This window comes from Pseudophryne corroboree, chromosome 7, assembly GCF_028390025.1.
Source record: "Pseudophryne corroboree isolate aPseCor3 chromosome 7, aPseCor3.hap2, whole genome shotgun sequence".
Taxonomy (NCBI): domain Eukaryota; kingdom Metazoa; phylum Chordata; class Amphibia; order Anura; family Myobatrachidae; genus Pseudophryne; species Pseudophryne corroboree.
The window spans coordinates 446,135,325-446,207,413 of NC_086450.1; the positions used below are offsets into that span (position 1 = coordinate 446,135,325).

At 47.2% G+C, this 72,089-nt stretch overlaps 2 protein-coding genes across 2 annotated transcripts; one reads left to right on the top strand and one right to left on the bottom strand.

Annotated features, from left to right (window-relative positions):
• Nucleotides 1-784: 784 nt before the first annotated feature.
• Nucleotides 785-17,483, bottom strand: EME2 (essential meiotic structure-specific endonuclease subunit 2). Its single transcript, XM_063934998.1, has 8 exons — nucleotides 16,091-17,483; nucleotides 15,117-15,253; nucleotides 13,818-13,910; nucleotides 13,155-13,267; nucleotides 12,934-13,045; nucleotides 2,743-2,858; nucleotides 1,614-1,803; nucleotides 785-1,219 (listed from the first exon to the last, which is right to left on the bottom strand). The coding sequence occupies exons 1-8, from the start codon at nucleotides 16,710-16,712 to the stop codon at nucleotides 983-985; spliced, it is 1,620 nt and encodes a 539-aa protein (XP_063791068.1). The 5' UTR covers nucleotides 16,713-17,483; the 3' UTR covers nucleotides 785-982.
• Nucleotides 17,484-17,631: 148 nt separating this feature from the next.
• Nucleotides 17,632-29,795, top strand: MRPS34 (mitochondrial ribosomal protein S34). Its single transcript, XM_063934999.1, has 4 exons — nucleotides 17,632-17,835; nucleotides 26,310-26,513; nucleotides 28,712-28,754; nucleotides 29,193-29,795. Exons 1-4 carry the CDS (start codon nucleotides 17,722-17,724, stop codon nucleotides 29,477-29,479), a joined length of 648 nt encoding a protein of 215 aa, XP_063791069.1. The 5' UTR covers nucleotides 17,632-17,721; the 3' UTR covers nucleotides 29,480-29,795.
• Nucleotides 29,796-72,089: the final 42,294 nt, after the last annotated feature.

Here is a 72,089-nt window from a genome sequence, read left to right on the forward strand (position 1 = left end):
CAGAAGTACAGCATAACTACTCTCTATCCCTTCTAAGTCACTCCAGAATGGTGACCAAAATCAATTGGCTAATTTTGAAGGGCGGAAACATGCAACCAATAGAAACCAGAAATTATGCTCATGCCATTTAGGGCAAAATGACCCGTTAAGTAAGGCCAGCATTTCCTCGTGTCAGCTGCAAAAGGTAAGAGGAAGAGATGGGGAGCTCATTTACATCAGATGGCCATCCATGCACTGTTTGAACCTTTCCCTGTAACTTGCAAGGCGCTGACAAAACCGGCGTATGTTTATGTTAAATACCTTAGGGGCTGCGGCCAACAAAGTGCAGTAACCAAGGGGCATGGGAAAGAACCCCATCATGCCATCTGTTTATCTGCAGCCATTGGACTTGAACATCATTATAACCTTTTCGGGTACCTAGGATGGGCCTGATAGAGAATGCGGTCCAGTTCTTAGTACAACTTCCAGAGTCCTACTGGATTTTACAGAGCAATAGTAATGCACACAAATAAAAAAGCATTGCTAATCTGCCCTTTAAATCCAGCCCTCAAAGTCACAGAGGATCGGTGGCTTTGAATAACGGATCCCTTTAGGTTTCTTCTGTACCATGCCTATTGTGTATTCATTCTTATACTTGTTGGTTATATTGTATTTATGCTTCTTATGTTCTGCATTTTACTTGAACCTCTACTGTTGATGTACTGTGACGTATTTCCCCACTGTACACCACTGCTGAATGTGGTGGCACCTTGTCAAGACAAAAGAGGAAGAATAAACGCAAATATTGAACAGTTCCAGCAGTTTTAATCCTTTTAATCGGAGGGACTGAATGGGAGTCTCCTTACTGTAAACAGCATTTGAGCACCAAATATAAGACATCTTAAAGCCGCACACATGCAGTCTTCAATAGAGATGTCCGTCAGATGTCCAGCCTGCATAACGGGAAGACCAGTTTCAAGAAACCAATGTAGGAGTTCATGCGCTAGGAGGTCAAGTCCAAAACCAGTTCAGGATTTGTTGCCGTCATGAAGAGCCAGATGCGTCGTGACAAGTCAGGGCCAATGCGCCTCTCTTTGTCCGGGGCTTGGTCAACATCTAGTTCGACACGGACCTGCTCATCGGGGTCATCAGCATCTTCAGCGGCTCGTGCATTACGCGGCACACGCAGGTCACAGAGGAGGGATTGTCGCTGACGCTCAGTACTACACTCCGCATAAGCCTGGACACAGAGGGGTGGGGGTGACACAGTTACAGCTATTAAAGCAGGATGCTTAGACATTCATAGACCAACAGTCCAGGTTTTAGTGATATCCATGCTTGAGCACAGGTTACTAAAATAGTACCTCAGTTATTTTGATTTAACCATCTGTGCTGAAGCCTGCGTATCACTAAAACCTGCTCCGTTAGTGTGTGGGGACAGAGGTTGGCAATGCCTGATGGAGCAGTTGCTCAGTGGGAGCAGTGGGGAAGATCCCCTCCTCACAGCTCTCAATGGCTGCCTGACCACCACACCAGCGGGCCATGCATGGGAGATGTGCAATCCACGTTGCTCCTGTCGCACCATGGCATACATGGCCCAGGTAGTCTTACTGGAACTTCTCAGGGATGCTGACCTGCATGAGGAGCTGAGGAGAAGGATAGGCCTCTGTTATGGATGCAGCCATTGCCGGACTGACTCTGTTGAACTGCTGGATCTGTCTCCTCCAAGCCAGGGGTAAACCTGTGAGCGATCCCCGGGGTCCCCATCCGCGCCAGCTCCCCGCCGAGGTGCAGAAAGAGTACGTCTGGGCCTCCCAGTGCATCCTGCAGACAGAGACAACAGAGATATATTTATTATATATATATCTATATAGTACAAACAAATCCACAAAAGCAGCCGCTTCTCACTTATCATTTAGAAAACGCTGGTGCACGGTTGGTGTAATCATATAGAAAAAATCCAAGAATAACCACACAGGTGATTGTACCCAGAAATACCAGCACACAGCTTAGATGCAAAAAAAGAAGTTTTACTTGTCCAGAAAAATCATTTAAAAAGGCAACAAGCATATAGCACACATGATGGTAGCAGCATGAATAGATCAATGAGTACTTATCATTCCGACAGCTGTTTCGACTATCTTCATCATGGGAATAGATAAAGTGACATGGTGCTGTACACTGCCATCCGCAGTGTCTGGTTCCAAAGTGACATGTGCCTGAAAAGCTTAGCCCATGAGTGCATTAAATAGTGTGTGAAATACTTACCTGTAAGCTGTCTCACCTGTTCCCCGTCACACGTGGACATCAGCTGCGTTACATCCAAGCAGCACGGCATGCCGTGAACCGGAAGTGACGTGCAGGGGAGGGTATTAACCGCTGCACATCTATATATCTATATAGTATATATATGTAAATCTATATATCTATCTCCACTCACAGCAAGGCACTTACCACCTTCAGGGAGGCAAGTGCCTTTATAACCTCCCAAAATACCCCACTGTCGTACATCAATTACCCCTGGACGCCAATGCCTGGCTCGCTAAATAGGAACCAAGCACTCACTGTGACTAGCGACCACTGCTGGACAGCTCCTGCAATGCTGCTTGGTGTACCCATCTACTTATCTTAAGGGAAAGGAGTAGAGTCTCGCAGCAGGGCGAGAGAGAAGCGCAGGATCGGAGCGAGGCCGGCAGGCGACCGTCCAGGATACACAGGGAGAGCGGGTGGTGTCAGCCTGCACCGATTCTCCCTCAAACTCACCGGAACGGACGCTGAGCCAGACTCTTCGTCATGGCACATACGTGTTGTCCGAGTTCTTTCCACGTGTCCAGGTATAGGACTCCAGTCTCCTGATGAAGCTGCAAATAGACAAGGGCCTGGCCTCCCAAGAGACAGCATTATGTATCAGACAGAGTTCTAGCATTACATGAATAGGCTATGAAACAGCTACATGGATAGATGTAATACACGCAGGGATGTTAGTGAAAGCAGCGAGGAACAGAGCAAGACAAGCATTACCCATGAGCAACATAGTAAGGAAATTATCTGATCAAAGCGGGCAGATGAACTTGTCCGAGGTCTATAATGATGGGTATATAGTACGATGATATGGTACAGAAAGGCACCACACATGGTCTGTTGTCTCCCGGGTGCTCGGGTACGGCCCATCGCGGACTGGGTAGATAGATTGTTGGGAGGGGCTGGGAAAGACCCGACGGTCTTGGTGCACGTTGGCACTAATAACAAAGTTAGCGGAAGGTGGGATGTCCTTAAGAAAGACTATAGGGACTTAGGAAAGAAATTTAAGGCAAGGACATCTACGGTAATATTCTCCTAAATATTACCCGTGCCACGCGCTAGTCCAGGGAAGCAGAGGGAGATTAGGGAGGGAAATGTGTGGTTTAGGGATTGGTGCCGGAAAGAGGGGTTTGTGTTCCTGGAACACTGGGCGGACTTCTCAGTCAGGCGCCATCTTTTTTGTCGTGACGGATTACACCTGACTGAGGAGGGGGCAGCGGTGCTGGGGGGGGGGGGGGGGGGGGGGGGGCGGAGGATGGTTAGAAGGTTGGAGGAGATTTTAAACTAGGAGCCTGGGGGGAGGGTTTATCTAGAAACTACGGGTCATGCAGTGAGAATAGTGGGGATGGCGGTAGTAAACGAAATGGGGGAGAAGTTGGGGGGAGGGTAAGAGCAGGCGGTAAGGTTACTAACATGGGTACTAAAATAAATTTTACTAAAGCACTAACCAATGTCGATTACAGGTCATCATTGCTACATAAGGTGAAAGATGTCCCTAACGCAAGGGAAAATACTTATCGTAGTTGTATGAATGTAAACGCTAGAAGCATTACTGGTAAACAGGGCGAACAAGAAGTACTTGCACCAAGCAAACAGTATGATATTATAGGCATTACTGAAACTTGGTGGGATGAATCTCATGATTGGACAGTCAATCTAGAGGGCTATACACTGTTTAGGAGAGACAGACTAAATAAAAAGGGTGGAGGGGTGTGTCTTTACGTAAAGCCGTTTTTAAAACCCGATATACGGGAAGATATTCAGGAGGGGACTGTAGACACTGTCGAGACATTATGGGTAGAAATTGCATCCGGGGAAAAAAGAATAAAAAAGTTAGTATTGGGTGTATGCTATAGGCCGCCAGGTATTAATGTATCTGATGATGAATTGTTACTAAAGCAAATTGAAAGAGCAGCAGGAGTAGGAGACATGGTAGTGATGGGAGATTTTAACTATCCAGAGATAAACTGTAAAAACGATTCATGTGATACTGCTAGGGGCAATATGTTTTTAAACACACTTAATGATAACTACTTAGTTCAACTAATTGAGGAACCAACTAGGTACAATGAAATCTTAGACCTGGTATTAACAAACAATGGGGATTTGGTATCAGGTATTATAGTAGGGGAACCCATAGTAAACAGCGACCACAATATGGTCACATTCAATATCCGTTTTCATAAACAGCCCTATACTGGCTCAACTAGGACTCTAAACTTTAGCAAAGCGAATTTTGAAAAGATGAGGGTATTTTTCAGGGATATTGAATGGGAAGGTTTGTTTTTAGGAAAAAAATACTACGGAGAAATGGGAGGTACTAAAATTCCTGCTAGCTAAAAATACACTCAAATTTATTCCTACGAGCAGCAAAAAAAAAAAAAAAAAAAAAAGGAATAAAAATCATAAACCGATGTGGTTTAACAAAAACATAAAGGAATTTCTCGGCAAGAAAAGGAGAGCATTTAAAAAATACAAATCTGACGGGGAAGCAGAGTCATTTCAGCACTATAAGGAATGTAACAAAATATGCAAAAAGGAAATAAGAGCGGCTAAAGTAGAAACTGAAAAACTAGTAGCAAAGGAAAGCAAAGCGAATCCCCAAAAATTCTTTAAATACATTAATAGCAAGAGATTAAAGAAGGAGAGTATAGGCCCTTTAAAAGAGAAGTCGGGAGTCTTAAGCAGAAATGATAATGACATAGCGGACACACTAAATGAGTTTTTTTCAAACAGTATTTACTAGAGAGGACCCAATTCAGGGACTAACACATAATCTCAATAATGAGAATATCCCACTGATAGGTACTTATTTATGCGAGGAAGTAGTCTGTGAACGATTAAAACATTTAAAGATTGATAAGTCACCAGGTCCCGATGGTATTCACCCAAGGGTTCTAATGGAGCTTCACTCTGAACTTGCAAAACCGCTATTTTTGATCTTTAAGGATTCAGTAATATTAGGTATGGTTCCCAAAGACTGGCGTATAGCGGAAGTAGTGCCTATATTCAAAAAGGGAAGTAAAGCTGAACCAGGTAATTATAGACCAGTTAGTCTTACATCTATAGTGGGGAAAGTATTGGAAAGTATTCTAAGAGATAGTGGCCCTCATTCCGAGTTGTTCGCTCGCAAGCTGCTTTTAGCAGATTTGCTCACGCTAAGCTGCCGCCTACTGGGAGTGAATCTTAGCTTCTTAAAATTGCGAACGACGTATTCGCAATATTGCGATTAGACCTCTCTTAGCAGTTTCTGAGTAGCTCCAGACTTACTCGGCATCTGCGATCAGTTCAGTGCTTGTCGTTCCTGGTTTGACGTCACAAACACACCCAGCATTCGCCCAGACACTCCTCCGTTTCTCCGGCCACTCCCGCGTTTTCCCAGAAACTGTAGCGTTTTTTCACACACACCCATAAAATGGCCAGTTTCCGCCCAGTAACACCCACTTCCTGTCAATCACATTACGATCACCAGAACGATGAAAAAGCAGCGAGTAAAATTCCTAACTGCATAGCAAATTTACTTGGCGCAGTCGCAGTGCGAACATTGCGCATGCGCAGTAAGCGGAAAATCGCTGCGATGCGAAAAAAAATACAGAGCGAACAACTCGGAATGACCACCAGTATTCAGAAGTTCCTTGAAGTCATTAAGGCCATTAAAAGGAATCAACATGGGTTTATGAAGGACAGATCCTGTCAAACCAATTTACTTGGCTTTTATGAAACAGTAAGCGCAAACCTAGAACAGGGTAAAGAGGTGGATGTAATCTTTTTAGATTTTGCCAAAGCATTCGACGCTGTACCACACATGAGACTTATCTACAAGCTACAAGAATCAGGGCTAGGAAGCACAATATGCATTTGGGTCAAAAACTGGTTAGATAATAGGGAGCAGCGCGTTGTGGTTAATGGATCTTTTTCAACTTGGACTGAAGTGCTAAGTGGTGTGCCGCAAGGCTCTGTATTAGGACCGCTATTGTTCAATATTTTTATTAACGACCTAACAGAAGGTCTAGAGAGCATGGTGTCAATTTTCGCAGATGATACCAAATTGTGTAAAGTTATAAATGTGGAGGGGGATGCTGAGTCGCTTCAGAGCGACTTAGTTAAATTAGAAGCTTGGGCAGCGAAATGTAGAATGCGCTTCAATACAGACAAGTGTAAGGTAATGCACTGTAGTAACAAGAACAAAAATAACACCTACCTACTAAATGGGGTAAAATTAGGGGATTCTGTACTGGAAAAGGACTTAGGTGTCCTCATAGAGAGCAAACTAAGCAGTAGTACCCAAAGTAGGACTGCAGCAAAGAAGGCTAATAAGATATTAGCATGCATAAAACGGGGAATTGATGCTAGGGACGAGAGTATTATACTCCCGTTATATAAATCACTTGTGAGGCCACACCTTGAATACTGTGTACAATTCTGGGCACCTTACTACAAAAAGGATATCCTGGAGCTAGAAAAGGTTCAAAGGCGGACGAACAAACTTATTAAGGGTATGGAGACGCTGGAATACGAGGAAAGGCTTGCAAGACTAGGCATGTTTACACTGGAAAATAAGAATTTACTTACCGATAATTCTATTTCTCATAGTCCGTAGTGGATGCTGGGGACTCCGTAAGGACCATGGGGAATAGCGGCTCCGCAGGAGACTGGGCACATCTAAAGAAAGCTTTAGGACTAACTGGTGTGCACTGGCTCCTCCCCCTATGACCCTCCTCCAAGCCTCAGTTAGGATACTGTGCCCGGACGAGCGTACACAATAAGGAAGGATTTTGAATCCCGGGTAAGACTCATACCAGCCACACCAATCACACCGTATAACCTGTGATCTGAACCCAGTTAACAGCATGATAACAGAGGAGCCTCTGAAAGATGGCTCACAACAATAATAACCCGATTTTTGTAACAATAACTATGTACAAGTATTGCAGACAATCCGCACTTGGGATGGGCGCCCAGCATCCACTACGGACTATGAGAAATAGAATTATCGGTAAGTAAATTCTTATTTTCTCTAACGTCCTAAGTGGATGCTGGGGACTCTGTAAGGACCATGGGGATTATACCAAAGCTCCCAAACGGGCGGGAGAGTGCGGATGACTCTGCAGCACCAAATGAGAGAACTCCAGGTCCTCCTCAGCCAGGATATCAATTTTGTAGACTTTTACAAACGTATTTTCTCCTGACCAAGTAGCTGCTCGGCAAAGTTGTAAAGCCGAGACCCCTCGGGCAGCCGCCCAAGATGAGCCCACCTCCCTTGTGGAATGGGCTTTAACAGATTTTGGCTGTGGCAGGCCTGCCACAGAATGTGCAAGCTGAATTGTACTACAAATCCAACGAGCAATAGTCTGCTTAGAAGCAGGAGCACCCAGCTTGTTGGGTGCACACAGGATAAACAGCGAGTCAGATTTCCTGACTCCAGCCGTCCTGGAAACATATATTTTCAGGGCACTGACAACGTCTAGCAACTTGGAGGCCTCCAAGTCCCTAGTAGCCGCAGGCACCACCAATAGGTTGGTTCAGGTGAGACGCTGAAACCACCTTAGGGAGAAACTGAGGACGAGTCCTCAATTCCGCCCTGTCCGAATGGAAAATCAGATAAGGGCTTTTTCAGGATAAAGCCGCCAATTCTGACACGCGCCTGGCCCAGGCCAGGGCCAACAGCATGACCACTTTCCATGTGAGATATTTTAACTCCACAGATTTAAGTGGTTCAAACCAATGTGACTTTTGGAACCAAAAACTACATCGAGATCCCAAAGTGCCACTGGAGGCACAAAAGGAGGCTGTATATGCAGTACCCCTTTTACAAACGTCTGAACTTCAGGGACTGAAGCTAGTTCTTTTTGGAAGAAAATTGACAGGGCCGAAATTTGAACCTTAATGGACCCCAATTTCAGGCCCATAGACACTCCTGTTTGCAGGAAATGTAGGAATCGACCCAGTTGAATTTCCTCCGTCGGGCCTTACTGGCCTCGCACCACGCAACATATTTTCGCCAATTGCGGTGATAATGTTTTTGCGGTTACATCCTTCCTGGCTTTGATCAGGATAGGGATGACTTCATCCGGAATGCCTTTTTTCCTTCAGGATCCGGCGTTCAACCGCCATGCCGTCAAACGCAGCCGCGGTAAGTCTTGGAACAGACAGGGTCCTTGCTGGTGCAGGTCCTTTCGTAGAGGTAGAGGCCACGGATCCTCCGTGAGCATCTCTTGAAGTTCCGGTTACCAAGTCCTTCTTGGCCAATCCGGAGCCACGAATATAGTGCTTTCTCCTCTCCATCTTATCAATCTCAGTACCTTGGGTATGAGAGGCAGAGGAGGGAACACCTACACTGACTGGTACACCCACGGTGTTACCAGAGCGTCTACAACTATTGCCTGAGGGTCTCTTGACCTGGCGCAATACCTGTCGAGTTTTTTAATCATGTGGACGACTTCTGGGTGAAGTCCCCACTCTCCCGGGTGGAGGTCGTGCTGAGGAAGTCTGCTTCCCAGTTGTCCACTCCCGGAATGAATACTGTTGACAGTGCTATCACATGATTTTCCGCCCAGCGAAGAATCCCTGCAGCTTCTGCCATTGCCCTCCTGCTTCTTGTGCCACCCTGTCTGTTTACGTGGGTGACTGCCATGATGTTGTCCGACTGGATCAATACCGGCTGACCTTGAAGCAGAGGTCTTGCTAAGCTTAGAGCATTGTAAATGGCCCTTAGCTTCAGGATATTTATGTGAAGTGATGTATCCAGGCTTGACCCTAAGCCCTGGATATTCCTTCCCTGTGTGACTGCTCCCCAGCCTCGCAGGCTGGCATCCGTGGTCACCAGGACCCAGTCCTGAATGCCGAATCTGCGGCCCTCTAGAAGATGAGCACTCTGCAACCACCACAGGATGGATACCCTTGTCCTTGGTGACAGGGTTATCCGCTGATGCATCTGAAAATGCGACCCGGACCATTTGTCCAGTAGGTTCCACTGGAAAGTTCTTGCGTGGAATCTAACGAATGGGATCGCTTCGTAGGAAGCCACCATTTTTACCCAGAACCCTTGTGCATTGATGCACTGAGACTTGGTTCGAGTTTAGGAGGTTCCTGACTAGCTCGGATAACTCCCTGGCTTTCTCTTCCGGGAGAAACACCTTTTTTTTTTTTTTTTATGGACTGTGTCCAGGAACATCCCTAGGAAACAGAAGACAAGTCGTCGGAACCAGCTGCGATTTTGGAATATTGAGAATCCAATCGTGCTGCCTCAACACTACCTGAGATAGTGCTACACCGACTTCCAACTGTTCCCTGGATCTTACCCTTATCAGGGAATCGTCCAAGTAAGGGATAACTAAAATTCCCTTCCTTCGAAGGGATATCATTTCGGCCATTACCTTGGTAAAGACCCGGGGTGTCGTGGACCATCCCTACGGCAGCGTCTGAACTGACAGTGACAGTTCTGTACCATAACCTGAGGTACCCTTGGTGAGAAGGGTAAATTTTGACATGAAGGTAAGCATCCTTGATGTCCCGAGACATCATGTAGTCCCCTTCTTCCAGGTTCGCAATCACTGCTCTGAGTGACTCAATCTTGAATTTGAACCTCTGTATGTAAGTGTTCAAAGATTTTAGATTTAGAATCAGTCTCACCGAGCCGTCTGGCTTCGGTACCACAATAGTGTGGAATAATACCCCGTTCCCTGTTGCAGGAGGGGTACCTTGATTATCACCTGCTGGGAATACAGCTTGTGAATGGCTTCCAAAACTGCCTCCCTGTCAGAGGGAGACGTCGGTAAAGCCGACCTTTGGAAACGGCGAGGGGGAGACGTCTCGAATTTCAATATGTACCCTTGAGATATTACCTGAAGGATCCAGGGGTCTACTTGCGAGTGAGCCCACTGCGCACTGAAATTCATTGAGAACGGGCCCCCACCGTGCCTGAGCTTGTAAGGCCCTAGCGTCATACTGAGGGCTTTGCAGAGGCGGGAAAGGATTTCTGTTCCTGGGAACTGGGTAATCTCTTCAGCCTTTTTTCCTCTCCCTCTGTCACGAGCAGAAAAGAGGAACCTTTTGTCCGCTTGCCAACAAAGGACTGCGCCTGATAATACGGCGTCTTATTTTGAGAGGCGACCTGGGGTACAAACGTGGATTTCCCAGTTGTTGCCATGGCCACCAGGTCTAAAAGACTGACCCCAAATGTCCCCTTTCAAAGGCAATACTTCCAAATGCCGTTTGGAATCCGCATCACCTGACCATTTTACTGGTAGAATTGGACAACGCACTTATACTTGATGCCAGTCGGCAATTATTCCGCTGTGCATCCTGCATATATAGAAATGCATCTTTTAAATGCTCTATAGGCAATAATATACTATCCTTATCTAGGATATTAATATTTCCAGTCAGGGAATCCGACCATGCCAACCCAGCACTGCACCTCCAGGCTGAGGCGATTGCTGGTCGCAGTATAACACCAGTACGTGTGTGAATACATTTTTGGATAACCTCCTGCTTTCTATCAGCAGGATCCTTAAGGGCGGCCATCTCATGAGAGGGTAGAGCCCTTGTTCTTACAAGCGTGTGAGCGCCTTATCCCCCCTAGGGGGTGTTTCCCAACGCACCCTAACCTCTGGCGGGAAAGGGTATACAGCCATTTTTTAAGAAATTATCAATTGTTATCGGGGGGAAACCCACGCATCATCACACATTTTATTTCTCAGATTCAGGAAAACTACAGGTAGTTTTTCCCTCACCGAACATAATACCCCTTTTTGGTGGTACTCGTATTATCAGAAATGTATAAAACATTTTCCATTGTCTCAATCATGTAACGCGTGGCCCTACTGGAAATCACGGTTGTCTCTTCACCGTCGACACAGGATTCAGTATCCGTGTCGGCGTCTGTATCTGCCATCTGAGGTAACGGGCGCTTTAAAGCCCCTGACGGCCTATGAGACGTCTGGACAGGCACAAGCTGAGTAGCCGGCTGTCTCATGTCAACCACTGTTTTTTTTTATACAGAGCTGACACTGTCACGTAATTTTCAACAGTACATCCACTCAGGTGTCGACCCCCTAGGTGGTGACATCACTGTTACAGACACTCTGCTCCGTCTCCACATCATTTTTCTCCTCATACATGTCGACACAAACGTACCGACACACAGCACACACACAGGGAATGCTCTGATAGAGGACAGGACCCCACTAGCCCTTTGGGGAGACAGAGGGAGAGTTTGCCAGCACACACCAGAGCGCTATATATATACAGGGATAACCTTATATAAGTGTTTTTCCCCTTATAGCTGCTGTATAGTTAATACTGCGCCTAATTAGTGCCCCCCTCTCTTTTTTAACCCTTTCTGTAGTGTAGTGACTGCAGGGGAGAGCCAGGGAGCTTCCCTCCAACGGAGCTGTGAGGGAAAATGGCGCTTGTGTGCTGAGGAGATAGGCTCCGGCCCCTTCACGGCGGCCTTTTCTCCCGCTTTTTTTAGGAAAACTGGCAGGGGTGAAATGCATCCATATAGCCCAGGAGCTATATGTGATGTATTTCTTTAGCCATATAAGGTTTAAACATGTTGTATTGCGTCTCAGGGCGCTCCCCCCCAGCGCCCTGCACCCTCAGTGACCGGAGTGTGAAGTGTGCTGAGAGCAATGGCGCACAGCTGCAGTGCTGTGCGCTACCTTATTGAAGAAGACAGGAACGTCTTCTGCCGCCGATTTTTCCGGACCTCTTCGCTCTTCTGCCTCTGTAAGGGGGCCGGCGGCGCGGCTCCGGGACCCATCCAGGCTGAACCTGTGATCGTCCCTCTGGAGCTAATGTCCAGTAGCCAAGAAGCCCAATCCACTCTGCAGTCAGGTGAGTTCGCTTCTTCTCCCCTTAGTCCCACGATGCAGTGAGCCTGTTGCCAGCAGGTCTCACTGAAAATAACAAACCTAAACTAAAACTTTCACTAAGAAGCTCAGGAGAGCCCCTAGTGTGCACCCTTCTAGTCGGGCACAGAAATCTAACTGAGGCTTGGAGGAGGGTCATAGGGGGAGGAGCCAGTGCACACCAGTTAGTCCTAAAGCTTTCTTTAGATGTGCCCAGTCTCCTGCGGAGCCGCTATTCCCCATGGTCCTTACGGAGTCCCCAGCATCCACTTAGGACGTTAGAGAAAAGAGGAGATTAAGAGGGGACATGATCAACATTTACAAATATATAAGGGGACATTATACAGATCTTGCGCAAGACCTGTTTTTGGTTAGATCAACACAGAGAACTCATGGACACTCGCTCAGGTTAGAGGAGAGGAGATTCCGCAAAATACGGCGTAAAGGCTTTTTTACGGTAAGGACGATACGTGTTTGGAATTCCCTGCCCGAGGGAGTTGTAATGGCAGACTCACACCTTTAAGAATGGGTTAGATAAATTCCTAATGGATAAGGATATCCAGGGTAACGGGGCATAGTCACGCACTATGGTTATTATAAAAAAGAGGGGTAAAACGTAACAGCAGTCATCAACTTCAGTCAAAATTTTCTACAAAATAATCGTGCATAGGAGACCACAAATAGGTTGAACTCGATGGACAATTGTCTTTTTTCAACCTTGGATACTATGTTACATCACATGGCCTGTATGAGACTTATGTAGCTGATGATATATAGTAACGCAACTTATCCATCTGACCTCATCTATCTGCTGCCTGGTAACAGGACTTTCCGATTGGCCGTCCTCCCAGCCACACCCATCTCTGGCCTTTGGCGAGTGTCTCTCCATTCTGCGAGACAGTCTTTGACACCTGCACATCCAAAGAGACATCTACTAAAGAGATCCAGACATTTATGAAATACCCCTACATTAACATTTTAAGCTCCCAGTAATGTAAATAAGAACTTAATAGCATTTACCTACGATAGTCACGGAGCCCCAACAGAACCAGGGTGATCTTCTTTCCAGGGTATTTGTTGGCCATAGCAAATACAGAGGCTGGGGTCTCCGTATACCTGGAGGTTACAGGTGCCTGCAACGCACATGGAATATTTGCGTTATAACGCAATGTTCTGTACAAGCATCACGGGTCTACACCACACTAGTGCATATTGGTTGCACTAAACCTACATCACATTTTCTCCTATATAATTCCATACACTTTCCAATGACTTAGATGGCAGCTGGCAGCGCTCTATACAATACACTAGATCATGGCTGTATCTATTGCGGCACTACAGGGTCTGTATGGTGGCTATTACTGGTAATATAAGCAGGCCAACACATACAAAGCACATATATAATATAAGGCACCCACATACATAATGAATGTCTGATCTGTGTGTCTTCTCACTTATGCTTCAGGGAATGGTTGTGCGACTTCCCACATTCACCCTTACAGTACATACACCACTCTCGAAACATGCAAAAGGTATTATACCATGCACAGCATTCGCTTTTACCGTCTCTCTGTCTGCAGTAACTGAGGTCTGAATATCCTGCACTCTATCCCCATGTGTACAGTGACACGGTGCAGATGTTACACAGCTAATCCTGTGCGTTCCCCACAGCTCCCCATTTACCTGCACGTGACAGCGAACACTCGTGAGAAAATCTCCAGGCTCCACCAGAATCATCAGCTCATCTTCTTCCGCTTTACACAACTCCAGACCCTCCTGCAACACAACACAAGGCATCTAGGGATCAGCAACGTAACACAGAGCATCTAGGGATCAGCAACGCAACACAGAGCATCTAGGGATCAGCAACACAGAGCATCTAGGGATCAGCAACGCAACACAGAGCATCTAGGGATCAGCAACGCAACACAGAGCATCTAGGGATCAGCAACGCAACACAGAGCATCTTGGAATCAGAAACGCAAAACAGGACATTTAGGGATCGGCAACACTACTGTAACACAGGACACCTAGGGACTGGCAACAGCAGCTTATTGTGTATTTAAACAGAATACGAGGTCACAGAAAGTTATTTAACATCCAACCAAATAATTACTGCCTCTAGTATCTCCAAATATTATTCCGTGCCTTAAAGGAACACTAACCTTAAACAGTTTCTGGCTTTAGCTGTGCCTAGCACAGAGTGTGTATATGTTAAATACAGTATTATGTGATCCCATGGTCCTGGCTGTGTACCATTTCAGGGGCTCTGACCCCCCTGGTTAATTTACCAAACTTGGCCATGCGTACAATGACATCATAATCCACTCCGATGAGGTTATTCATCCCTTTGCATTAGGCCACCCCCCCCTAAACTATGGCTTATACACAACGTCTATTACAGGGACAAGAGCGCTCTGGGAGGATACTTTGTAACACTGACATTTCTCATCACGGCTTGGCGTCCTCTAGCTCTCCCTGTCCCCTTATCACTTCCGCCTCTCTCTATTTGTCCCATTTACTCTCTCTACTCTGTGTTCCCCCTCTGCAAGCGCCATTTCCAACACTTGTACTGCTATTTATCTCCTTCTAATGCTCTGTGCTATACTGCGGAGACGGACCATCCATCAGGATTTATGGTGGGTACTAAAGAGCCCGGATTAATCTAACTCATTTTAACAGGAGTGGTTTGTCCAGAACCCTGTAGAGTGTTAGTCGGTCTCTGTACTCTACCACACACCAGAGTAACGCTTCCTTTGCCACTCTCTCCCTCCCAATGCTTGTGCCCTTGTTCCTGCATTCAGCCTGGCAAAGTGGCATTGTACACATCATACATTACACGGTACACACTGCATCAATAGTCATAAGACCTGTTCATTAGAGACAACTCATTAAAAATAGTCAATAAGAGTCATTACGACATCACCGGCTACCAGTGCATCGATTGTCTGTGTTCTCACCAGGCTTCAGGGCACAACTTACTACACATGTCCAGTCTCCAGGCATCTCTCTCTTCCAGGCGATGCTCCACGGCACAGACTGTGGCACGATGGAGTAATTATACTCAGCCGTCTGCAAGGCTTCCAGTACATCTTCTGAGCCCGCGTCCTGGAGGAGGCCTGTGGAGACGGGGTTAAATGCCCAGTAAGTAACATCCAACAGATCAGATGCTCCGTGCTAGTGGTGGGAACTGTGGTGAGACTGGACTAATGTAACCTAAGGTGTGATAAATGGTCTCTGGGTAGGTATCCCTACAGACTGAGCATGAGCCATGTACAGGAAAGACTCAACAGTGATGTCACTGAGCTACGCAATGTCAGTAATACCGACACAGCTGTCAGCACTCCACCTCACTTCCAAGTGTCTGCGAGCAACGGTTACGTGTTGTGTTGGACAGGACAGGCTATAGTGGAGGCATGGTACAGAATACTGCCCTGACCTAGAACAGCATGCGGTATGATAACTCATCAAATGAGAGAGACTGTGGCTCTCCAGCATTGGTGGAACCACAAGTCACAGCATGCCCTGACCACCTTTGATGCCTTCATGGACAGAGATCCACAGCTTACCTATATCCCATACGATTTAATCATTACATAGACCAAGACAAGACATGGTTAAAGTTTCTGACAACATTAATGTATCTGGCTAGCTAGTGCCCCCCCAGCAATTTCCACTAAAAGAGATCATTAGCAGGGATCCTTTTTGTGCTTTTCACCAAGGCAGAGTGTTTATTTGATATGCCCTTGAATGTGACACAGCACTGCTCTGTAGATACAATAATTTCCTCTGCATACAGCACTGCCGTGCTAGGTTATATCTAAGGGCTATAAAGAGAAAATTGCTGCACTGGTACTGTTGAGCGTAAAGTGCAAGCCAAGAAATTAAAGTTGTTTGAAGGTGGAAAACCCCATTAAGAACTGAGCAACTCAATGCAAGCTACTTAAATGTCTTACCTGCATCAACGATGACTGTCATGTACTTTCCACACTGGTCTGGTCTCAGGAGCTTTAGCGCCAGCGCAGAAGCTTTTCTTTTCTCCTTCTCCGCCTTTTCCAGAGAGCGGACTCTCTCATTCTCCTGCCTCTTGGCCTCTTTCTCCTTCTTCCTCTCCTCCAACTGCTCCCGCTCAGCCTCCAGTTCCTCAGGACTCTTCCTCCTCTTTGTTTTCCTCCCTGCATGGAGACTGGTGGGGCCGGGAAGAGGCAGGGAGAAGGTGGACAAATTTACATCAACAGGGGAATCTTCATTGTCCTCCTCTGAGCGTTCGGGTGGGTCTTTAGATCTTGGTGTAAGGCCTGAACCCTCCTGGTCACCGCTCGGTAGATCTTTTGTTTCTGGGTTTCCACCAGGACTCCCCAGCACCGGCGGCAATAGTTCCCCATCTCCTACATTGCTACGAAGACCCTCCTCATCCCCTCTTGATGATTCTGTAGCCTCTATTTGTGGCTCAGGATCCTTATTGACACTAAGTGACTCTTCCTCGTTCTCAGAATCCGAAATCTCCCATGTTTTGGCCCTTTTCAGTAGCTTTCTAGGGGAACTAGTAACGGGTCCTTTGTCCTGTTCCTCTTCCATACCTAACCTCCTCTATACTAATACAATTCATTCAACACCTTTAGTCACAGGCGGCTGAAAAGTACCAACCAGGCCTATTACATTCAGGCTGTTCAGAACACAGGTAGAAGCCATTTAGGAGATAAGGGAGGACACCGGTAACATTATTGGTTGGGATTCCTGCTCAGGATTACAGGGAGACAATGCAGCCGTACCCAAGGATAACACACCACTGTGCAAGATTGCCATGGTGTGAGGTTGTCGGGGAAACGACAAATCCTAGTACATGACGAGTTCTGCTGTAGCTGCCATAGCCATACACATCAAATAGACCACAGCTAGAATATTACAGGCTCTAACATACACACAATGCTTATACGGCGCTAGCGGTACCACAATTGCAGTATATGCTGTATTACACACACTGACTGAAATGTGGCAAGCTTCTATACACACGTAAATCTGCTTACACTGACATGCTCAGAAGTATGCACCATACATACATGATTTACCCCATTTACTGTGTTATGCCACTAGTCCCGCATAGTGGCCAATCTGATACCCCAGCAGACACAGCATCTCTATCTGGCACAGCACATATCCATGACAAGCCCCTATAGAGGAGACAGCCGGTGGCAGATCTGCGGCCTTTAACTGATTGGCTTCACCAAAATGGCGCCGGCAGAAGACACCTCTCCGCCACAAAGTCTAGCATCAACCAAAAACGTATATCTCAGGCGCAACTTGCGGCCATCTTTATTTTGGGCGCCTCCCTCTCGCTCTCTCCCAGCACTCATGTTGCGTGTTCCCGGCCGGATTTTCCCATTGTAAATAAAGTTTAGGACAAAAAAAAAAAAGAAGGACAGTGAGCCCAGCGCCGCCGCTTGTCTTTCCCCGCTCATGTGGTTATAGGGGGCGGCTCGTAAGGACGTCAGCAGACCGCGACGACGGTTGCTTGGTTACCCCGGGGTCACCCTCAAGTGTCGCGCTCTGCAGTGACAGCCGGGATCCCCCTTCCTGCACGAGAATCATGGCGCGGAAGAAGAAGCTGGGGCTGATCGCCGAGATGGCCAGGAAGATCCGGGCGTACCGGGAGCTGAAGAACCGCCCGCGGGAGTCCCAGCGCTATGCCCTGGACTATCAGGTGACCCAGCGCCCAGTCCTGTGTACTGAGAGAGGCTGTGCCATGATCCCAGTGCCCACTACCAGTATATAAACACCTGCCCCAATGGTAGATGCTAGATCCAAGTGGCCCCCAATCCTATACTGTACTGAGGGCATAGAGCTTACACGCCATAGTCCTAGTGCCCACTACCAGGATATATCTATATTTTTTTATATCTATCTATATCTATCTATCTATCTATCTATATATATATATATATATATATATATATATATATATATATATATATATATCTCTCGTTCATTCTAGCACCCTGCGCCTTTCAAATCCTGTGCAGTTCCTCTTTCCTGCCTGGGGTGTCGCTCTCTGCGCTGGTGCTTGCTCAGCACACACAGGTCTGTATCACAGCACTGAGTAACAGATCAGAGTGTGCTGAGAAGCACCAGAGCAGAGAGCGACACCCCAGGCAGGAGAGCGGAACTGCACAGGATGTGAAAGGTGCAGGGTGCTAGAATGAACACATAATAAATAAATAAATATATATATATATATATATATATATATATATATATATATATACGTGGGGAATAAAGGCGGCACTCACGCAGATTTTTGCTGAAGTAGAAAAGTTGTCAGTTTTATTAGACCGACATGTTTCGGGGACTCGCCCCGTCCTCAGGGCATTAACAACCCAAACTGACCAAAAGCCATACATTTATACCACCACAAGACAAACAATCATATGTGAATCAAACTCACCTGCTCACCGCCGCCGCATGGAGTGTCCGGACGCCCTGCAGTTTTTCCGCGTCGCCCTCCTCTGACGTCATCCAGCCGCGCCTAGTCCGTCTCCAAGGAGACGCATCAAGCGCTTGCTGGGCATCCGGAGGTCTTCCGCCGGTCACATACTGCTGACCCGTGACCTCATCTGACAGCGTAGAGCCCGGGTGACATCTGTGAAACGAATACATACAGAATACATATAAGTGCAATACATAAAAACATATATACATAGCAGGCATCGTATCTACTATTTACCCTGGTCCCTAGACATTTAGATCTGACCCTGCCAGCTCATAATACCATTACTATGTATGGATGTTACAATAATACAGGCTGATGTACACCTTTCTCTAAGGGGGAAAGTTATTTATTAAAAATCTACCAACCAAGCTGACTATGCCACTGTTTGATAAAGTAGTAATCTACCCCCCTGGATGAAAAGCATATCTAATCTGCTATCCAGCCAAGTTACAAAAAACATTGTAAGCCTAGATTTTCGTTAAGACCTCGGGGGGAAAGGGTCCCTAATTTATAAATCCACCTGGATTCTCGTTGTAAGAGTGTCCTATCCCTGTTGCCCCCCCTGAGGGTCTTAGGTGCCTGGTCGATCAATATGGCCCTAATACTAGCGACCCCGTGTTTAAATGCCAGGCAGTGCCTTGCAAATGGCTGGTCACTCACTCCCTTTTCAAAGGCTTTCTTGATAGCACTCCTATGGAGGGCCATACGTTCTCGGAACTGGCGTATGGTCTTGCCAACATATGCAAGACCACACGGGCAGGTCAAGAGATACACAACGTGCGTGGATGTGCACGTAAGGCGATGATTGATGGCTATTTTCTTCCCTGTGTGTGGGTGGTTAAACGTATTGCCTGTCATTAGGGTGTTACAGGTAGCACAACCAAGGCACCTATAGCACCCTGGTTTGGTTCTAAGGAAATGGGCATCCTGTTTGCAGGTTAACTGGGTAACATCCAATTTCACTATGTGTTCCCCTATGTTGCGACCCCTGGTGTAACTGGGGAGTAATGATGTCTGAGATAATGAAGACAAGCCACCATCTGTTTGGATAATGGGCCAAAACGTTTTGGCCTTTCTTATCCGTTGTTTTGTAGCTGTGGTGTATCTATTAACCCAGGGCAATCTCGGTCTCTCCTCCCTATTTGGGCAATTAGTAGGCCTAAGTGTGTGTTCCCGTGATATTTTTAGGGCCCTGGATTTAGCTTTTTCTAGTTCGCCTAGAGGATACCCCCGTTCTGCGAACCTTACTAGCATGTTATCCATAGCTACCAAGGTTTCTGCTGGATCAGAGGTTATCCGGCGAACTCGCAGAAATTGCGAGTATGGTAACCCTCTTCTGGTGGAACTCGGGTGAAAGCTATGATAATCCAAGAGCGTATTTCTGTCGGTCTTTTTAGTAAATATAGACGTCGACAGAATGCCTTGTTTGAGAGTGATTTTCACATCCAAGAAATTAATGGCAGTATCATCAACCTTAAAGGTAAATTGTACTGGATGCTGCGTAGCATTATGGTCCTCCCATAATTTAACTAAATCCTCCCTGGGTCCCCGCCACAGTACAATCAGGTCATCAATGTATCTCTTAAAGTAAATCACATTAGACAGTAACTGTGGACCTAGATACAACAATTTAGATTCCACCTGATGCATGAATGCATTAGCGTATGCTGGGGCCACTGCGGACCCCATCGCACATCCTGCTAACTGTAACATAAATTTGCCATTAAAAACAAAGTAATTACGTCTAAGCACTTTATCCAAGAGGGACAGAAAGAATGAAACAACTGGGCCCTGGTACATATCATTATCTTGTATTAATGCCCTCACTGCCTCCAAGCCCAGTTCATGCGGTATGCATGTATATAGGCTCGTCACGTCCGAACTGCAGAGCAATATGCCCTCAGGTAAGTCTCCCAGGGCCTGAAGCTGCAGCAGTAAGGACGTGGTATCCTTCAAGTATGTAGGGAGGGATTGAATGCAGGGATTTAAATATGCATCTAAATACACAGATACTGGATGATACAGTGAGCCCCTGGCAGACACAATTGGTCTGCCAGGGGGGTCCACCAATGTTTTGTGGACCTTGGGCACCGTATAGAACAACGGGGCTCTAGGATGATCAATGGTAAGGGCCTTAACTGTTTCCTCTGAAATAAAGCCTTGATCCCTAGCCATAATTAAGGATGCATCAAGTTCCTTTTTATACTCCTTAGTGGGGTCCATCGTCAATCTTTTGTAAACGTCCGTATTGCCGAGCTGCCGCTCGCATTCTTTCACATAATCGGCAAGGTCCTGAATAACAATAGAACCGCCTTTATCGGCCTTCCGGACGACGATGTCTGTTCTAAGGGACAGTTCTCGTAGTGTGGCCATTTCATGTTTAGAGAGGTTATGATGTATCTGTTCTGTTGTCTGACTGGAATCCTCTGTCTCCAATAGGCGCAGGAATGTCCGTATAGACGGGTTAAGACTGGGGGGATCAAAGTTAGATGAAGGAGCTATTTTTCTTAATTTTATTGGAATATCGGATTCCTTGTCGCCAAGTGGTTGTGTATTAAAATACTCCTGTCGTCTCAATGTTCTACCCAGACGGAAAACCTCTACTTTGTTCTCCAGTGGGTCCGGTAGGACAGTGGGTACAAATGTGAGGCCCTTAGCCAAAAGGCTATACTCCTGTTCAGTTAGCGGAACCGAAGACAGGTTAAATACCAATTCCTTCAGGCTCGTGGAGGCTTTTGCCCGGATGATCCTCTGGTTTTGCTTGGCCCTCCGCGTCCTCGCCCTTTTGCTGGCTGGGGTATGCGTTTGGAGCGGGTACCTGGTGTTTGTATTGCCTGGCCTAAAGGGAGTGGTCCTTCCGACTGAGACGTGGTACCCGACTGTCCCTCAGAGTCGCTGGCTGAAGAGCCTGCTACCGTCTGCTGTTCTCTCCGTCTACGTGAAGATGATCTCCAATTGGGTTGCTTATATTCCTGCGTAGATCTTGTTCCTCCTAGCCAGGGGTAGACTTGTCTTTGCTGGTAGTCTCTCTGTACCATGGCTAGTTTATCCTTTTTAAAGCGCACCAGGTCCTGGCGGTACTGCTCAATTTGTGTTCCCAATTTCGTCACCCAATCTGTCTGGGTGTCCAATTGCAGTGTAGGTTTATGCTCTCCTTCAAATTGTATAAGTTGTTCTCTGACTAAATTGAGCTCCCTCGTGGACTCTTCCACCACAAGCAGCAGGAGGTCCATGGAGCACTTATTAAGAATAGCCACCCAACGGCGGCAGAAGGCTGTATTGAATCGGCCGATGGTTGGTGAATTACGGATCCTAAACCCACGGGGGATGAGGTTACTCCGGTAATAATCGGATAGAGTAATTCCGTGGTAAAGAAAATCCACCTCCCTTTGCTTCATCCGCAGCCATTTCTTATACAGCTCGTCACAGGTGTTTTTGACGGGGTCATCATCCAAGCGTCTCTCTATTAGTATAGCATTAGCCTCGATGTCTGAAAAACTGAGACGTTCACTGGCATCCTTTTGTATCAGGTCCAAGGCAGTGTCCAGGGCCGTGTTGTTATCCATTTTGGCCCTCAGTGCAAGCTGTTTAGGGTAATCTGATGTCCCGGATCAGAGTATAGATACCACACCACACCAAGTGATTAAAAAGGAATCAATTCCTCCACAGGATCCCTATGAATGTAACAGTCCTGGGGTAAATGATCATCAATAGGTGCCTTGGCAGAGACAGGTAACGCTGACTGCTGAACCTGTCCCAATATATAGACAAATGGTCCCGGCACTCTTTCCACAAAGTGAAGATACTGCGGTGCCTTCCCTGAGGGGTTACCTCATAGATACATGTGGGGAATAGGGTACCACGTCTCAGTCGGAAGGACCACTCCCTTTAGGCCAGGCAATACAAACACCAGGTACCCGCTCCAAACGCATACCCCAGCCAGCAAAAGGGCGAGGACGCGGAGGGCCAAGCAAAACCAGAGGATCATCCGGGCAAAAGCCTCCACGAGCCTGAAGGAATTGGTATTTAACCTGTCTTCGGTTCCGCTAACTGAACAGGAGTATAGCCTTTTGGCTAAGGGCCTCACATTTGTACCCACTGTCCTACCGGACCCACTGGAGAACAAAGTAGAGGTTTTCCGTCTGGGTAGAACATTGAGACGACAGGAGTATTTTAATACACAACCACTTGGCGACAAGGAATCCGATATTCCAATAAAATTAAGAAAAATAGCTCCTTCATCTAACTTTGATCCCCCCAGTCTTAACCCGTCTATACGGACATTCCTGCGCCTATTGGAGACAGAGGATTCCAGTCAGACAACAGAACAGATACATCATAACCTCTCTAAACATGAAATGGCCACACTACGAGAACTGTCCCTTAGAACAGACATCGTCGTCCGGAAGGCCGATAAAGGCGGTTCTATTGTTATTCAGGACCTTGCCGATTATGTGAAAGAATGCGAGCGGCAGCTCGGCAATACGGACGTTTACAAAAGATTGACGATGGACCCCACTAAGGAGTATAAAAAGGAACTTGATGCATCCTTAATTATGGCTAGGGATCAAGGCTTTATTTCAGAGGAAACAGTTAAGGCCCTTACCATTGATCATCCTAGAGCCCCGTTGTTCTATACGGTGCCCAAGGTCCACAAAACATTGGTGGACCCCCCTGGCAGACCAATTGTGTCTGCCAGGGGCTCACTGTATCATCCAGTATCTGTGTATTTAGATGCATATTTAAATCCCTGCATTCAATCCCTCCCTACATACTTGAAGGATACCACGTCCTTACTGCTGCAGCTTCAGGCCCTGGGAGACTTACCTGAGGGCATATTGCTCTGCAGTTCGGACGTGACGAGCCTATATACATGCATACCGCATGAACTGGGCTTGGAGGCAGTGAGGGCATTAATACAAGATAATGATATGTACCAGGGCCCAGTTGTTTCATTCTTTCTGTCCCTCTTGGATAAAGTGCTTAGACGTAATTACTTTGTTTTTAATGGCAAATTTATGTTACAGTTAGCAGGATGTGCGATGGGGTCCGCAGTGGCCCCAGCATACGCTAATGCATTCATGCATCAGGTGGAATCTAAATTGTTGTATCTAGGTCCACAGTTACTGTCTAATGTGATTTACTTTAAGAGATACATTGATGACCTGATTGTACTGTGGCGGGGACCCAGGGAGGATTTAGTTAAATTATGGGAGGACCATAATGCTACGCAGCATCCAGTACAATTTACCTTTAAGGTTGATGATACTGCCATTAATTTCTTGGATGTGAAAATCACTCTCAAACAAGGCATTCTGTCGACGTCTATATTTACTAAAAAGACCGACAGAAATACGCTCTTGGATTATCATAGCTTTCACCCGAGTTCCACCAGAAGAGGGTTACCATACTCGCAATTTCTGCGAGTTCGCCGGATAACCTCTGATCCAGCAGAAACCTTGGTAGCTATGGATAACATGCTAGTAAGGTTCGCAGAACGGGGGTATCCTCTAGGCGAACTAGAAAAAGCTAAATCCAGGGCCCTAAAAATATCACGGGAACACACACTTAGGCCTACTAATTGCCCAAATAGGGAGGAGAGACCGAGATTGCCCTGGGTTAATAGATACACCACAGCTACAAAACAACGGATAAGAAAGGCCAAAACGTTTTGGCCCATTATCCAAACAGATGGTGGCTTGTCTTCATTATCTCAGACATCATTACTCCCCAGTTACACCAGGGGTCGCAACATAGGGGAACACATAGTGAAATTGGATGTTACCCAGTTAACCTGCAAACAGGATGCCCATTTCCTTAGAACCAAACCAGGGTGCTATAGGTGCCTTGGTTGTGCTACCTGTAACACCCTAATGACAGGCAATACGTTTAACCACCCACACACAGGGAAGAAAATAGCCATCAATCATCGCCTTACGTGCACATCCACGCACGTTGTGTATCTCTTGACCTGCCCGTGTGGTCTTGCATATGTTGGCAAGACCATACGCCAGTTCCGAGAACGTATGGCCCTCCATAGGAGTGCTATCAAGAAAGCCTTTGAAAAGGGAGTGAGTGACCAGCCATTTGCAAGGCACTGCCTGGCATTTAAACACGGGGTCGCTAGTATTAGGGCCATATTGATCGACCAGGCACCTAAGACCCTCAGGGGGGGCAACAGGGATAGGACACTCTTACAACGAGAATCCAGGTGGATTTATAAATTAGGGACCCTTTCCCCCCGAGGTCTTAACGAAAATCTAGGCTTACAATGTTTTTTGTAACTTGGCTGGATAGCAGATTAGATATGCTTTTCATCCAGGGGGGTAGATTACTACTTTATCAAACAGTGGCATAGTCAGCTTGGTTGGTAGATTTTTAATAAATAACTTTCCCCCTTAGAGAAAGGTGTACATCAGCCTGTATTATTGTAACATCCATACATAGTAATGGTATTATGAGCTGGCAGGGTCAGATCTAAATGTCTAGGGACCAGGGTAAATAGTAGATACGATGCCTGCTATGTATATATGTTTTTATGTATTGCACTTATATGTATTCTGTATGTATTCGTTTCACAGATGTCACCCGGGCTCTACGCTGTCAGATGAGGTCACGGGTCAGCAGTATGTGACCGGCGGAAGACCTCCGGATGCCCAGCAAGCGCTTGATGCGTCTCCTTGGAGACGGACTAGGCGCGGCTGGATGACGTCAGAGGAGGGCGACGCGGAAAAACTGCAGGGCGTCCGGACACTCCATGCGGCGGCGGTGAGCAGGTGAGTTTGATTCACATATGATTGTTTGTCTTGTGGTGGTATAAATGTATGGCTTTTGGTCAGTTTGGGTTGTTAATGCCCTGAGGACGGGGCGAGTCCCCGAAACATGTCGGTCTAATAAAACTGACAACTTTTCTACTTCAGCAAAAATCTGCGTGAGTGCCGCCTTTATTCCCCACATGTATCTATGAGGTAACCCCTCAGGGAAGGCACCGCAGTATCTTCACTTTGTGGAAAGAGTGCCGGGACCATTTGTATATATATATATATAGAAAATAAGAGGCGGCACTCAGCAGACTTGTGATGCAAAATCAAAAAAGTGTAATAGGTACAGTCAACGTTTCGGGGTTTTGTGATTTTGCATCACAAGTCTGCTGAGTGCCGCCTCTTATTTTCTATTTGTACATTTACAAGGGTCGTTTACCCTGAGGAGGGCACCGGAGCAAGGTACACCCCATGGGGGAGGCCGAGAGTGCCGGAGCACAGAGTATTTTATATATATATATATATATATATATATATATATATATATAAAATATGTGTGTGTCCTCCGAACCTATACTGTACTGAGGGCCTGTGCCATGGAGCCCAGTGCCCACTACCAAGTGATGTACCCCCCAATCTTTTACTGTACTGAGGGCCTGTGCCATAGAGCTGACATGCCATGCTCCCAGTACACGCTTCCAAGAGATATACACCCCCAATCCTATACTGTATTGAGGGCCTGTATTGTAAAACTGGCATGTCTTGCTCCCAGTACACAATGCCAAGAAATAACCCCACCCAATCCTATACCATACTGAGGACCGGTATCATAGAGCTGGCATGCCATGCTCCCATATTATATCCATTCCCTCCAGCTCTGAATGAGTTTGCTTGATTGTTACCCTAAAACTATGTCTTTCCCTGCAGACCTTGACCCGGCCATTCAGTGGCAAGCGTTTGCCGGTTCTTGCTTGGGAGGATGTGAAGAGGGAGAAACGACTGTTCACTCTACTCTCTGGCCTGCGGTCGTTTGGGGTAGGACGGATGGTGACCAGGAAATCCTGGCTGCAGGAATACGAGGAACCCTGTTACTGGACTATAACGAAGGTCAAAGTGGATTACACGTCAGAGGTGAGAGGAGGCGGCAGAAATGCGGTGCACAAATTCATGCATGTAAAGGGCTCCACCTGCCCATGGCTTGGTCACCTGCTGCAGAGGGGCACACTACAGAGCCCCTGTCGTCACAGGTATAGATCAGTGGTTCTCAAACTCTGTCCTCAGGACCCCAAACAGTTCATGTTTTCCAGGCAAACTACGGATCTTTAAAATGTGTCAGTGAGTAATAAGTATGTCTGTGCACCTGCTAGGCGATATGGAAAACGTGACCTGTTTGTGCTCCTGATTTATTATTATTATTATTAGCAGTTTCTTATATAGCGCAGCATATTCCGTTGCGCTTTACAATTAGAACAACAGTTCTAGAACAAAACTGGACAAAGACAGACAGACCACGTTCAGATCACTGATAGATTATCAGTCACTTCCCCCGTGTGTGTACTATGTACTATGATAGTACAAACTCTGTGGAAAACACACTGCACAATACATGTCCTACATCTGCTGTAGTAGCTTCCAGGAATTTTACATAAAGGGCTTTCTTTTTGTAGCATAGTGTAAATATGGCCATTGTATAGGAAAAGTTGCCTAAAATGGGTTGGGTATGAAATGCCGGCATTGAGGTCAGGATTCCGAAAGCATCATCCAAACAGTCAAAAATCCTGATTGATCCGACTTAAGCAATTTAACCCTAACCTAACCCTCCAATAGCCTAACTCAAACTGTCCTTCCCTACTGATCCTAAACCTAACACCCCTTGCTGCCTACTCATATCCCCCCCCCCCGCATTGTAACCCTACCCTCCCCCAGTGCCTAACCCTAACCTCTGTACTTATCTTTGGGATCCTGACCGCATCCCGGGAAAAAACATACTACCCTGATATCATTCATTATTTTAGTAGTTACTGCAACATCAGATATTAACCATAGTGTTGTATTATGTATGTGCCTTGTGTCCTGAGTTTAGCTCTAATAAATATGTGCTCTGATGCTGGCATAATACCACAAGCAGAGGTACAGAGGCAATAAGGAATTGTACATAAGATATGCCACGTGAAGTCTTTTTGGTGGATGTAAAAGAAATTATAGGGAGAGTTCTCATGGCTGGATTCATTCTGTGTGACCCCCATACCGCATGACTCCCTGTCACATATAGGGCTGGATTCAATAAGTGTCGGAAGCTGCCGTCTTATTCATTAGGGCTCCGTTTTTTCCTACAAGATGGGAAATCCGACTTGTCGGAATACACACGGATTGGCGGCTTCAGCCGCCGAGCCGCGTGTATTGTCGGAAACGCGGCCAAACCCGACAGGTTTTAGCCCCGTTTCCGACAATGTCAATCTGACTTTAAAAAAAAAAAAGTCGGATTGGCAGTATCTGGAACGGGCCAAACCTGTCGGGTTTGGCCAGGGCACTGAATACTGAAAGGATCTGACAGGTATTGAATACGGTTCCGGTATGAAAGATAGATAGTGTCTAGTTAGACAGTCAGTAGATAGACACCATATGTTAGATGGACATTAGGTCGACAGGGTCAAAAGGTCGACAGGTCAAAAGGTTGACATGAAAAAGGTAGACACCATGTTTTTTGCATTTTTGTGGTTTGTGTGGATAGTTTTGTCATCTGGGACCCCCAATTGTAGAAAGGCATACCCTCGCAGGGCTCGCTTCGCTCGCCACGCTTCGGGCACGGTGGCTCGCTGCGCTCGCCACAAGGTTTATAACCAACTCTATGCCGACATGGATATAGAAAGTATGAAATAATCCAAAAACATGTTACATTTAAAAAAAACATTTGTCTATCTTTTTTATGTCGACCTTTTGACCCTGTCGACCTAATGTCCATCTAACATATGGTGTCTATCTATTGACTGTCTAACTAGACACTGTCTATCTATCAAACGGATAGGATTGAATACACCCCATAGTGGATGACAGGCTCCTGGTTCTTTGTCTTTCATTAAGTTTATTTTCGTTCTTTTCTAGCAAGTATGTATAGCAAGCTCTTCTAGTTCTCCCCTGAGCATTACAATAGTTACCCCTGTAACAGCCTGGCATGAAGCAGAGGAGAATCTGCTCACCGATCACCCACATCCTGCAGCGCTGGAGCTCAACAAACTGGGCAAACGGTTATTTGTTAGTGTTGACTGATCATGGCTTGTGCTTAAAGGAGCACACGTAAGTTTGTGTTGCTTTCTTTTCTGTCTTTACAGAACATGGACCATGGCCGAGCTTGGGGTTATCTAACATTTAGAGGTAAGTTGAGCTACGTCGTTATCTATCATGGATAGAAGCTGTATCACGGAAGACGCCCTTATATTGCTGAGATGCTGACATCCTATTACTAAGTCCCTTTCTGTTTCTATTAGCCCATAAATGAGACAGATTCTTACTGGATATAAGAAAGGGACCGGTGCAGTTTTCAGTAGGGATGTTGCAGCTTCTGTATATTAGATCTACGTCATATTAGTGGTGCCTAGAATTGCTCCTATAAGGGCTGTGTGACAGAACCCATAGCTGCGCTGTAAGTTCCGATGTCGGTTGCTCGCCCATGAGCCGGAGATCAGCGCCATCTGCCTGCAACTTGCATAGTCCCTTCCCACATACTGGATGTTGGGCTTACGGTGGGTACAGTGTAGTATGAGTTGGAGAAGTGAAGGTGTCTGTGTACTAACCTGTCCTTTCTCCACCCAGGAAAGCCAGAGACTGAGGAGAAGGAGATAACCAAGGTCATGTATCACGACTGGCGCCTCTTACCTCGGCACGAAGAAGACTGCTTTAAGAGTTTCACCCCTCAGCCAGAGCCGGAACCTGTGCGTTATGTGCCATATCCACCTATCCTGAGAGCCTTCATTTTGGCCGAGATGCAGAAGAAAGGAAAGCCTATAACTGAGCCCATGCTGGACTTGCTGAAAATCCGCTCTTTCTCCAAACAGGCGTTTGAGGAGGAGAGAAATGCCAGAATGGGGACACCTGTGTAGGACGTGGGCTCCCTTAGATATCTGCAAACCGTGGCTCATTCGTGGTGGTCATGGTCCAAAAACCATGCAAGACTTTGTGTCGTCATAAGTCAGGACATTAGGGGCAGAGGTCATCACAAGAGTCCTTCCTATAGTAGGAAAGTAACCGTATAGATCTGTATGGTAATCTCCATTGTCATCCGGGTTTCTCTACCCCAGATTGTGTTACTGCATAAAGATTGGAGCAAGACTCCATTAACTGACAGAGACTGGGTAAGGCTACGGGCTGACAGTGGGAAGTTATTATGGAACGTATAATAAACTCTGTTTATATCAAGACTGTTGTGTGTATTAAATACGCGAAACAATCTCTTCCTACAATGACCCTTCATGTGATTCTTCCCACCGAGTCAACCCAGCCCTTCTGTCTGCTTCCAGATAGCAGAGGAGACAGCAGCGAGGTAGGTAGCGTGCTTAAAAAATAAAATAAAAAAAAGAGAGGGTTAGGAGGAGATTTTTCACAGGTGCAAATGGGGCCTGTCACCACATTCCAAACGCACAAAATGAACCTTGGGGTATGATGGTGGAGACCAGGATCAGGTACCAAAACAGTTAAGCTTTTCAGCTCCCAAGATGCACTGGTCCTTCTACCTCATGCCCTGCCCACAGCTCAGGCTCCTCAGTTTTTGTATCAAAGGGCTGCCCAAGAGGGACCCTCAGAGAGATTAGAATGAGCAGAGACTATCCAGCACAGGGAGATCAGCCTATTTGTAAGTCCAGTGCGTAGGGGGTGGGGATGAAACACAGTTGGGAGGGCTAATGTGACAGAGTGTAAGCAGCGCTTGTACACCCCATTGCTCCATTAATGGGAGAAAACCCAAACGAGATGTACATAAATTACTTATACCCCTTTCACACAGACGTTCTACCCGGTAATTTGCCGATCAACATGGGTCCTTTTTCTGTGCGAAAGGGTCAAACCGGGTTGAAATTCACAGGACTTTGACCTAAGAATTTAGCAGGGTCAGAGACCCGGGAATTTGGACCCAGGTTGACCCTTTCATACAGACAAAATACCAGTGTTAATCCGCAAATTACCGGGTAGAAATTCTTGACCGGTAGCTTGCTTGTCTGTGTGAAAGGGGGGTCAGGCAGGGCCCGTCAGGAACAACAACACTCAAATGCTGGGTAAAAGGCGGGAATTTCAGACATTTCTGAAAAGAGTATAAAAGTGATCTTTTAAACGCGTGGTCCAGACATATATTAAGCTTACCTAATTTTAAGTTTTCTCACATTATATTAAAAAAATTGGATTTTAATACCTACCGGTAAATCCTTTTCTCCTAGTCCGTAGAGGATGCTGGGGTCCACTTCAGTACCATGGGGTATAGACTGTTCCGCAGGAGCCATGGCCACTTTAAGACTTTTCTAGAGTGTGAATTGGCTCCTCCCTCTATGCCCCTCCTGCAGACCTCAGTATAGGAACTGTGCCCAGGGAGACAGACATTTCGAGAAAAGGATTTACCTTTAAATTAACGGTGAGATTCCTACCAGCTCACACCTCAACCATGCCAACCTTCGCCATGAAAGAAGTCGCTCAGATTCTCACATGGGCGTTCCGGCCATATCCGTGATTCGCATTCCAGGAGTCGAGAACTGAGAAGCGGCTTTCTTAAGCCGTCACACGGTGCATCAGGGTGAGTGGGAGCTTCACCAGGAGGTGTTTCTGACTGTAGTAGCCCGATGGGGGATGTCTGACGTAGATCTGCTGGCGTCTCGTCTCAACAAGAAACTTCCTCTCTACGGGTCGCGTACTCAGGACCCTCAAGCAATTCTAATAGACAGCTCCGTGGCAGTTTCAACTGGGATATGTGTTTCCGCCATTTCCACTGATTCCACGTCTGCTTCAACGCATTCGGCGAGAAGGTCTTCCAATCTTTTTTGGTGGCCCCAGATTGGCCACGCTGGCAGTGGTACACTCTTCTGCGCGACATGGTTGTCGTGGAACCATTCCGTCTCCCTCTGCGTTCAGATCATCTAATTCAAGGACCATGTCACCACCCAGATTTAAGTAGGCTGGCTTTGACGGCTTGGTTCTTGAATCCAACATTTTAAGGACAAAAGGCTTTTGTCCTCCTGTTGTGCAAACGAAGATTCAGGCTAGAAAGCCGGTGACTTCTGGAATTTACCACAGGGTGTGGCGTATTTACATTGCTCCTCGTCTATTATCTTTCCTTCAGGAGGGTCTCAATAAGGGTCTGAGACTTTCTTTACTAAAGGGTCAGGTTTCTGCCTTGTCGTTTTTTTTTTTTGTTTTTTTTTTCAAAGGAGCTATCATTCCAGAAGTTCAGATGTTCCTTCAGGGAGTCCTTCGGATTCAGCCACCTTTTGTTCCTCCGGTTCCTCCCTGGGATTTAAACTTAGTCCTTACGGCTCTTAAGAAATCTCTATTTGAACCCATGGAATCTGTAGAATTGTGGTATCTGACGTACAAAGTTGTCTTCCTATTGGCAATTGCCTCCGCCAAACGAGTATCTGAGTTGGCGGCTCTTTCTTGCAGACCACCCTTGTTGGTGTTTCATGATGATCGGGTGGCTCTGCGGACAAAACCGTACTTCCTTCCGAAGGGTGTGTCAGCGTTTTCATCAAAATCAGGACATTGTCCTTCCAGCGTTTGCTCCTTCTCCTTCCGGGGAGGATTCCCATTTGGATCTCTTGGATGTGGTTAGGGCATTGCGGAATTATTTATCTCGTACGGAATCTATCCGTCGTAAGGATACGTTGTTTGTTTTTAATTGATGCGCCCAGACCAGGTTGGCCGGCTTCCAAGAACACAGTGGCTTGTTGGGTAACTTCGGCCATCAGACAGTCATACATGTTTTCGGATGTTTCGGTTCCTGACTCAATGCAAGCTCATTCGACTCGAGCTGTTGGAGCTTCTTGGGCTGTTCACGGTAATGCATCAATTGAGCAGCTGTGCAGGGCGGCGACCTGGTCGTCTGTGCATATGTTCACAAAGTTTTACAGTTTTCATACTTTCGGTGTGGAGACTGCCTCTATTGGGAGTCAAATTTTACGGACGGCTATGCCGTCTACATCTCCTTCCTCTCATCAGCTTGCTTTGGGAAATCCCACAAGTAACGGCGCAGCGTCCCCCAGATGGATGAAAGAGAAATAGGGATTTTTGTTTACTTACCGTAATATCTCTTTCTCTGATTCCATCTGGGGGACGCTGCGATCCCTCCCGTATGTTTGTCTGGTTTAAACGTTTTTTTTCGGTCTATCTCCTTTGGCTTGGCTAAACGTTAACTGAAGTGCTAGCTAGGCAGGAAGGAGATGGGAGGGGTTAGAGGGAGGAGGAGTCAGGTTTTGATAGTTCTGTGCCAAACTCCACAACCACACACCTCTAACCCACAAGTAACGGCGTAGCGTCCCCCAGATGGAATCAGAGAGAGAGATTTTACGGTAAGTAAACAAAAATCCCTATTCTTCCCCCTAAGTCCCACGAAGCAGGGAGACTTGCCAGCAGTCTCCCTGAAAAGAAAAAACCTAACATAGTCTTTGCAATGAAATTCAGTAGAGCTCCACTGGAGTGCGACCAGTCTGACTGGGCACATTTTCTAAACTGAGGTCTGGAGGAGGGGCATAGAGGGAGGAGCCAGTTCACACTCTAGAAAAGTCTTAAAGTGCCCATGGCTCCTGCGGAACAGTCTATACCCCATGGTACTGAAGTGGACCCCAGCATCCTCTAGGACGTATGAGAAATAATCAAATGTTAAATGTTAAGTCATAATAACTAGAAATAAGCCACGTAAGTTGTACTTACTGTATATAATTTTTATCAATATTTCTTATTACAGTAGGGCGTGCTACCACAGACTAAACTGCAGGCATGTCCAAACTGCGGCCCTCCAGCTGTTGAGAAACTACACATCCCAGCATGCCCTGACACAGCTTTAGCATTCCTTGACAACAAGACTGTCAGGGCATGCTGGGATATGTAGTTTCACAACAGCTGGAGGGCCGCAGTTTGGACATGCCTGGATTAAAGAAAGGAAGGTAGAACAAGAAAATCTTAAAGTCTGTATCTGGCGCACTGAGACCAACATCAAATTTTAAAAAAGGTCACTCTTACATACACTGCTCAAAAAAATAAAGGGAACACTTAAACAACACAATGTAACTCCAAGTCAATCACACTTCTGTGAAATCAAACTGTCCACTTAGGAAGCATCACTGATTGACAATCAATTTCACATGCTGTTGTGCAAATAGAATAGACAACAGGTGGAAATTATAGGCAATTAGCAACACCCCCCCAATAAAGGAGTTGTTCTGCAGGTGGTGACCTACAAACCACTTCTCAGCAACTATGCTTTCTGGCTGATGTTTTGGTCACTTTTGAAAGCTGGCGGTGCTTTCACTCTAGTGGTAGCATGAGACGGAGTCTACAACCCACACAAGTGGCTCAGGTAGTGCAGCTCATCCAGGATGGCACATTAATGCGAGCTGTGGCAAGAAGGTTTGCTGTAGTGTCCAGTGCATGGAGGTGCTACCAGGAGACAGGCCAGTACATCAGGAGACGTGGAGGAGGCCAACAACCCAGCAGCAGGACCGCTACATCCGCCTTTGTGCAAGGAGGAACAGGAGGAGCACTGCCAGAGTCCTGCAAAATGACCTCCAGCAAGCCACAAATGTGCATGTGTCTACTCAAACGATCAGAAACAGACTCCATGAGGGTGGTATGAGGGCCCAACGTCCACAGGTGGGGGTTGTGCTTACAGCCCAACCCCGTGCAGGACATTTTGCGTTTGCCAGATAACACCAAGATTGGCAAATTCGCCACTGGCGCCTTGTGCTCTTCACAGATGAAAGCAGGTTCTCACTGAGCACGTGACAGAGTCTGGAGACGCCAAGGAGAATGTTCTGCTTCCTGCAACATCCTCCAGCATGACCGGTTTGGCAGTGGGTCAGTAATGGTGTGGGGTGGCATTTCTTTGGGGGGCCGCACAGCCCCCATGTGCTCGCCAGAGGTAAATGTTGTATCTGCACACTCACTCTTCTTCGTCAAATATAGATATGAAACATAAGTTCAATATCAGACCCCTATTACGTTATTGGTGATTACCATCTACTCCGGGGGTGCAACCAACTACAGCTATGGTAGATACATGAAGAAAAAAGAAAAAAAGGGCTGTATTATCGGTGCACATGAGGAAGATTCGATCTAATTATCGAGTCCAACTAAATTATTTTAAAATATAACTTTTATTATTATATATTAGAAATCGGTGCAAATGATTATGCACAAACTAGGAGTATAGGCGAAACATAGAGGTTAAAATATGACATAGACAAAACATAAAGGTGCAATGAAATATAATAAAGGTGATCAAAAGATGAAAAAATGTGTGTCCGCGTGTTTACTCTAACGTCTAGGTAAATATATTATATTAGTCGTTGATTATATCATTAGTTACTGTGTTTGTCTAGTCAGTAAGCAATATTTCAAGGAGGCATTAAAGAAATGTAAATGAGACGAATATAGATAATGTGTTATCGATTGTATTACACTCTGTTATAATGCTTAGGTGTGTATGTTATTATTATCCCGAAAAGGGAGACACCTTATTAGTTAGGAACTTATAACACCTTAAGATAATTCCACATCATATAAATATGATCATAGCTCAAAAGGGATTGGTGACACCTTAGAGTTATTCAGAGTTAGTTCTCGTATCTTGCAACATTCCAATGTCACAATAGATCAAATATATGATATTGTGTCTCCCATACTTAATGTGATAATAAATTATGATGAATATTGCAAGATACGAGAACTAACTCTGAATAACTCTAAGGTGTCACCAATCCCAGATAAAGAAGGCGCTTGCTTCTAGGGATAAAAATAGTGTGTACACCTTAACACCATATTTGTATTAATAGTGAAAGTTGTGTATAATTTAAATTCCACTTGACTGTATCTCAACATATAGGTATTGAATTTGAACAGCTTCAATGAATTATCAGTCCTTAATATAGAAGGTGTTTTCTCTGTGGATAAAGATAAAGTGTATATTGAACACTGTACTTAAAGGTGCACTGACGTACACTAATACCAACACCTGAATACTATAATAGGTTGTCACATGCTACACTGGATTCTGCTCCCTTTTGAGCTATGATCATATTTATATGATGTGGAATTATCTTAAGGTGTTATAAGTTCCTAACTAATAAGGTGTCTCCCTTTTCGGGATAATAATAACATACACACCTAAGCATTATAACAGAGTGTCATACAATCGATAACACATTATCTACATTCGTCTCATTTACATTTCTTTAATGCCTCCGTGAAATATTGCTTACTGACTAGACAAACACAGTAACTAATGATATAATCAACGACTAATATAATATATTTACCTAGACGTTAGAGTAAACACGCAGACACACATTTTTTCATCTTTTGATCACCTTTATTATATTTCATTGCACCTTTATGTTTTGTCTATGTCATATTTTAACCTCTGTTTCGCCTATACTCCTAGTTTGTGCATAATCATTTGCACCGATTTCTAATATATAATAATAAAAGTTATATTTTAAAATAATTTAGTTGGACTCGATAATTAGATCGAATCTTCCTCATGTGCACCGATAATACAGCCCTTTTTTTCTTCATGCTCGCCAGAGGTAGCCTGACTGCCATTAGGTACCGAGATGACCCCTTGTGAGACCATATGCTGGTGCGGTTAGCCCTGGGTTCCTCCTAATGCAAGACAAGGCTAGACCTCATGTGGCTGGAGTGTGTGAGCAGTTCCTGCAAGATGAAGGCATTGATGCTATGGACTGGCCCGCCCCGTTCCCCAGACCTGAATTCAATTGAGCACATCTGGGACATCATGTCTCACTCCATCCACCAACGCCACGTTGCACCACAGACTGTCCAGGAGTTGGCGGATGCTTTAGTCCAGGTCTGGGAGGAGATCCCTCAGGAGACCATCCACCACCTCATCAGAAGCATGCCCAGGCATTGTAGGGAGGTCATACAGGCAAGTGGAGGCCACACACACTACTGAGCCTCATTTTGACTTGTTTTAAGGACATTACATCAAAGTTGGATCAGCCTGTAGTGTGTTTTTCCACTTTAATTTTGAGTGTGACTCCAAATCCAGACCTCCATGGGTTAATAAATTTGATTTCCATTGATAATTTTTGTGTGATTTTGTTGTCAGCACATTCAACTATGTAAAGAACAAAGTATTTAATAAGAATATTTCATTCATTCAGATCTAAGATGTTTTATTTTAGTGTTCCCTTTATTTTTTTGAGTAGTGTATATTAAAAACAAGCATGGGTGTCCCTCATTTCCCCCATCTCTGGCCTCCCTCCCCTAAATAATCTCTGCCCATTTCCCCCAATCTCCAGCCTCCCTCCCCTAAATAATATCTGCCCCTTATTTTCCCCAATTTCCAGCCTCCCTCCCCTAAATAATCTCTGCCCATTTCCCCCAATCTCCAGCCTCCCTCCCCTAAATAATATCTGCCCCTTATTTTCCCCAATTTCCAGCCTCCCTCCCCTAAATAATCTCTGCCCCTCATTTTCCCCCATCTCCAGCCTCCCTTCCCTAAATAATCTCTGCCCCTCATTTCCCCCAATCTCCAGCCTCCCTCCCCTAAATAATATCTGCCCCTCATTTCCCCCATCTCCGGCCTCCCTCCCCTAAATAATCTCTGCCCATTTCCCCCAATCTCCAGCCTCCCTCCCCTAAATAATCTCTGCCCCTCATTTCCCCCAACTCTGGCCTCCCTCCCCTAAATAATCTCTGCCCCTTATTTCTCCCAATCTCCAGCCTCCCTCCCCTAAATAATCTCTGCCCCTCATTTCCCCCATCTCTGGCCTCCCTCCCCTAAATAATCTCTGCCCATTTCCCCCAATCTCCAGCCTCCCTCCCCTAAATAATATCTGCCCCTTATTTTCCCCAATTTCCAGCCTCCCTCCCCTAAATAATCTCTGACCATTTCCCCCAATCTCCAGCCTCCCTCCCCTAAATAATATCTGCCCCTTATTTTCCCCAATTTCCAGCCTCCCTCCCCTAAATAATCTCTGCCCCTCATTTTCCCCCATCTCCAGCCTCCCTTCCCTAAATAATCTCTGCCCCTCATCTCCCCCAATCTCCAGCCTCCCTCCCCTAAATAATATCTGCCCCTCATTTCCCCCATCTCCGGCCTCCCTCCCCTAAATAATCTCTGCCCATTTCCCCCAATCTCCAGCCTCCCTCCCCTAAATAATCTCTGCCCTCATTTCCCCCATCTCTGGCCTCCCTCCCCTAAATAATCTCTGCCCCTTATTTCTCCCAATCTCCAGCCTCCCTCCCCTAAATAATCTCTGCCCCTCATTTCCCCCATCTCTGGCCTCCCTCCCCTAAATAATCTCTGCCCATTTCCCCCAATCTCCAGCCTCCCTCCCCTAAATAATATCTGCCCCTTATTTTCCCCAATTTCCAGCCTCCCTCCCCTAAATAATCTCTGCCCCTCATTTCCCCCAATCTCCAGCCTCCCTCCCCTAAATAATCTCTGCCACGGGGTATATTTACTAAGGTGTGTGGAAATGTTACCCATAGCAACCAATCAGATTACATTTCACATTGATCTAGCTGCTTCGAGAAGATAATAGCTAGAATCTGATTGGTTGATATGGTCAACATCTCCACTTCTGAAAAACTCACACCTTAGTAAATATACACCCATGACAGCAATCCAGGTCATCCCCTCTCCCCCTTTCTCTGTGCCCACATGACCAGATAAGGTTCCAATCCTGCTGCTCCTAGATCAGTCTCTGCGTCAGCTGTTTTTTTATTGGTGAATATTGATCTCATATATAATTTGTTGTCACCCACTATATTCTGGAGGTGGAGTCAGGGTCTCAGCCATACCTCCTCCCTCAAGGTCTTGGCACACTGACAAGCCTATTATTAACAGACACAGAAGCAGTTCTCCCCTGCAAGGAGGTTAGGTTTGGGTGTTCAGACTCCCAGGGCTTCTACCCCGCTTCCCCCTTTCACTGGCCCGTGACTGCGTCTTGCAGATTCACATCCTTACTTGGATCCACTGCGGCTTCTCACTCTCTGATCTCTAGTGTCTGGAATGGGGAGAATACATCCGGGGGCCAAACTTGGAGGTCAGTGGAAAAGATCTGTACCAGTTCCAAAGCACCCACACTCCCAGAGTTGGGAACTAGCCATGCGCCAGTGGTCAGCAACTGCGGGGAACTGGTAATCAGTCTGTGCTTATCCACTACCTAGAGACAGGAACTAGCATAGTAACACCAATAGCCTGGTGCTGAGATGTAACTCATTGGCTCTATCCATGACCATGCAGTGATCGCAAAAACGCGCTGAACCCAAAAATAAAAATACGCTGGGTCCTTCAGGACACGCTCTGGCCAGCAGCGCTGTCTGTGTCCTGTGCCGCACGCCGCCTATAGCGTGGTGTGGTGATGTGCTCCTGCTGGCGCTCAGTGCCCTTTGTTCTCATGGCGTTATATGGGTGTAGTGTCCTTGTCCCTGCTGCCTGGGGAGCATGGAATTGAGTGCCGCAGTCAGGCGGCATGGAGCAGAGCACGCTCTACCCGTCCCTCGCGCTGCAACCACCACTGGACTCCGGCACCCCCACCAGCCGGCCACCAGCACCCCATGCTCCGGACTCTGGCTTTCATGGACGTTGGTGTGACCGGACGGTCCCGTACAAAAGCCCTCACTGCTTTCACGTCCAGTCCCCAGTACACAGAATGGATGTTTAGGTCAAACGGGACCTGGTCTCATAGGGGATTCCCGCTTACCGTCAGTAACCGCCTGTTACTGACTCCACCCACTGCGCAGTGGGCGGGTTTACGCTGCCACTACACTCCTAACCTGCCGTGGTGTTTGGAACCACAGTTCTGCTCTGTATGTGTCGACACGCCGCCTTACCACACCTGTGTGGTGTTGACGAATCCCCACTAGTCGCTTGACTAGGCCTCTACCGGTAGCTGGCGGAAGGTGGAACTTGGAGACGCTGGTTACACCCTGGACAGCCGAAGAACGGGGCTATGTTTGGCATAGCCCTGTAGGTCACAAGATGATGTTTAATGACAACAAATAGTTCTGAAAAGAACTCGGCAATACAGTAGCTGTTACAGCAGAATGAAACTGGCATAATACACTTGGAGCTCACAGGCCTCCTCTTTTTATACAATAAAACCACACAGTACCACAAGGGGTCATGTCCCCCCTGAGTCCTTTCCATCTAATCAGGATATCTTACAAAATACAAATAAATAAATTACATTTCAAAAGGATATAAGTGCATGAAACAATTTCCTCCTTCCTGTCACACAGACGTTTGGTATCAGTTTAACATTCACTATTGATAAATTTATCACATACTGTAGCTTCAAATACGGGTTCTATTTGATTTACCAAACAAATGTTCTTCCTTTCTGCATATACCATTCAGGATTCGTATATCAATTAAATCAGCTACATGAACAGGTTCCAAGCCCATACTACTTTACATATGGGATAAGGAGATCCCCCGTGATTAACATCTTTCTCGAAGGAACTTACACATCAAAAGGTATTGTCATTCACACCTCTGCTAGGACAGGGCTATTAGCATGTCACTTCCTATTCACAGAAAACAGAGGATCGTCATCCAGACAAACATAGGAAATGCATCCTTCCAGTTAAAATGCAGGTCTAAAATATCTTAAATATAAATACATTTAAACATGCAATCCTACAATTGTGCACAGAGCACTACATAAGACATGTTGAAATATGACATTAAACATATTTTGAAACAGTCCGCGCCCAGCGCCGTAAGTACATTTCAAATATGGTGCCTAGCACCAGTTGCATTCAAAAAGTGGCGTCAAGCGCCCATTGTCTCTCCAAATGGCACTGGTACGAGGGGTTAACGCCTTCAGTGCCACGGCCACCATTACCCCTGTGGCTGGAGGGTCTCTCCGGCCACAGTTGTCCATTAGCATATCATCGAACATCTGGTATGGAGGATGAAATCAGCAGCAGTTCCCCAGCATGCAGCCAGGTGAGTAAGGAGAGAATAGCAGCACGGTACACATATGTACTAATTTAGAGTGGTATGCTGCTAAGTACAATTGCAACCTAGGGTAAGCATAATAATAATGGTTTACACTAGTTACTCTTCGTGGTGACAGTTATAGCTACACCAGTGCTTTTCAAATCCAGTTCTAAGTCCTCACTAAGGGATAGATCCTACTAGCCGCAGGTGCAAATCATCGCGATAGCGGCCGCACTTTAAGGCAGCCCGAATTCACACAAAAGTGCTTGCTTCCCTATAGGGCTTTGAGCACTTTGGTGCAAATTCAGCCCACGAAGGGTGCAAGATCGTGTGCCATTGCCAGCGTTTAAACACTGCCGCTGCAACAGCACACTGCACCCTTTGCCAGGAATAGGATCGATCCCTAACAGTGCATGTTTTCCAGGTCTGACAGAAACGCAAGTGAAATAATTACAACCTCCTGTGGATCTTTTTAAATCTTTCAGTCAGTAATGCATATATATGTGTACCAGCGAGGAGATATGAAGGAACTGCCCTGGCAGTTTGCTCCATCTTCCGAGGACTAGGCTGTAGGGATAGAGTATGAAATCCCTGAAGTAAGAAGACCGACGCTGGGATCACGAAGACTGGAAAGCTGCCAGAGGTGAGTTGGGGCTGTTCTCTCCTCTACCCTACCCCCAACCCTCCCTCCCTGCACCCTAACCTCCCTGCGGCAGTACCTAAACCTAACCCTCCCCGTTCGTGCCTAAACCCCATCCCCCGCAGCCTAATCGTAACCTCCCCGGGGGTAGTTTAAAGTAACCCCCCCCAGCTCCAAACGTAACGATGTAGGTATACTTACATAGGTCGGCATTCAGACGTCAGTGTTCCAACCTTTTCGGGATTCCGGTGCCGGCATTGAGATGGCTGTCGGGATTCCGACAACCGGTAAATTAAACGCATCCTGGCTGGAGAAGCACTGGACTATAGGATTTACGTTCACATCATTAAATGATAATTGTGACTTTTCTACAGCACATTAGTGTCCTGGTGCAAAGTGTATAACGTGCTCTGCCTGGCGCAAAGCGTATAACGTGCTCTGCCTGGCGCAAAGCGTATAACGTGCTCTGCCTGGCGCAATGCGTATAACGTGCTCTGCCTGGCGCAATGCGTATAACGTGCTCTGCCTGGCGCAATGCGTATAACGTGCTCTGCCTGGCGCAATGTGTATAACGTGCACTGCCTGGCGCAATGTGTAAAACGTGCACTGCCTTACGCAATGTGTATAACGTGCTTTACCTGGTGTAATGTATATAACGTGCTCTGCCTGGCGCAATGTGTATAACGTGCTCTGCCTGGCGCAATGTGTATAACGTGCTCTGCCTGGCGCAATGTGTATAACGTGCTCTGCCTGGCGCAATGTGTATAACGTGCTCTACCTGGTGCAATGTGTATAACGTGCTTTACCTGGTGCAATGTGTGTAACGTGCTCTGCCTTACGCAAAGTGTATAATGTGCTTTACCTGGCGCAATGTGTATAACGTGCTCTGCCTGGCGCAATGTGTATAACGTGCTCTGCCTGGCGCAATGTGTATAACGTGCTCTGCCTTACGCAGTGTATAACGTGCTTTACCTGGCGCAATGTGTATACCGTGCTCTGCCTGGCGCAATGTGTATACCGTGCTCTGCCTGGCGCAATGTGTATAACGTGCTCTGCCTGGCGCAATGTGTATAACGTGCTCTGCCTGGCGCAATGTGTATAACGTGCTCTGCCTGGCGCAATGTGTATAACGTGCTCTGCCTGGCGCAATGTGTATAACGTGCTCTGCCTGCCGCAATGTGTATAACGTGCTCTGCCTTACGCAATGTATATAACGTGCTTTGCCTGGTGTAATGTGTATAACGTGCTCTGCCTGGTGTAATGTGTATAACGTGCTCTGCCTGGCGCAATGTGTATAACGTGCTCTGCCTGGCGCAATGTGTATAACGTGCTCTGCCTGGTGCAGTGTGTATAACGTGCTCTGCCTGGCGCAATGTGTATAACGTGCTCTGCCTGGCGCAAAGTGTATAATGTGCTTTACCTGGTGCAATGTGTATAACGTGCTCTGCCTGCTGCAATGTGTATAACGTGCTTTACCTGGTGCAATGTGTATAACGTGCTCTGCCTTACGCAAAGGTTATAATGTGCTTTACCTGGTGCAATGTGTATAACGTGCTTTACCTGGTGCAATGTGTGTAACGTGCTCTGCCTTACGCAAAGTGTATAATGTGCTTTACCTGGTGCAATGTGTATAACGTGCTCTGCCTGGCGCAATGTGTATAACGTGCTCTGCCTGGCGCAATGTGTATAACGTGCTCTGCCTGGCGCAATGTGTATAACGTGCTTTGCCTTACGCAAAGTGTATAATGTGCTTTACCTGGTGCAATGTGTATAACGTGCTCTGCCTTACGCAAAGTGTATAACGTGCTCTGCCTTACGCAAAGTGTATAACGTGCTCTACCTGGCGCAATGTGTATAACGTGCTCTGCCTGGCGCAATGTGTATAACGTGCTCTGCCTGGCGCAATGTGTATAACGTGCTCTGCCTGGCGCAATGTGTATAACGTGCTCTGCCTGGCGCAATGTGTATAACGTGCTCTGCCTGGCGCAATGTGTATAACGTGCTCTGCCTGGCGCAATGTGTATAACGTGCTCTGCCTGGCGCAATGTGTATAACGTGCTCTGCCTGGCACAATGTGCATAACGTGCTCTGCCTGGCGCAATGTTATAACGTGCTCTGCCTTACGCAAAGTGTATAATGTGCTTTACCTGGTGCAATGTGTATAATGTGCTCTGCCTTACGCAAAGTGTATAATGTGCTTTACCTGGTGCAATGTGTATAACGTGCTCTGCCTGGCGCAATGTGTATAACGTGCTCTGCCTTACGCAAAGTGTATAACGTGCTCTGCCTTACGCAAAGTGTATAACGTGCTCTGCCTTACGCAAAGTGTATAACGTGCTCTGCCTGGTGCAATGTGTATAACGTGCTCTGCCTGGCGCAATGTGTATAACGTGCTCTGCCTGGCACAATGTGCATAACGTGCTCTGCCTGGCGCAATGTTATAACGTGCTCTGCCTGGCGCAATGTTATAACGTGCTCTGCCTGGCGCAATGTTATAACGTGCTCTGCCTTACGCAAAGTGTATAATGTGCTTTACCTGGTGCAATGTGTATAATGTGCTCTGCCTTACGCAAAGTGTATAATGTGCTTTACCTGGTGCAATGTGTCTAACGTGCTCTGCCTGGCGCAATGTGTATACCGTGCTCTGCCTGGCGCAATGTGTATAACGTGCTCTGCCTTGCGCAATGTGTATAACGTGCTTTACCTGGTGTAATGTGTATAACGTGCTCTGCCTGGTGTAATGTGTATAACGTGCTCTGCCTTACACAAAGTGTATAACGTGCTCTGCCTTACACAAAGTGTATAACGTGCTCTGCCTTACACAAAGTGTATAACGTGCTCTGCATTATGCAAAGTGTATAACGTGCTCTGCCTGGTGCAATGTCTGTAACGTGCTCTGCCTTACGCAAAGTGTATAATGTGCTTTACCTGGTGCAATGTGTATAACGTGCTCTGCCTTACGCAAAGTGTATAATGTTCTTTACCTGGTGCAATGTGTATAACGTGCTCTACCTGGCGCAAAGTGTATACCGTGCTCTGCCTGGCGCAATGTGTATAACGTGCTCTGCCTGGCGCAATGTGTATAACGTGCTTTACCTGGTGTAATGTGTATAACGTGCTCTGCCTGGTGTAATGTGTATAATGTGCTCTGCCTGGTGCAATGTGTATAACGTGCTCAGCCTTATGCAAAGTGTATAATGTGCTTTACCTGGTGAAATGTGTATAATGTGCTTTACCTGGTGCAATGTGTCTAACGTGCTCTGCCTGGCGCAATGTGTATACCGTGCTCTGCCTGGCGCAATGTGTATAACGTGCTCTGCCTTGCGCAATGTGTATAACGTGCTTTAGCTGGTGTAATGTGTATAACGTGCTCTGCCTGGCGCAATGTGTATAACGTGCTCTGCCTGGCGCAATGTGTATAACGTGCTCTGCCTTACACAAAGTGTATAACGTGCTCTGCCTTACGCAAAGTGTATAACGTGCTCTGCCTTATGCAAAGTGTATAAAGTGCTCTGCCTGGTGCAATGTCTGTAACGTGCTCTGCCTTACGCAAAGTGTATAATGTGCTTTACCTGGTGCAATATGTATAACGTGCTCTGCCTTACGCAAAGTGTATAATGTTCTTTACCTGGTGCAATGTGTATACCGTGCTCTGCCTTGCGCAATGTGTATAACGTGCTTTACCTGGTGTAATGTGTATAACGTGCTCTGCCTGGTGTAATGTGTATAACGTGCTCTGCCTGGTGTAATGTGTATAACGTGCTCTGCCTGGCGCAATGTGTATAACGTGCTCTGCCTTACACAAAGTGTATAACGTGCTCTGCCTTACGCAAAGTGTATAACGTGCTCTGCCTGGTGCAATGTCTGTAACGTGCTCTGCCTTACGCAAAGTGTATAATGTGCTTTACCTGGTGCAATGTGTATAACGTGCTCTGCCTTACGCAAAGTGTATAATGTTCTTTACCTGGTGCAATGTGTATAACGTGCTCTGCCTGGCGCAAAGTGTATACCGTGTTCTGCCTGGCGCAATGTGTATAACGTGCTCTGCCTTGCGCAATGTGTATAACATGCTTTACCTGGTGTAATGTGTATAACGTGCTCTGCCTGGTGTAATGTGTATAATGTGCTCTGCCTGGTGCAATGTGTATAACGTGCTCAGCCTTATGCAAAGTGTATAATGTGCTTTACCTGGTTCAATGTGTATAATGTGCTTTACCTGGTGCAATGTGTCTAACGTGCTCTGCCTGGCGCAATGTGTATACCGTGCTCTGCCTGGCGCAATGTGTATAACGTGCTCTGCCTTGCGCAATGTGTAGAACTTGCTTTACCTGGTGTAATGTGTATAACGTGCTCTGCCTGGCGCAATGTGTATAACGTGCTCTGCCTGGCGCAATGTGTATAACGTGCTCTGCCTGGTGCAATGTGTATAACGTGCTCTGCCTGGTGCAGTGTGTATAACGTGCTCTGCCTTACGCAAAGTGTATAACGTGCTCTGCCTTACGCAAAGTGTATAACGTGCTCTGCCTTATGCAAAGTGTATAACGTGCTCTGCCTGGTGCAATGTCTGTAACGTGCTCTGCCTTATGCAAAGTGTATAACGTGCTCTGCCTGGTGCAATGTCTGTAACGTGCTCTGCCTTACGCAAAGTGTATAATGTGCTTTACCTGGTGCAATGTGTATAACGTGCTCTGCCTTACGCAAAGTGTATAATGTTCTTTACCTGGTGCAATGTGTATAACGTGCTCTGCCTGGCGCAATGTGTATACCGTGCTCTGCCTGGCGCAATGTGTATACCGTGCTCTGCCTGGCGCAATGTGTATACCGTGCCCTGCCTGGCGCAATGTGTATACCGTGCTCTGCCTGGCGCAATGTGTATAACGTGCTCTGCCTTGCGCAATGTGTATAATGTGCTCTGCCTGGTGTAATGTGTATAACGTGCTCTGCCTGGTGTAATGTGTATAACGTGCTCTGCCTGGTGTAATGTGTATAACGTGCTCTGCCTGGCGCAATGTGTATAACGTGCTCTGCCTGGCGCAATGTGTATAACGTGCTCTGCCTGGTGCAGTGTGTATAACGTGCTCTGCCTTACAACAAAGTGTATAACGTGCTCTGCTTTACGCAAAGTGTATAACGTGCTTTACATGGTGCAATGTGTATAAACGTGCTCTGCCTTGTGCAGTGTGTATAACGTGCTCTGCCTTACGCAAAGTGTATAACGTGCTCTGCCTGGTGCAATGTGTATAACGTGCTTTACCTGGTGCAATGTGTATAACGTGCTCTGCCTGGTGCAGTGTGTATAACGTGCTCTGCCTTACACAAAGTGTATAACGTGCTCTGCCTTTACGCAAAGTGTATAACGTGCTCTGCCTTACGCAAAGTGTATAACGTGCTCTGCCTGGTGCAATGTGTATAACGTGCTCTGCCTGGTGCAATGTGTATAACGTGGTTTACCTGGTGCAATGTGTATAACGTGCTCTGCCTGGTGCAATGTGTATAACGTGCTCTGCCTGGCGCAATGTGTATAACGTGCTCTGCCTGGCGCAATGTGTATAACGTGCTCTGCCTGGTGCAGTGTGTATAACGTGCTCTGCCTTACACAAAGTGTATAACGTGCTCTGCCTTACGCAAAGTGTATAACGTGCTTTACATGGTGCAATGTGTATAACGTGCTCTGCCTTGTGCAGTGTGTATAACGTGCTCTGCCTTACGCAAAGTGTATAACGTGCTCTGCCTGGTGCAATGTGTATAACGTGCTTTACCTGGTGCAATGTGTATAACGTGCTCTGCCTGGTGCAGTGTGTATAACGTGCTCTGCCTTACACAAAGTGCATAACGTGCTCTGCCTTTACGCAAAGTGTATAACGTTCTCTGCCTTACGCAAAGTGTATAACGTGCTCTGCCTGGTGCAATGTGTATAACGTGCTCTGCCTGGTGCAATGTGTATAACGTGCTTTACCTGGTGCAATGTGTATAACGTGCTCTGCCTGGTGCAATGTGTATAACGTGCTCTGCCTGGCGCAATGTGTATAACGTGCTCTGCCTGGCGCAATGTGTATAACGTGCTCTGCCTTACGCAAAGTGTATAACGTGCTCTGCCTGGTGCAATGTGTATAACGTGCTCTGCCTTATGCAAAGTGTATAACGTGCTCTGCCTGGTGCAATGTGTATAACGTGCTCTGCCTTATGCAAAGTGTATAACGTGCTCTGCCTGGTGCAATGTGTATAACGTGCTTTACCTGGTGCAATGTGTATAACGTGCTCTGCCTGGTGCAGTGTGTATAACGTGCTCTGCCTTACACAAAGTGCATAACGTGCTCTGCCTTTACGCAAAGTGTATAACGTTCTCTGCCTTACGCAAAGTGTATAACGTGCTCTGCCTGGTGCAATGTGTATAACGTGCTCTGCCTGGTGCAATGTGTATAACGTGCTTTACCTGGTGCAATGTGTATAACGTGCTCTGCCTGGTGCAATGTGTATAACGTGCTCTGCCTGGCGCAATGTGTATAACGTGCTCTGCCTGGCGCAATGTGTATAACGTGCTCTGCCTTACGCAAAGTGTATAACGTGCTCTGCCTGGTGCAATGTGTATAACGTGCTCTGCCTTATGCAAAGTGTATAACGTGCTCTGCCTGGTGCAATGTGTATAACGTGCTCTGCCTTATGCAAAGTGTATAACGTGCTCTGCCTGGTGCAATGTCTGTAACGTGCTCTGCCTTATGCAAAGTGTATAACGTGCTCTGCCTGGTGCAATGTCTGTAACGTGCTCTGCCTTACGCAAAGTGTATAATGTGCTTTACCTGGTGCAATGTGTATAACGTGCTCTGCCTTACGCAAAGTGTATAATGTTCTTTACCTGGTGCAATGTGTATAACGTGCTCTGCCTGGCGCAATGTGTATACCGTGCTCTGCCTGGCGCAATGTGTATACCGTGCTCTGCCTGGCGCAATGTGTATACCGTGCCCTGCCTGGCGCAATGTGTATACCGTGCTCTGCCTGGCGCAATGTGTATAACGTGCTCTGCCTTGCGCAATGTGTATAATGTGCTCTGCCTGGTGTAATGTGTATAACGTGCTCTGCCTGGTGTAATGTGTATAACGTGCTCTGCCTGGTGTAATGTGTATAACGTGCTCTGCCTGGCGCAATGTGTATAACGTGCTCTGCCTGGCGCAATGTGTATAACGTGCTCTGCCTGGTGCAGTGTGTATAACGTGCTCTGCCTTACAACAAAGTGTATAACGTGCTCTGCTTTACGCAAAGTGTATAACGTGCTTTACATGGTGCAATGTGTATAAACGTGCTCTGCCTTGTGCAGTGTGTATAACGTGCTCTGCCTTACGCAAAGTGTATAACGTGCTCTGCCTGGTGCAATGTGTATAACGTGCTTTACCTGGTGCAATGTGTATAACGTGCTCTGCCTGGTGCAGTGTGTATAACGTGCTCTGCCTTACACAAAGTGTATAACGTGCTCTGCCTTTACGCAAAGTGTATAACGTGCTCTGCCTTACGCAAAGTGTATAACGTGCTCTGCCTGGTGCAATGTGTATAACGTGCTCTGCCTGGTGCAATGTGTATAACGTGGTTTACCTGGTGCAATGTGTATAACGTGCTCTGCCTGGTGCAATGTGTATAACGTGCTCTGCCTGGCGCAATGTGTATAACGTGCTCTGCCTGGCGCAATGTGTATAACGTGCTCTGCCTGGTGCAGTGTGTATAACGTGCTCTGCCTTACACAAAGTGTATAACGTGCTCTGCCTTACGCAAAGTGTATAACGTGCTTTACATGGTGCAATGTGTATAACGTGCTCTGCCTTGTGCAGTGTGTATAACGTGCTCTGCCTTACGCAAAGTGTATAACGTGCTCTGCCTGGTGCAATGTGTATAACGTGCTTTACCTGGTGCAATGTGTATAACGTGCTCTGCCTGGTGCAGTGTGTATAACGTGCTCTGCCTTACACAAAGTGCATAACGTGCTCTGCCTTTACGCAAAGTGTATAACGTTCTCTGCCTTACGCAAAGTGTATAACGTGCTCTGCCTGGTGCAATGTGTATAACGTGCTCTGCCTGGTGCAATGTGTATAACGTGCTTTACCTGGTGCAATGTGTATAACGTGCTCTGCCTGGTGCAATGTGTATAACGTGCTCTGCCTGGCGCAATGTGTATAACGTGCTCTGCCTGGCGCAATGTGTATAACGTGCTCTGCCTGGCGCAATGTGTATAACGTGCTCTGCCTGGCGCAATGTGCATAACGTGCTCTGCCTGGCGCAATGTGTATAACGTGCTCTGCCTGGCGCAATGTGTATAACGTGCTCTGCCTTACGCAAAGTGTATAACGTGCTCTGCCTGGTGCAATGTGTATAACGTGCTCTGCCTTATGCAAAGTGTATAACGTGCTCTGCCTGGTGCAATGTGTATAACGTGCTCTGCCTTATGCAAAGTGTATAATGTGCTCTGCCTGGTGCAATGTGTATAACGTGCTCTGCCTGGTGCAATGTGTATAACGTGCTCTGCCTGGTGCAATGTGTATAACGTGCTCTGCCTGGTGCAATGTGTATAACGTGCTCTGCCTGGTGCAATGTGTATAACGTGCTCTGCCTGGTGCAATGTGTATAACGTGCTCTGCCTGGTGCAATGTGTATAACGTGCTCTGCCTGGTGCAATGTGTATAACGTGCTCCATCTGGCCGAATATGTATAGCGTGCTCTACCTGGCGGAGTGTGTATAGGAGGTTCTACCTGGTGCAATGTGTATAAGCGGCACTACTGTGTGGTGTAATGTGAATTGGCACGATTATGAGGCTATGCCCCTTCCCCACGAAGCCACAACCCAATATTTTTTGCTGCGCACCTTCGGCGCACACTGCCTATGCTTTGGAATATAGAAGGGGGACCACCAATTTACTTTCTGCCAAAGGGTGCCAAAATGTCTGGTGCAGAGTGTCCTGTGTGCTACACAGCCCAGCAGCATTATCACCCCCTCCTCCCACTTGCAACACTTTTGTAGTGTTCAAATCATGAATAAGATTAATAAGAACCTTCATTCTGATGGGACCCAGAAAAGGACAGGTAGGACCCCAATTTTTAAAAGTGAGGGGTCCATGGGACCCACTTTTTTTGTGGGCTCAGCACGATCACTAACCATGTATTATCTACCTTACATAAAGAAGCGTTTCCTCCTCCTTGATTGTAAGCCCCTAGGCCGAGGGCCTATTCCTCCTCATCTGGTGTGACTCAAAGATCTCCCCCCAATTACAGTGGCAAAATTGCTAAGGTTGCAGGGAGTCAATAAAAGAAAAGTAGAACTATCCCCTTACAAATGGGGATGTATCGTCTTAGAGATTCAAAGGTAGTGATGGTGGTACAGAGCTGGAGGAATAGACTACAAGTGATCCTTATATCAAGGTTTCTCATACCTGGTCATCCAGAACCCCAACGGTGCATGTTTTCCAGATCATCTAAGATGCAGCACAAGTGTGTTAATTGATGAACAATAGATAAGGATACCTTGAAAACCTGCACTGGTAGGGTTCCATGAGGGCAGAGTTTGGGAAACACAGCTTTATATTAATGACTCAAAATGGTCCGATATATTACATGGAATAATTTGGGGGTTTTTTTTAAACCCATTTAGAAATCGGAACACAAATTTGTAGTTCTGGCTAAGAGCAGTTTTGTATCAATACTAAAGACACTTCTGAAACAGTGGAAGAACCAAATACATTAAATCCAGATAAGGGTTAAAGTTCATAGATTTGACACCTTTTTAAGTGTGGTATCCAAAGATAGTTGTTACCAGCATTAAACACTGATTATTTTGGTCCAGCAATAATCTAATCCAGTGGTTTCCAAACTTTTTTTCTCTGACGTCCTAAGTGGATGCTGGGGACTCCGTAAGGACCATGGGGAATAGCGGCTAAAGAAAGCTGTAGGACTACCTGGTGTGCACTGGCTCCTCCCTCTATGACCCTCCTCCAGACCTCAGTTAGAATTTTGTGCCCGGCTGAGCTGGATGCACACTAGGGGCTCTCCTGAGCTCCTAGAAAAGAAAGTATATTTTAGTTTTTTTATTTTCAGTGAGATCTGCTGGCAACAGGCCAATTGCTACGAGGGACTTAGGGGAGAGAAGCGAACCTACCTGCTTGCAGCTAGCTTGGGCTTCTTAGGCTACTGGACACCATTAGCTGCAGAGGGATCGAACACAGGCCCGACCTCGATCGTCCGTTCCCGGAGCCGCGCCGCCATCCCCCTTGCAGAGCCAGAAGCAAGAAGAACGTCCAGGAAATCGGCGGCAGAAGACTCCGGTCTTCATTAAGATAGCGCATAGCACTGCAGCTGTGCGCCATTGCTCCCCATGCACACCACACACTCCGGTCACTGATGGGTGCAGGGCGCTGGGGGGGGGGGCACCCTGGGCTGCAATAAGAGTACCTTAAAAGTGGCAAAGCACACATAATATAGCCTAAGAAGCTATATATGTGTAAAATACCCCTGCCACAAAAGTCAGCTGAAAAAGGGGCGGGGCTATCTCAGCACACTGGCGCCATTTTCTCTTCACAGTGCAGCTGGAAGACAGCTCCCCAGGCTCTCCCCTGTAGTTTTCAGGCTCAAAGGGTTAAAAAGAGAGGGGGAGGCACTAAATTTAGGCGCAATTGTGTATTATAGCAGCTATAAGGGAAAAATCACTGTGGGTAGTGTGAATCCCTGCATTATATAGCGCTCTGGTGTGTGCTGGCATACTCTCTCTCTGTCTCCCCAAAGGACTTTGTGGGGTCCTGTCCTCAGTCAGAGCATTCCCCGTGTGTGTGCGGTGTGTCGGTACGGCTGTGTCGACATGTTTGATGAGGAAGGTTACGTGGAGGCGGAGCAGATGCCGATAAATGTGATGTCGCCCCCTGTGGGGCCGACACCAGAGTGGATGGATATGTGGAAGGTATTAACCGACAGTGTCAACTCCTTACATAAAAGGCTGGATGACGTAACAGCTATGGGACAGCCGGCTTCTCAGCCCTCGCCTGCTCAGGCGTCTCAAAGACCGTCAGGGGCTAAAAAACGGCCGCTACTTCAGATGGCAGACACAGTTGTCGACACGGAGTCTGACTCCAGTGTCGACGAGGTTGAGACATATACACAATCCACTAGGAGCATCCGTTGCATGATCTCGGCAATAAAAAATGTGTTACACATTTCTGACATTAACCCAAGTATCACTAAAAAGAGGATTTTGGTACTTACCGATAAATCCATTTCTCTGAATCCACTAGGGGACACTGGACGCCCGCCTCGGTGCTGTCAATCCTGCTGGGTTTATAGTTTTGTTCATACAGTTCGTACAAAACAGCGTTGTTTTTTTCGTTTAAAGAAGTTCTTGGATGCTGTTTGGCATGTTGTACAGTTCGGTTCCTCGCTATAGGCTCTCGTATCGTGTCCTCGTCTCTCAGTCAAAATTTTCAAAACTGAGGCATGAGGGGCGTGAAGGGGGAGGAACCGGCTGTGCAGACAATGAAAAATTTTTTTTAGATTGTGCCACACCTCCGGTTGCAGGCTTCACACCCCTAATGTCTAAGAGGAACTCCAGTGTCCCCTAGTGGATGAAAGAGAAAAGGGGTTTTATGTTTGGGGAGAAAAAGCAGCCAGTGTTTTGTTCCCCCCTCAGATGAGTGAATGAAGTGTGTGAAGAAGCATGGGTTCCCCCGATAAGAAACTGGTAATTTCTAAAAGGTTACTGATGGCGTACCTTTTCCCGCCAGAGGATAGGTCACGTTGGGAAATATCCCCTAGGGTGGATAAGGCGCTCACACGTTTGTCAAAAGAGGCGGCACTGCCGTCTCAGGATACAGCCACCTTGAAGGAGCCTGCTGATAAAAAGCAGGAGACTATCCTGAAGTATGTATATACACACACTCAGGTACTATACTGAGACCTGCAATTGCCTCAGCATGGAGGTGTAATGCTGCTGCAGCATGGTCTGTTACCCTGTCAGATTGTTACCTCGACAGGGATACTATTTTGCCAACATAGAGCATATTAAAGACGTCGTCTTATAGATGAGGGATGCACAGAGGGATATTTGCCGGCTGGCATCCAGAACTAATGCAATGCCCATTCTGCCAGGAGGGTATTAGGGTGGAGATTTTGCCTTATAAGGGTGAGGAATTATTTGGGGATGGTCTCTGGGACCTCGTATCCACAGCAACAGCTGGGAAGAATTTTTTTTACCTCAGGTTCCCTCACAGCCTAAGAAAGCACCGTATTATCAGATACAGTCCTTTCGGCTTCAGAAAAGCAAGCGGGTCAAAGGCGCTTCCCTTCTGCACAGAGACAAGGGAAGAGGGAAAAAGCTGCACCAGACAGCCAGTTCCCAGGATCAAAAATCTTCCCCCGCTTCCTCTGAGTCCACCGCATGACGCTGGGGCTCCACAGGTGGAGCAAGGTGCGGTGGGGGCACGTCTCGGGAACTTCAGCGACCAGTGGGCTCACTCACAGGTAGATCCCTAGGTTCTGCAAGTAGCATCACAGGGATACAAGCTGGAGTTCGAGGCGACTCCCCCTCGCCGTTACCTCACATCAGCCTTGCCTGCTGCCCTCGGAGAAAGGGAGGTAGTACTGGCGGCAATTCACAAGCTGTACTTCCAGCAGGTGATAATCAAGGTACCCCTCCTTCAACAAGGCCGGGGTTACTATTCCACAATGTTTGTGGTACCGAAACCAGACGGTTCGGTGAGACCCATTCTAAAATTTCAATTCTTGAACACTTATATACGAAGGTTCAAGTTCGAAATGGAATCGCTCAAGGCGGTTATTGCAAGCCTGGACGAAGGGGATTACATGGTATCACTGGACATCAAGGATGCTTACCTGCATGTCCCCATTTACCCTCCTCACCAGGAATACCTCAGAATTGTGGTACAGGACTGTCATTACCAATTCCAGACGTTGCCGTTGGTCTGTCCCCGGCACCGAGGGTATTTACCAAGGTAATGGCCGAAATGATGATACTCCTTCAAAAAAATAAGAATTTACTCACCGGTAATTCTATTTCTCGTAGTCCGTAGTGGATGCTGGGAACTCCGAAAGGACCATGGGGAATAGCGGGCTCCGAAGGAGGCTGGGCACTCTAGAAAGATCTTAGACTACCTGGTGTGCACTGGCTCCTCCCACTATGACCCTCCTCCAAGCCTCAGTTAGGACACTGTGCCCGGACGAGCGTACACAATAAGGAAGGATTTTGAATCCCAGGTAAGACTCATACCAGCCACACCAATCACACCGTATAACTCGTGATATTAAACCCAGTAAACAGTATGAAACAACTGAGCCTCTCAACAGATGGCTCAACCATAACCCGATTTAGTTAACCATAACTATGTACAAGTATTGCAGATAAACCGCACTTGGGATGGGCGCCCAGCATCCACTACGGACTACGAGAAATAGAATTACCGGTGAGTAAATTCTTATTTTCTCTGACGTCCTAGTGGATGCTGGGAACTCCGAAAAGACCATGGGGATTATACCAAAGCTCCCAAACGGGCGGGAGAGTGCGGATGACTCTGCAGCACCGAATGAGAGAACTCCAGGTCCTCCTCAGCCAGGGTATAAAATTTGTAGAATTTTGCAAACGTGTTTGCCCCTGACCAAGTAGCTGCTCGGCAAAGTTGTAAAGCCGAGACCCCTCGGGCAGCCGCCCAAGATGAGCCCACCTTCCTTGTGGAATGGGCTTTTACAGATTTTGGCTGTGGCAGGCCTGCCACAGAATGTGCAAGCTGAATTGTATTACAAATCCAACAAGCAATAGTCTGCTTAGAAGCAGGAGCACCCAGCTTGTTAGGTGCATATAGGATAAACAGCGAGTCAGATTTTCTGACTCTAGCCGTCCTGGAAACATATATTTTCAGGGCCCTGACAACGTCTAGCAACTTGGAGTCCTCCAAGTCCCTAGTAGCTGCAGGCACCACAATAGGCTGGTTCAGGTGAAACGCTGACACCACCTTAGGGAGAAACTGGGGACGAGTCCTCAATTCTGCCCTATCCATATGGAAAATCAGATAAGGGCTTTTACAAGACAAAGCCGCCAATTCTGATACTCGCCTGGCAGAAGCCAAGGCCAATAACATGACCACCTTCCAAGTGAGATATTTCAGATCCACGGTTTTTAGTGGCTCAAACCAATGTGATTTTAAGAAACTCAACACCACGTTGAGATCCCAAGGTGCCACAGGGGGCACAAACGTGGGCTGAATATGCAGCACTCCTTTAACAAATGTCTGAACTTCAGGTACTGAAGCTAGTTCTTTTTGAAAGAAAATCGACAGAGCCGAGATCTGTACCTTAATGGAGCCCAATTTTAGGCCCATATTAACTCCTGCTTGCAGGAAATGCAGAAATCGACCTAGTTGAAATTCCTCTGTTGGGGCCTTTTCGGCCTCACACCATGCAACATACTTCCGCCATATGCGGTGATAATGATTTGCTGTAACCTCTATCCTAGCTTTAATAAGCGTAGGAATGACTTCCTCCGGAATGCCCTTTTCCTTCAGGATCCGGCGTTCAACCGCCATGCCGTCAAACGCAGCCGCGGTAAGTCTTGGAACAGACAGGGCCCCTGCTGTAGCAGGTCTTGTCTGAGCGGCAGAGACCACGGGTCCTCTGAGATCATCTCTTGAAGTTCCGGGTACCACGCTCTTCTTGGCCAATCCGGAACCACGAGAATTGTGTTTACTCCTCGCTTTCTTATTATTCTCAATACCTTTGGTATGAGAGGTAGAGGAGGAAACACATAAACTGACTGGTACACCCACGGTGTCACTAGAGCGTCCACAGCTATCGCCTGAGAATCTCTTGACCTGGCGCAATACCTCTCTAGTTTTTTGTTTAGGCGGGACGCCATCATGTCCACCTGTGGACGACCCCACTGATTTACAATCATTTGGAAGACTTCTGGATGAAGTCCCCACTCTCCCGGGTGGAGGTCGTGCCTGCTGAGAAAGTCTGCTTCCCAGTTGTCCACTCCCGGGATGAACACTGCTGACAGTGCTAGTACATGATTTTCCGCCCATCGGAGAATTCTTGTGGCTTCTGCCATTGCCATCCTGCTTCTTGTGCCGCCCTGTCGATTCACATGGGCGACTGCCGTGATGTTGTCTGACTGGATCAGCACCGGCTGGTGTAGGAGCAGGGATTTTGCTTGAATTAGGGCATTGTAAATGGCCCTTAGTTCCAGAATATTTATGTGAAGGGAAGTCTCCTGACTCGACCATAGCCCTTGGAATTTTCTTCCCTTTGTGACTGCCCCCCAGCCTCGTAGGCTGGCATCCGTGGTCACCAGGACCCAGTCCTGTATGCCGAATCTGCGGCCCTCCAGAAGATGAGCACTCTGCAGCCACCACAGAAGAGACACCCTGGTTCTTGGGGACAGGGTTATCAAGCGATGCATCTGAAGATGCGATCCGGACCACTTGTCCAACAGGTCCCACTGAAAGATTCTGGCATGGAACCTGCCGAATGGAATTGCTTCGTAAGAAGCTACCATCTTTCCCAGGACCCGCGTGCAGTGATGCACCGATACCTGTTTCGGTTTTAGGAGGTCTCTGACTAGAGAAGACAACTCCCTGGCTTTCTCCTCCGGGAGAAACACTTTTTTCTGGATTGTGTCCAGAATCATTCCCAGGAACATTAGACGTGTCGTCGGGACCAGCTGTGACTTTGGGATGTTCAGAATCCAGCCGTGCTGGCGCAGCACTTCCTGAGATAGTGCTACTCCCACCAACAACTGTTCCTTGGACCGTGCCTTTATTAGGAGATCGTCCAAGTACGGGATAATTAAAACTCCCTTTTTTCGAAGGAGTATCATCATTTCCGCCATAACCTTGGTAAATACCCTCGGTGCAGTGGAGAGTCCAAACTGCAGCGTCTGGAATTGGTAATGGCAATCCTGTACCACAAATCTGAGGTACTCCTGGTGAGGAAGGTAAATAGGGACATGCAGGTAAGCATCCTTGATGTCCAGGGATACCAAGTAATCCCCCTCGTCCAGGCTTGCAATAACCGCCCTGAGCGATTCCATCTTGAACTTGAATTTTTTTATGTATGTGTTCAAGGATTTCAAATTTAAAATGGGTCTCACCGAACCGTCCGGTTTCGGTACCACAAATAGTGTGGAATAGTAACCCCGGCCTTGTTGAAGTAGGGGTACCTTGATTATCACCTGCTGGGAATACAGCTTGTGAATTGCTGCTAGCACCGCCTCCCTGTCTGAGGGAGCAATCGGCAAGGCAGATTTTAGGAACCGGTGGGGTGGAGCTGCCTCGAATTCCAGCTTGTACCCCTGAGATACTATTTGAAGGATCCAGGGATCCACCTGTGAGCGAGCCCACTGATCGCTGAAATTCATGAGGCGGGCCCCCACCGTACCTGGCTCCGCCTGGGGAGCCCCACCGTCATGCGGCGGACTTGGAAGAAGAAGCGGGGGAGGACTTTTGCTCCTGGGAACCTGCTGTTTGTTGCAGCCTTTTTCCCCTACCTCTGCCTCTAGACAGAAAAGACCCTCCTTTTCCACGCTTGTTTTTCTGGGTCCGAAAGGACTGAACCTGATAAAATGGCGCCTTCTTAGGCTGTGAGGGGACATGGGGTAAAAATGCTGACTTCCCAGACGTTGCTGTGGAAACTAGGTCGGAGAGACCATCCCCAAATAATTCCTCCCCCTTATAAGGCAACACTTCCATGTGCCTTTTGGAATCTGCATCTCCAGTCCACTGGCGAGTCCATAAGCATCTCCTAGCAGAGATGGACAATGCACTTACTTTAGATGCCAGCCGGCAGATTTCCCTCTGTGCATCTCTCATATATAGGACTGAATCTTTGATATGTTCAATTGTTAGCAGAATCGTGTCTCTGTCTAGTGTGTCAATATTTTCTGACAGTTTATCTGACCATGCAGCGGCAGCACTGCACATCCATGCTGATGCAATAGCTGGTCTAAGTATAATGCCTGAGTGTTTATATACAGACTTCAGGATCGCCTCCTGCTTTCTATCAGCAGGTTCCTTAAGGGCGGCCGTATCCTGAGACGGTAGTGCCACCTTTTTAGACAAACGTGTGAGCGCTTTATCCACCCTAGGAGGTGTTTCCCAACGTGACCTATCCTCTGGCGGGAAAGGGAACGCCATTAGTACCTTCTTAGGAATTACCAATTTCTTATCAGGGGAAGCCCACGCTTCTTCACACACTTCATTTAATTCATCTGACGGGGGAAAAACTACGGGTAGTTTTTTCTCCCCAAACATAATACCCTTTTTTGTGGTACCTGGATGTAAATCAGAAATATTTAACACCTCTTTCATTGCCTCAATCATGCAGTGAATGGCCTTAATGGGCATTAAATTTGACTCATCGTCGTCGACACTGGTGTCAGTATCCGTGTCGACATCTACTTGTGCCATCTGAGAAAGCGGGCGTTTTAGAGCCCCTTATGACTTTTGAGACACCTGGACCGGCACGAGCTGAGAACTCGGCTGTCCCACAGTCGGCATGTCGTCAAATTTCTTATGTAATGAGTCTATACGTGCACTCATTTCTTTCCATAAGCTCATCCACTCAGGTGTATGCCCCCCAGGGGGTGACATCCCTTCTAAAGGCATCTGCTCCGCCTCCACATCATTATCCTCATCAAACATGTCGACACAGCCGTACCGACACACTCCACACACACAGGGAATGCTCTAATAGAGGACAGGACCCACAAAAGCCCTTTGGGGGGGACAGAGTGAGAGTATGCCAGCACACACCAGAGCGCTGTATAAGGCAGGGACTAACTGAGTTATGTCCCTTATAGCTGCTTTTCAATATAAACTATATACTGCGCCCAATTAAATGCCCCCCCTCTCTCTTTTTTACCCTTTTCTGTAGTGTAGTCTGCAGGGGAGAGCCAGGGAGCTTCCTTCCAGCGGAGCTGTGAGGGAAAAATGGCGCCAGTGTGCTGAGGGAGATAGCTCCGCCCCTTTTCCGCGGCCTATTCTCCCGCTTTTTTTATGGAATCTGGCAGGGGTATTTACCTCATATATAGCCCCTGGGGCTATATATTGAGGTATTTTTGCCAGCCAAGGTGTTTTTATTGCTGCCTCAGGGCGCCCCCCCCCAGCGCTCTGCACCCTCAGTGACCGGAGTGTGAAGTGTGTGAGAGGAGCAATGGCGCACAGCTGCAGTGCTGTGCGCTACCTTGGTGAAGACTGATGTCTTCATGCCGCCGATTTTCCAGACCATCTTCTCGCTTCTGGCTCTGTAAGGGGGACGGCGGCGCGGCTCCGGGACCGAACATCAAGGCTGGGCCTGCGGTCGATCCCTCTGGAGCTAATGGTGTCCAGTAGCCTAAGAAGCCCAATCCGGCTGCAAGCAGGCGAGTTTGCTTCTTCTCCCCTTAGTCCCTCGCTGCAGTGAGCCTGTTGCCAGCAGGTCTCACTGAAAATAAAAAACCTAAGACTATCTTTCTTTTCTAAGAGCTCAGGAGAGCCCCTAGTGTGCATCCAACCTCGGCCGGGCACAAAATCTAACTGAGGCTTGGAGGAGGGTCATAGTGGGAGGAGCCAGTGCACACCAGGTAGTCTAAGATCTTTCTAGAGTGCCCAGCCTCCTTCGGAGCCAGCTATTCCCCATGGTCATTTCGGAGTTCCCAGCATCCACTAGGACGTCAGAGAAAAGGGAGTTATAATTGTCCCGTACTTGGATGATCTCCTTATAAAGGCGAGGTCCAGGGAGCAGTTGTTGGTCGGAGTAGCACTATCTCGGGAAGTGCTACAACAGCACGGCTGGATTCTGAATATTCCAAAGTCGCAGCTGGTTCCTACGACGCGTCTACTGTTCCTGGGTATGGTTCTGGACACAGAACAGAAAAAAGTGTTTCTCCCGAAGGAGAAGGCCAAGGAGTGGTCATCTCTAGTCAGAGACCTCCTAAAACAAATACAGGTGTCGGTGCATCAATGCACGCGAGTCCTGGGAAAGATGGTAGCTTCTTACGAAGAAATTCCATTCAGCAGGTTCCATGCAAGGATCTTCCAGTGGGATCTGTTGGACAAGTGGTCCGGGTCGCATCTTCAGATGCATCGGCTGATAACCCTGTCTTCAAGGGCCAGGGTGTCGCTGTTGTGGTGGCTGCAGTGTGCTCATCTTCTAGAGGGCCGCAGAGTCGGCATACAGGACTGGGTCCTGGTGACCACGGATGCCAGCCTTCGAGGCTGGGGGGCAGTCACACAGGGAAGAAACTTCCAAGGACTATGGTCGAGTCAGGAGACAACCCTACAAATAAATATTCTGGAACTAAGGGCCATTTACAATGCCCTAAGTCAGGCAAGACCCCTGCTTCAACACCAGCCGGTGCTGATCCAGTCAGACAACATCACGGCGGTCGCCCATGTAAACCGACAGGGCGGCACAAGAAGCAGGATGGCGATAGCAGAAGCCACAAGGATTCTCCGATGGGCGGAAAATCATGTGTTAGCACTGTCAGCAGTGTTCTTTCCCGGAGTGGACAACTGGGAAGCAGACTTCCTCAGCAGACACGACCTCCACCCGGGAGAGTGGGGACTTCATCCAGAAGTCTTCCAAATGATTGTACACCATTGGGAAAGGCCACAAGTGGACATGATGGCGTCCCGCCTCAACAAAAGCTAAAAAGATATTGCGCCAGGTCAAGGGACCCTCAGGCGATAGCTGTGGACGCTCTGGTAACACCGTGGGTGTACCAGTCGGTGTATGTGTTCCCTCCTCTGCCTCTCATACCTAAGGTACTGAGAATAATAAGAAGGAGAGGAGTAAGAACTATACTCGTGGTTCCGGATTGGCCAAGATGAGCTTGGTACCCAGAACTTCAAGAAATGATCTCAGAGGACCCATGGCCTCTGCCGCTCAGAAAGGACCTGCTGCAGCAGGGGCCCTGTCTGTTCCAAGACTTACCCCGGCTGCGTTTGACGGCATGGCGGTTGAACGCCGGATCCTGAAGGAAAAGGGCATTCCGGAGGAAGTCATCCCTACGCTGATTAAAGCTAGGAAAGAAGTGACCGCAAACCATTATCACCGCATATGGCGAAAATATGTAGCGTGGTGTGTGAGGCCAGGAAGGCCCCAATGGAGGAATTTCAGCTGGGCCGTTTTCTGCACTTCCTACAGTCAGGGGTGACCATGGGCCTAAAATTGGGTTCCATTAAGGTCCAGATTTCGGCTCTGTCGATTTTCTTCCAGAAAGAACTGGCTTCACTACCTGAAGTTCAGACATTTGTTAAGGGAGTGCTGCATATTCAGCCCCCTTTTGTGCCTCCAGTGGCACCTTGGGATCTCAACGTGGCGGCTTTGTCATGTAAAAGCCCTTATCTGATTTTCCATATGGATAGGGCAGAATTGAGGACTCGTCCCCAGTTTCTTCCTAAGGTGGTATCAGCTTTTCATTTGAACCAACCTATTGTGGTGCCTGCGGCTACTAAAGACTTGGAGGATTCCAAGTTGTTGGACGTAGTCAGGGCCCTGAAAATTTATGTTTCCAGGACAGCTAGTGTCAGGAAAACTGACTCGCTATTTTTCCTGTATGCACCCAACAAGATGGGTGCTCCTGCTTCAAAGCAGACTATTGCTCGCTGGATCTGTAGTACGATTCAGCTTGCACATTCTGCGGCTGGACTGCCGCATCCTAGATCAGTGAAAGCCCATTCCACGAGGAAGGTGGGCTCTTCTTGGGCGGCTGCCTGAGGGGTCTCGGCTTTACAACTTTGCCGAGCAGCTACTTGGTCGGGGTCAAACACATTTGCTAAATTCTACAAGTTTGATACCCTGGCTGAGGAGGGCCTAGAGTTTGCTCATTCGGTGCTGCAGAGTCATCCGCATTCTCCCGCCCGTTTGGGAGCTTTGGTATAATCCCCATGGTCCTTACGGAGTCCCCAGCATCCACTTAGGACGTCAGAGAAAATAAGATTTTACTCACCGGTAAATCTATTTCTCGTAGTCCGTAGTGGATGCTGGGCGCCCATCCCAAGTGCGGATTGTCTGCAATACTTGTATATAGTTATTGTTTAACTAAAGGGTTATTGTTGAGCCATCGGTTGAGAGGCTCAGTTATATTTCATACTGTTAACTGGGTATAGTATCACGAGTTATACGGTGTGATTGGTGTGGCTGGTATGAGTCTTACCCGGGATTCCAAATCCTTCCTTGTTGTGTCAGCTCTTCCGGGCACAGTATCCTAACTGAGGTCTGGAGGAGGGTCATAGAGGGAGGAGCCAGTGCACACCAGGTAGTCCTAATGCTTTCTTTAGTTGTGCCCAGTCTCGTGCGGAGCCGCTATTCCCCATGGTCCTTACGGAGTCCTCAGCATCCACTACGGACTACGAGAAATAGATTTACCGGTGAGTAAAATCTTATTTTTTTATCTTGGCACCGTAGAGTATCAGAATTTTTCACGGCACCTAGGCCAAAAGGTTCCTTGAGAATTTTAGAAAACAGTAAATAAATTATGTTTATGTGTAATCCTTAGTTTCTTTAGTGTGGTGCGGGACAATGGCCCTCATTCCGAGTTGATCGGTCGCAAGGCGAATTTAGCAGAGTTACACACGCTAAGCCGCCGCCTACTGGGAGTGAATCTTAGCTTCTTAAAATTGCGACCGATGTATTCGCAATATTGCGATTACTAACTACTTAGCAGTTTCAGAGTAGCTTCAGACTTACTCTGCCTGTGCGATCAGTTCAGTGCTTGTCGTTCCTGGTTGACGTCACAAACACACCCAGCGTTCGCCCAGGCACTCCCACCGTTTCTCCGGCCACTCCTGCGTTTTTTCCGGAAACGGTAGCGTTTTCAGCCACACGCCCCTGAAACGCCGTGTTTCCGCCCAGTAACACCCATTTCCTGTCAATCACATTACGATCGCCGGAGCGATGAAAAAGCCGTGAGTAAAATTACTTTCTACATAGCAAAGTTACTTGGCGCAGTCGCAGTGCGAACATTGCGCATGCGTACTAAGCGGATTTTCATTGCGATGCGATGAAAAATACCGAGCGAACAACTCGGAATGAGGGCCAATATTTGCTTCTGTTTGTCCTCATATTTTATAATTGGCAGCCACAAGCACTGGTATGGTCTATAACGTTGACCAAAAATAAAGTTTAATTGGTCCTGGACCACCAATCTGAGGCACTCCAGGGTGCCTAGACACACCATTTGGGAACCACGGGTCTAAACTGATTACAACAGATTCTAACAGGAGATCCTTTAGACCCAAGCTGTGTCCCAAGATGATACAACAACCATCGCCACTAGGCTGAATATTGTGCATAGCGAGGCGGAGGGATGGTGCCAGTTACTGGGCTTTTCATGGAAAGTTGATTAGGACTTCTGAACTACACTTCAAAGATGGCCACAGACGTTTAGTAAAAGCCTACAAGTTTTGTGTTCAGGCAGAATACACAATATTGGGTAAAAGGAGATTTATGGTAAGACTTACCAGTGTTAAATCTCTTTCTGCGAGGTACACTGGATTCCACAGGGAATAACATTGGGGTGTAGAGTTGGATCTTGATCCGAGGCACCAACAGGCTAAAGCTTTGTACACACAATATACTCCTGCACCAGTATGTATTCCTTTACACTTTAGTTCCTTATCGCTTGTATTTTGGAATTTATATGGTATACAATTGTACCTATTCCCTAATAGGGAGTGCTACCCAAAGTTTATTTAATGACACAGACACACAAAGACAGAAGCCATAAATAAGCTGGGTGCACTTGGAACCTCACAGTAAAAAAATAAAATATTGCTTTTATTTCATCGGTTACTTATAAAAAAATGTTTTAGTTCAGCCAACATGAAATATTAAAAATATATAGTGTGAAAAGGTATATAATTCCTGAAGGAAGAATACTGATGTATAGGCAATATATTAACTATTATTAGAAAATATAGACATTTCAGCGGGTACTATAATGTCCTAATAGGAAGAACAATCTTCTAATGAGCACCTAGCAGTCTCTGTTTTATAGATTTTAATTCGATTTTAGTACACTAATTTCTTACTTTAGCATGTATTCTAATCCATATAGTATATTTTCATCATCCATTATTTTCCATGCTATGATAAACATTAATATGTATCACTGTAATATAGAATGTAACTATTCCAATAAATTGTATCATTCACTTCCTGTAATAATAAAAAGTGTCCATTTATGTCTATGTTGTCATTTTGCAGTTATTGTACTTATCTCCAAGTCCGATATTGTGCGAGTGTGAACACTCAATGATCTTAAGGTTTTTATCGGCTATATGGGGTTTTCAGAGAAGTGTTATAGTATTGTTTCGTGTCAACTGAACCATACTAGTGCCCAGCAGGTCCGCCTGTGACACTGAATCCTATAGATACTCTGACACGTCAATTAATTATATGCTCCCTCCATTAATATCCCTGCACAGTGGTCCCCTTAATAGACTATTAGAGTAGAGCTGTACATATGTGTTCTGTACATCCAATAATAGACAGTGGACAATGGATGTAAAGCTCATTCTCCTGGATGAAAATCCTGACCGTTGAGATTATTTGCTTCCCAGTTGTCCACTCCCAGAATGAACACTGCCGACAATATCACTTTGTGATGCTCGGCCCAATTCAGGATTAGAGCAACTTCTCACATGGCCATGCGACTTTTTGAGTTCCTTGTTTGTTGATGTATGCGATTGCAGTCACGTTGTCTGACTGAACGTGGTTTGAGCACTAACTGTACCAGATGACGAATACTTTGTGCGGTCTGTTTCGGCCGGTAAATTTGTTGATCCACCGTATCCAGAATCATTCCTAGGAATTTAATTCTGTGACACGGGACAAGACTTAATTTTTTGGAAGGTGACAATCCAACCGCGCTGAACTAGTACATTGTACGTCAGTAAGGCATTTGAAGGAGTACGTGTTGAGACGGAGCATTGATGAGAAGGTCATCGAAGTACGGAACTATTATCACTCCCAGGGATCTGAGATGAGCTATCATAACAGACATCACCTTTGTGAATACCCAAGGCTCTGAGGAGAGGCAAAACGGTAGTGCCTGAAATTGATAATGGTTTTGTTGTACCGCAAACCTTAAGTACGCCTGATGCGATGGCCAAATTGGAATGCGTAAGTACGCATCCTTGAGATCCAGCAAAATCATGAATTCCCCTGGTTCTAAACCTGCCATCAATGACCGCAGGGATTCCAACTTGAATCTGTAGTAAGTGACGTAGTGATTGAGCCCGTTCAGGTTCAATATTGGTCTGACGAGTCATCCGGCTTTGGTACTACAAGAATATTGGAATAAAACCCTTGACCCCATTTGTGTACTGGTACCTGAACCATAAAACTGCTGAATCTATGAGAGACTGAACAGCGGTCTGCAGAACCGCCCTTTTGTTTGCGGACACAGGCAGACCTGTCTTGAAACCCGGCATCAGTGGTACACATACAATCGAACTCTATTTTGTAACCATTGAACACTAAATTGCGGATCCACCCATCTGTAGAGGTCTGAAACCACGCCAAGTGAAACGTCTGAAGGCGTGCTACCACAACTGAAGATCAGAGATGGGCTGGAAGCCTGTCATGCCACTGGCTTGTCAGCGGCCTTTGAGTCCTGACGACGGTTAGTGGTTTGTTGAAAACCACGTCCTCTACCACGTCTACTCTGTATGGTTGTTTCTTGAGCACGGCCTCGAAAGGACTGAGGGCTAAAAGATTTGAACGCTGGTCCAGTGCATTTTCTTTTAGGAACTGGTGCAGGCAATGGTAGGAAAACAGACTTTCCCCCTGTAGCCTGAGAAATCCATTTGTCCAATTCAGAACCAAACATATCGCCAGTATAAAGCTACGCTACTATTCCGCATTTTGACTCCGCCTCAGCCTGCCAAGAATGCAGCCTAAGCGCCCGTCGGGCTGCAACTAGTGAAGCTGAAAGCCTAGAACTAACCAGGCCGGCGTGGCTTGACTACCACAAGAGGCAGACGTGCAGCTCATAAGCTCCTGTGTGCAAAGCTGCCAAAAAGCCCCTTATAAGTGCACCTGGGTCTCCCAACTACATCTCTTTACCTTCCCCGCTGTGCCCCAGCTGTCCGGACCTATCTGGGGAGTCACCGCGGAATCGAGGAGTGCTTTTCAGCGCTCCTGCGGGTTGCGGCCCTCTCCCCAGACCGAAGCCGGGGCCTAGATTAGTCTCGGGTCCCGTCCTGACATCCCGGAGCCGCGCATTCGGGTCCACCTCTTGCTGCAGGAAGGATCAGTGAGGGGAACAGCGGGACCTTACCTCTGCCCAGCAGCCCTTGTCAGAAGCCGGCGCCCGGAGCTCCGTACAGCGGAGGGCAGCAGCAGCGTGAGTACGGCCGCCAGCTTGCCGCGGCCTGATCAAAGGAAGAAGAGGACGGGAGGCTCGGATCCCCACCAGCGGCTCACTGCACCTCAAACCGGCGCTCCCTCTTTAGCGGCTGGGACTGCAGCTTGTCAAGTTGCTCCCTGCAGATCACAGGTAGGGTGGGGCAGGGGCTGGTTGCTAATATCAGGCCTGGTGGAACTCTCATGTGCTGGCAGACATATTGCAGCACTTGACCACACTGTGGATCGCCCCTATAATACAGCACACCAGCGGCACCTGCTTCCCCCCCCCCCCCTTATTTTCTGAACCCCTTGCGCCTGGTCTACTGCGGTGGAGACACAGGAGGTAAAGAATACCCTCCCCACGACAGCGGGGTAACTTGGGAGAGACGTGGCTGGTCCATGGGCAGGGCCCCCCCTCCGCTGCAGCGACCCGCTGACTGGCTCACGATCCTATACCTGCCACTGGCCTGCTGTCGTCATAACCCCGGGACACTGAAGGGCCTCACTTCTTTACACAGTGCAGCTCTACTGATGACGGTTCAAGCTCTCCGAAGCGCCTCATGGCGCCCATGATATCGGTCCGACCCTAACCTATCCTGCGGTCAGCTAGCGCATGAGGGTCAGTTAATGCTTTAGCCTAGGTTTCACATAATTAATCTCTGCCGACTTCGGAGCTCCCCCCCGCGAATTTGATACCTTGGATACCTACTCCCCCGCTCTATTATGTCGCAAAAAAATCGTAAATCAAATGCTGCTAATAAACCCAGCATCCTGCGAGCATGGGAGAAAGCGGGAGCTACTTCTCGTAACTCATCAATTGCGGAACGCATGTCCGACTCGGAGGATGCTCCATCACCAAGAGCTTCCCTCACCACCCAGGATGTCGTCTCTATAGTGACTAAAACTATTCAAACCGAAATGAGATCGGCGCTGGCAGAATTCAGAAAAGATCTGACCGATCTGGGCACCCGTACGGATGCGCTGGAACGTAAGGTGGACGAAGTGTGCCAGTACCAGGCCGTGCTTGAACAGGAGATGCTTGACCTCCGCACTGATGTCGACGTGCATGAAGACCACCTAGAGGATTTAGACAACCGGAACAGGAGAAATAATATCAGAATCCGTAACATCCCTGAGAGCGTTGCCTTGGACGCCCTCCCGGGTTTTTTGGAAGGCCTGTTTCTGAATTTACTCCCCGATACTCCGAAAAACCTGTTCCTTCTGGATAGAGCGCACAGAGCGCTCCGCCCTCGGCCTCCACCGTCCCAACCGCCCCGAGACGTCATCCTCCGATTCCACTATTATAAATCTAAGGAAAAAGTGATGTCGGCCGCGCGGGAACTCCAATCTGTGGATTATTTAGGCACCCAACTTCAAATTTATCAAGACCTGGCTCCTTCTACACTCAAGAAACGCCGAGACCTTGCAGAGATTACTAGAGTCCTTCGTACTAACTCGATTAAATACAAATGGGGATTCCCTTTCCAACTCCACGTGACCAAGGATGGGTCCCATCACTCCATTAGAACCCCTGCTCAGGGCTACGACCTCCTCAGGACTCTTGGCTTTTTTGATTCTTTACCTAGCGACCTCAGAGATCAACTTGCTTCCACATCTTCACCTAGACCGGTGGCACCGACTCCAGATTGGTCTACGAAATAACGTGATACTTTGAGGATAGCAGACACGTAACTATGTTTTGCTGATTGCGGGACTCTTGCCCCTCCCCCCCCCCCTTTTTTTTTTTTTTTTTAATATATATTTTGCATCATTCATATTACTCATGTTACTCTACGGACTGTTAGACTTATGGGACATACGGGTGTTGGTCGTGCCTAGAGTCAGGGGAACTAAAAAGGAGCTTACGGTGCCCTGAATTGGTAGGGCTAAGATTGATTTCAGTAACATGGGCCTGGCACAGACTGTAGATCCGTACATATTATCACCCCTAAGTTGCTCCCCGTTACCATCTACTACTGTTACTCACTAAAGGTTATTATGTGACCCTGTATGCTTTCCCCGGGTGGGGGGGAGGGAGGGGGGGACTCCTCCCTCCCCCCCCCTGCTCTTTTTTTTTTTTTTCCCCTCTCTCTCCCTCCTTCCCCCCCCCCCCCCCGCTCCGCAATTAGTTGTTGCCGCTGTTGCCATTTAGTTATGTGTTCGCCTAGATAAGCTGTGAAGTCAATTTGCTCTCTTTTAGCTCAGGACCTGTTTATCTCTACACCCTCGCGCTTGACCGCGGGATGTTTTAGTTAGTGTTGTTCACGTTCTGGTTCTTTAATTATTATTTTCTTATATTGTCATTACCCCCCACATTGAAGGGGTTGCCTTTGTGGCACTACCCCTTCCTTTTGCAGGCCTAACCCGCTCATAGACATGGGCCTGTACTTAGAGTTTCTTTCTGCTCTTCTTCTCATTCTTTCTTCACTGTCCCTCTCTCCGCTCTGCAGTTGGCCACATCAGTGGTTGCTCACTATGCTCCGCATGGGTGATTATTACCCACCATGACTCTGAAATTACTCTCTATGAATGTCAATGGCCTCAATTCCCCACAAAGCGTTCCATGGCGTTTCACTTTTTTGCCAGACATAAGCCAGATATAATATTTCTCCAAGAGACACACTTTAAACCCCCCCATCCTTCCTTAAACAGTAAAAAATACCCCCACATTTTTCACTCTACTATGTCAGCCAAACGCAGGGGAACTGCTATATTACTTCACAAAGACCTTCCTATAGTCATACATGACTCTTATCACGACGATAAGGGTAGATTTGTAATTCTCTCAGGCACTCTCAATCAGCAACCTATTACTCTAGCGTCCATATATGCCCCAAGCATGCAGCAGGGTTCCTTTTATGGGTCCTTCTCCGACCAGCTCGCTAAATTCCCGAACTCCAAAATTATAATTGCAGGGGATTGTAACGTAACTCTTGACCCTCGATTTGATAGGTCTCGCCCAGTGATAGGGACATCTTCTCACATGAGATTATCAAAGCCTTTGCAAAACTGCATCTCCTCTCACAACTTGTACGATAGCTGGAGGACCTTGTATCCCTCAGCCAGAGGCTTCACACACTACTCACCCCCACACGATCTCTACACCCGCATAGATTACATCTTTGTTGACTGGGATTCCACTCAGTGTCTCCGCGGGGCACAAGTAATCCCCACTACCTGGTCAGACCATTACGCCCTTCTTTTGGACGTTGCTGTCCCTCATACTCTCTCGTCCCCTCGGACATGGCGTTTGCAAGTCTCTTCTCCTTAAACCCTCTAACATTATTGATATCACCACCATGATTCAGACATACTGTGCTGAAAATAGCTCTCCGGATATATCTCCTGCAGTGTTATGGGAGGCTCATAAGGCTACGCTTCGTGGCCAACTTATCAATCTCGCCTCAACACATAAGAAGATAGAGACCAAACGTATTCAGGACTTGGAAACGGAACTAACTTCTCTGACCCTCCTTCACCAGCGCTTTCCGAAAAAGCGTCTTTACACCAAGATTCTTTCACTTAAAGGACAGCTGTCACAAATTCTCACGAAAAAAACGGTTAAATCTCTTTTATGGATCCGCCAGAAATTCTATGAAAAATCGGATAGAGCTGACACTCTGTTGGCTCGCCGCCTCCGAGCTAAAAGAACACAAAACCGCATACTTGCTCTGAAATGCTCTGACGGAACCGTGACCTGTGACCCCAAAATTATGGCCTCGCAATTTCATGACTATTATGAATCACTTTATAACTTACCCCCACCTACTACCATTGATTCATCTCACATCTCCAACATCCAACATTACCTCACCACATGTCGCTTACCGAAACTTTCAGCTTCAGACTTGGAAACGCTTAACGCCCCTATCTCCAACGAGGAAATCTTGGTCACAATATCTCAATTGCGCCGTTCCTCTGCCCCAGGTCCCGATGGCTATACGGCCATCTATTACAAAAAATTTGCGCACTCACTCCTCCCCATGCTCCTCTTGTTATTCAACTCTTTATTAGAACTAGGCTCCCTGGATGCAGCAACCACCAGGGCTAACATTATCGTCATACCCAAACCTGACCGCGACCCCCTTGAAATGACAAATTATAGACCCATCTCATTGTTAAATACAGACCTTAAACTATTCGCCAAAATTCTTGCGAATAGATTAGCCCCATTTCTGCCGACCTTGATACATCCAGACCAAGTCGGCTTTATACCCAATCGACAGGCGGCGGACAATACTCGCCGGCTTATCAACCTTATACACCTCTCTCAACGAGAGTCCCTTCCGACCCTGGTGGTGGCTTTGGATGCAGAAAAAGCCTTTGATAGGGTGGCATGGCCCTTTATCCGCCAAACTCTGAAGAACATGGGATTGCATGGAGCCTTTTATAATGCCGTCACCTCACTTTATTATAATCCCTCAGCCTCCATCCTCGTCAACGGCCTGGCTTCCCCATCACTTTCTATTAGAAATGGCACCCGGCAGGGCTGTCCACTTTCTCCATTGCTATTTGCTCTGGTGATGGAGCCGTTGGCGGCCAAAATCAGACTGAATACCAACATCTCGGGCATCAAGGTGGGAAACCATGACTTCAAGATAGCGCTTTATGCAGATGACGTCATCCTTACCTTAACTGACCCACAGGTATCACTAGAACACTTATTTGAGGAGATCCAATCTTATAGCGCTCTATCTAATTACAAACTCAACGCTAACAAAACAGAAATCCTAGATATACATGTGACCCCTCGGGACTTACGCCTCCTTCAGTCCTCCTACCCGTTTAAATGGCAACACACTAAAATTAAGTATCTAGGAATCTACCTAACAAAGTCTCACACATCATTATACACGGCAAACTTTCCGCGTCTATTCGCTTCTATACGTACCGACCTGGGGGGCTGGAATAAATTCTTTATCTCTTGGCTTGGGCGTATAGCTGCTATTAAAATGAATATACTCCCACGCTTGCTATATCTTTGGCAGACCCTCCCTATCCATATACCGACCAAAATATTGAAGAATCTGCAAAGGGACCTGTCGATTTTCATCTGGGCTGGAAAGAAACCCAGAGTTAAGATACGCATACTTCAGCAGCATAGAGACTCAGGGGGCCTAGGTATGCCGGACTTGATCAATTACTACCGTGCCACACATTTGGCCTCCTGTGCACTATGGCACTCACCTCCTGAACAGAGATTATGGACTCTCTTGGAAGCTCAAGTGATAAATGTTTACTCTCCTTCAACCCTGTTATGGTGTGAGCCCCGCTGCCGCCCGGCCTCGTCTCTCTTGTTGCCGACGATGCGCTTTGCACTATCAGTCTGGGATCAATGCACCCGCTACTATTGCCTTCGTTCCTATAATCCGTTGCTGACCCCCCTATGGAACAATTCCAAGTTCCCCCCTGGCACCAACCACCTTGCATTTAAGCACTGGACATCTCACAATGTCCTTTTCTTGATCGATCTGGCCCCCCTTTCCTCATTCCCCTTGTTTGCGGACCTGCAATCACGATTCGCTCTTCCCCATTCATC

What these genes read in the sequence shown, in the direction of transcription:
- EME2 (XM_063934998.1), bottom strand. Translation starts at nt 16,712, where the DNA reads ATGGAAGAGGAACAGGACAAAGGACCCGTTACTAGTTCCCCTAGAAAG. An exon ending in GACAGTCATCGTTGATGCAG is followed by an intron (nt 15,254 to 16,090) that starts GTAAGACATTTA and finishes CCGTCTCCACAG; the next exon opens with GCCTCCTCCAGGACGCGGGC. An exon ending in GGGCTCCGTGACTATCGTAG is followed by an intron (nt 13,046 to 13,154) that starts GTAAATGCTATT and finishes TTGGATGTGCAG; the next exon opens with GTGTCAAAGACTGTCTCGCA.
- MRPS34 (XM_063934999.1), top strand. Translation starts at nt 17,722, where the DNA reads ATGGCGCGGAAGAAGAAGCTGGGGCTGATCGCCGAGATGGCCAGGAAG. An exon ending in GCTATGCCCTGGACTATCAG is followed by an intron (nt 17,836 to 26,309) that starts GTGACCCAGCGC and finishes CTTTCCCTGCAG; the next exon opens with ACCTTGACCCGGCCATTCAG. An exon ending in GGGTTATCTAACATTTAGAG is followed by an intron (nt 28,755 to 29,192) that starts GTAAGTTGAGCT and finishes TTCTCCACCCAG; the next exon opens with GAAAGCCAGAGACTGAGGAG.